This window comes from Tachyglossus aculeatus, chromosome 2 (genome assembly GCF_015852505.1).
Source record: "Tachyglossus aculeatus isolate mTacAcu1 chromosome 2, mTacAcu1.pri, whole genome shotgun sequence".
In the NCBI taxonomy this organism is placed as follows: Eukaryota; Metazoa; Chordata; class Mammalia; order Monotremata; family Tachyglossidae; genus Tachyglossus; species Tachyglossus aculeatus.
Genome location: NC_052067.1, coordinates 39334669 through 39398343, shown reverse-complemented (window position 1 = coordinate 39398343; position 63675 = coordinate 39334669). Strand labels below are relative to the sequence as shown.

At 44.2% G+C, this 63675-nt stretch overlaps 1 protein-coding gene and 1 gene segment (V, D, J or C); one reads left to right on the top strand and one right to left on the bottom strand.

Moving 5' to 3' along the window:
* Positions 1 to 3107: 3107 nt before the first annotated feature.
* LOC119941205 (mucin-5AC-like) lies at positions 3108 to 29163 on the bottom strand. The gene is made up of 21 exons (XM_038761546.1): positions 29110 to 29163; positions 28216 to 28366; positions 19707 to 20024; positions 18220 to 18267; positions 16669 to 16716; positions 16318 to 16365; positions 15967 to 16014; positions 15616 to 15663; positions 15264 to 15311; positions 14913 to 14960; positions 14602 to 14649; positions 14251 to 14298; positions 13900 to 13947; positions 13550 to 13597; positions 11985 to 12032; positions 10779 to 10826; positions 9267 to 9314; positions 7706 to 7753; positions 6418 to 6465; positions 5369 to 5422; positions 3108 to 3876 (listed from the first exon to the last, which is right to left on the bottom strand). The coding sequence occupies exons 1-21, from the start codon at positions 29161 to 29163 to the stop codon at positions 3707 to 3709; spliced, it is 1515 nt and encodes a 504-aa protein (XP_038617474.1). The 3' UTR covers positions 3108 to 3706.
* A 2371-nt stretch (positions 29164 to 31534) lies between these two features.
* LOC119941200 lies at positions 31535 to 32259 on the top strand. The segment is given in 2 exon segments: positions 31535 to 31612; positions 31781 to 32259. Coding segments are annotated over 2 exon segments (522 nt in total).
* Positions 32260 to 63675: the final 31416 nt, after the last annotated feature.

The window sequence follows — 63675 nt, the reverse complement described above, 5'->3', positions numbered from 1 at the left end:
GGCATTGTACAGAGTGCTAGCTCTTGAGAGAGTATGACACAAAAATGTAACAGATGCAGTTCCTGCCCAGAATGAGTTTACAGTTTAGAGGGGTCCAAGTGCATAGATGTTGCAGTAAGGGGGAAGAAGAGCGAATCACTGAAGAAACTCAACTTTAAACTATCCCTTACCTAATAATAATAATAATGACGGCATTTGTTAAGCGCTTACTATGTGCAAAGCACTGTTCTAAGCGCTGGGGGGATACAAGGTGATCAGGTTGTCCCACGTGGGGCTCACAGTCTTAATCCCTGTTTTACAGATGAGGGAACTGAGGCTCAGAGAAGTTAAGTGACTTGCCCAAGGTCACACAGCAGACTGCCTTTCTCAAAAATGAAATCAGTCTTTCGTTGGTGAAAAACATCTGCCAGCAGGGGCAATACGAATTAGGGAACAGGAAATTTGGATCTGGGGCCTCAAATACATATGAGGGCAGTTAAGCCACACCGCGGGAGTTGTTGGATGTAAAAACCAAGACTTCATCCCGTGGGCTGTATTTTTTTGAGTAAACCACAGGTTTCGTGTGAAATTCATGGCAGCAGCCGCAGTTAGGGTGTGAGAGCGGTTCCCCAGGAAGGTTCTCAACCATTCCTTCTCCAGCCCCACTTTCACTGCTTGGACAAAATCCGGTCAGGTGTTCTCATGGGGAAAAACCAACTCTGAGGTGGCCGGGGCCCAAGCTGGTGGAGCCCAGCGGAGCAGAGGCCTGTAACCTCTGGATTTCCTCCAGCCCCAATGGCCTCCAGCCCAAAGCCGGGCTGGTGTTGGAAACGCAGTAATCTCAGTGCCCGTGGTAATGAGGAGGAAGAAAAAGGGGATGCAGCATTCAATTCTGACTCCTTAAGCCCTCTTGCGTCCCCAGAACTTGTCCCAATATGGCAACCGGAGTGATCTAACTCCCCTCACCTGCCCTGACACTTTCTGCTCCCTCTCTCAGATCATTCTTCGGATCAGTCCTCTCGCTGGTGTGTGTTGGGGATGATTACCAGTTTGTCTGCCTCGACTTCCCTTTTAATAAGTTCCTTGAGGGTGCAGATCTCTTCTCCAACACCTACCCAAACACCTTCTACATTGGTAGTTATAGAGCCCAAAGACAGTCGAAAAATTCTTGTGGCCTGACTGACTGATAGGAGAAGCGACTTCCTCTAGAGAAAAATGTCCTTAGAAAACACAGATTCTGAAGTGGCTTTTGTCTTAACTGCATTGGAGGAAAGAGTTTGCCCCAGTCTAGGAGGAAAAGAAACCAGAGAAAAACGAGGCTCAACCCTCAAAAACAAAATCATCCCTAGTGAATATAAGCTATATCATTTTTCATATGGCTAGATCTCACTGCTACTAGTATTATCTTTTCACACAAAGGAGAGCTCAATTAATATTTTACTTAAAATCAGTATTCTTATTAAGAAACTGTTATAAAGTTATTGTTTTAACCACCGTCCAATGGTTCCTACCTTCAGGTTACTTAAGATCTAAGGAAAACCAGGACTTTGTTGTCTGGTGTTTGTTTGCTAAACTCAACGGAATTTCCTGTTCTTCAGCTGTCTTGAGATAACAAGAAATTTCTCTCTCTCTCTTATCTATCTATCTACCTCTAAGTTAGTTTACCATGCTAGAACAGTGTTTTTTCCCTTCCTCTCATGTGGTCTCACCCAAATATGCACTCACATACAGTTGTGCTCACTTGCACAGTCATGTTTGCACAGTATGTCCCTGGGCCAAGACTTCCCCCACAATTGCCTGCAACCCTGCTCTCTGAGTGATAGTGAGGCCTTTAATTCCTTTGACTTAACTTGGAAATCAGGGCGCCAGTAGAGAAAGGAAAAAACTGGCTCCTATGTCAGACTCTAAGGGCAGCAGATAGAAGGTAGAAGGGGCTTAGCTGACCGAGGCTTCTCTGAAGTCCTCCCTGATGCACCATCGTCAGTGAGGAAGAATCACTGCTGTCCCCTCTCCCTTCTGGCTGGCCCATTCTGGTCCAGGTCCCCTGGCTCAGCTTATTGCTGTGGAATATTCGATTGTATTGATTTTTATTCCACTGCTTGGGAATTTTTCTTTGCCATCTCACCCATGGGCACATAAGCTCTATGGGGGTAGAGGAGGTTGACAAGAGTTTGTGTTTCAGCAGTACCTCCCAAGCCCTTAGTACAGTGCACTGTGCTCAGGAAGCCATCAGTGATGCTGTTATTCCACTACTGCTAGTGAGGCCTGCAGGCTCGGGTGGATTTCCAGAGCTTGGGCTTGGTCGAGCTCGGGGTTCGCAACAGCGCATGATGCCACAGCGGTCTGCGGGCTCCAGGCTTGGGTGGGCCACGTGTCTTGCATGAGCTGGAGCTCTAGGTGGGTGCGCCGGGGTGTCGATGAGGGACGGGGACAACCACAGCCCCCGCTGCACTCCCGATGCCTATCTCGGGCGGGTGCCTGCTCTGACGGGTTTCCTTTAGCTGCGGCCAGGCCCGGGGACCAGCGCTGCCAGTGGGTTAACTGTTTTCTCGCTTTGTCGCACAAACAGCCCTGCCTCCTCCAGAACCCTAACAGGTTCAAGCCAGTTTCACTAAGAGTGTTTCTCCCCTCCGCTCAGGCTAACAAAAAACAAAATAACACAACAGAGGCCCAAGGAGAAAACAGCCACACTCCCAGTACTCACTGTTGAACCACATCTGTGGTGAGCGGGGGGGCAGGGGAAGCCCATTTTAGCGGGGGAAGGGAGGCGGGGAGGGGAAGCCAGGGGGCTTCCGATCCAGTAAAATCAGCATTTAGTGTTAGCCCCATTTTACAGAGGGGAAAATTGAAGTTTAGAGAGGAAAGGGAATTCATTCATTCATTCAATCGTATTTATTGAGCGCTTACTGTGTGCAGAGCACTGTATTAAGCACTTGGGAATCTGTCCAAAGTCATCCAGCAGAGCTGGGTCAAACCTGATCGAGATCCATGATCTCCCGACTGCCAACTCTACCCTCCTTCCACTACGCCCCACTGCCTTCCTCAGCCTGGTGAAGAATTTTATCAAAATAAAGTAAATTGTGTTCAAATGTGGAGGTTTTTCAATCAATACTTTTTATTGAGTGCCTATCGTAGAAGCTTATTGAGTGCCTATCATAGAAGCCATCAGTATAAATGAAAAACAGTCCCAGACACAAGGCTCTTAATAATGATGAAGCTAATAATAATTGTGGCATTTCTAAAGTGCCAGCACTGTACTAAACACTGAGGTAAATAAAACAGATCAGACACAATCCCTGCCCCTACCTGGGGCTCACAGGCTAAGGATTCGGGGTGGAAATTTACAATCCCATGGGGGAGACAAGCATTTACAAATCAATTATTGATGGGAGCGAGAGAAGAACAGTTCCACAACTTTTGATAGCACGGGTAGTGGTGCTTTCATTTATGTGACTAGATCGACTGACGAAGAATATAAGAGATAAATCTAAAACTAAGCCCAGAACATAAAAGCAAAATCAATGAAAGAGGGCTTGTTAAAACCACACACTTTCTTCTACAGTTTAAAAATAAAATCATAAAATAAAGCTCTGCCTGGTGATTACATAGAAGAACTGCTTGTAACTGCAATAACGATAACACGTCAAACAGCCTTGTGCCGCTCTGCTCCTTGTGTGCAGATCCGAAGAGAAGTTGTGAGTGTGGTCCAGGAAAATTCTGTTGGCCCTCACACATTTCTCTGGAGATGGCAACTGGCCAGTTCTCTCCACTTGCCACTGGCCATGTTTCTTTTATAAATAAGGAACAGCATGAAGATGCAGTATGTGGTGCTCTTGAGCAGAAGGATGGTGTAGGTGTAATAGGCATACGTGTTCACCGACTGGAGAACTTGTTTAACTGAAATAAAAACATCAAACGTGAGCAATGCAAAACCAATGCCAGACCAGTGTTCCCCCTCCCTGGAACTCTGACAGTGGCAATGCCAGCAGGATGCTGGGAGGAACGACTTGATGGTGGCCTCCTGAATATCTTCCCTGTCTAGTTGGGCCATCTAACACCCCAACTTCACCTGCAACATCCCTGTAACCCACTGTGGACTGATCGTCCGTGAATCTGTCCAAATCCCTCCTGAAGTTACTTTATCGTAAGTGTCTTTAGGGCAGGGATCTGTCCTCTACCTCTACTGTACTCTCTCAAGTGCTTTGCTCAGGGCTTTGCACACTGTGTAAGCTCAGGGATTGATTGATCGATTGTCCGTGAAAGTGTCCAGACTCCTCTTGTATCTGCTTGATTGTCCCCTGCTAGATTGAAAGCTTCTTGAAGGCAGGGATCATATCTACTGATTCTATTGAACTCTCAGATGTTCGGTACAGTGCTCTCCACACTGTAGGTGCTCAATAACGAACACTGTTTTAAAGAGAAGCAGATTGGCATAGTATATCGAGCACGGGCCTAGGAGCCAGAAGGTCATGGGTTCTAATTCTGGCTCTGCCACTGTCCCTGCCCCAAGGAACTTAATAATAATAGTAACTAGGGTAGGATTAGGGGACCCGGGCTCTCAGATGTTCAGTACAGTGTTCTCCACACTGTAGGTGCTCAATAAAAAACACCGTTTTAAAGAGAAACAGATTGGCATAGTGTATTGAGCACGGGCCTAGGAGCCAGAAGGTCATGGGTTCTGATTCTGGCTCTGCCACTGTCCCTGCCCCAAGGAGCTTAATAATAATAGTAACTAGGGTTAGGATTAGGGGACCCGGGCTTCGGGGGAGGGCTGGCTGTTGGGCCACGGGGCAGAGCCTCTCTCGGGAATAAAGCCCTTCCCATCAACCAGCATCCCCAGTGGGTTTCCGGGCCCCTCCACTCCTTTCTGGGGTTACAGATACAAAAGAAAAATCCTCAGAACTGCACAACTAAGCTGTCTGTGCAAGTCCAATTTGTATTTGTTTAGCAATTTTATTTCCAAAGCACTCTCACATTACTTTTTTAAACTTTTCCCTTGCAAAAACCCTGTGAGATAGGTAAAAAAAAAAAAAAACCTAGGTCAGAGCAGTGTTTTTTATTGAGCGCTTACTGTGTGGAAAACGCTGTAGGGAACATTTGGGAGAGTACAGTAGAATTAGTTGATGTGATCTCTGCCCTCAAGAAGCTTACAATTTAGCAGGGGAGGGTCGCACAGATACAAGAGGAGTTTGGGCACTTTCATGGACTCATGAGTTATCCTTCACCAGAACGCCTCCCCTCCTGAGGGAACTGTCCATTTTATCCATGAGAGATGGGCTGGGAAGCTCAACCCATCCCACCACTAGCTGATGATGACCATGGAACAGAAAGGGCCCTTTACCTGAGCCATAGCTCAGAGCAGAGAGAGACTTATCCCTGTGTTCTTTACCTGGACCAGTGGTGCAGGCCTCCCTGGCTGGAGGGGAAAGTGTGGAGCGAAGAGCTAGAGGAAGTGAAGACAAGAATTAGAGCTCTTTTCAGGTCAATCAAGTGCAAACTTTCACATCTACCACTGTAGAAAGACACTTTACAGGACTACTCAATAGTCATGGACTTTTGAGCTCCAACCAAATGTTAGTATGTCAGTGTAGGATGACTTTACATAAATGCATGAAAGCCAAACATTCATTCCCTGGACTGAAGCACACATCTGTATATGAGAAGAGAATATCCAGCCAAGAAATAAACTCTTCCAGACACACGAGGGTCCGTGTGAAGGAATAAACTTATTCCCCAGAATTCTCCCCATCAGGTGAGAGGAAGAGGGGCCTTTCCTCTGACCAAAAAGAATTTCCTGGAGGTGTCAGCTCCCTACATTTGGAATTTTGTTATTCCCCACAACTCTTGTGAATAGGAACATAAAGGAAAAAGAAAGTCGGGGTTCTTATGAAGTGAATCTAATTAATGTGAATAACAGTAATAATAATAATAATAATAATCACATTTTAATGCCATTTCTTAAGTGCTTACTATGTGCCAGGCACTATACTAAGCCCTGGGGTAGAGACAAGCTAATCAGAGTGGACACATTCTCTGCCCCACATGAGGGCTCACCGTCTTACTCCCCATTTTACTGATGAGGTCATTGAGGCAGAGAAAAGTGAATTGACTTGCCCAAGGTCACAAAGCAGACATGTGGTGGAACCTGTATTAGAACCCAGGTCTTCCCAGGTGAGTACTCTTTCCACTAGACCATGAAGTTTCTAAAGGAAGAACACATTTCCCAGATGCAGGATAGGACTTAACCCAAGGTTCCCAGGTAGGCTGGTTTCCCTGCAGGGAGTAGGATGGTCAATTCCTTGGGAACCTTTCTTATTTCTTCTACAGTTACTTAGCTGGGAAAATGTTCTATCTCTATCTCTATCTCTGAGCATGGGAAGGCCGAGGATGGAGATGTCACCATTCCCTAGACTGCAGCCAAAACAAAAAGAGACTTACTTTCAATCATAGTAGAGGCTTCTGGAGAAGTCGTGGTGGGGACAGAAGCTAGAAGGAACAAACATGACAATTAGAGTTGTTTCTAAGCCAGTTCTTTGGAAATATCCACATTCATCCCTACAGAAAGACCTGCTAAAATTCCACTGAGAAATATCACCATAAACCCATCAGTGATAATGTCATTCTTCATAACTTCCTGCTCAAACCAAATGCCTGCATGTAATGGCTTCGGTTTTTGCGCATAGATGAATTAAGTGCAATAATCAAATGGCTCAGAAATTTGATAAGTAAAAGTAAATCAAACATACTGAAAGAAGAAAAATAAGGAGGTTAAGTACTTCTCAAGAGGTCTTTTTATGGTACTTGTTAAGCACTTACTATGTGCCAAGCACTGTACTAAGCCCTGGGCTAGAAACAAGCTAATCAGGTTGGATGCATTCCCTGTCCACAAGTGGGCTCACAGTCTTCTTCTCCATTTTACAGATGAAGTAATTGAGGCACAGAGAAGTGAAGTGGTGTGCCCAAGGTCACACAGCAGACATGTGATGGAACTGGGATTAGAGCCCAGGTCTTCCCAGTCTGACACTCTTTGACTAGGCCACACAATTTCTAATGGATGGACCATTTCCCAGATAATAATAATAATAATAGTAATAATGACATTTATTAAGCACTTACTATGTGCAAAGCACTGTTCTAAGCTCTGGGGAGGTTACAAGGTGATCAGGTTGTCCCACAGAGGACTCACAGTCTTAATCCCCATTTTACAGATGAGGTAACTGAGGCACAGAGAAGTTAAGTGATTTGCCCAAGGTCACACAGCTGACAATTGGCAGAGCCGAGATGTGAACCCATGACCTCTGACTCCAAAGCCCGGGCTCTTTCCATTGAAAGTCTTCTGAACTGTGAGCCCACTGTTGGGTAGGGACCCTCTCTGTATGCTGCCAACTTGTACTTCCCAAGCACTTAGTACAGTGCTTTGCACACAGTAAGCGCTCAATAAATACAATTGAATGAATGAATGAATGAATGAATTGAGCCATGCTGCTTCTCAGGATGTATCTCATCTCATTATGAGATACAGGATGAGACTTAACCCAAGGTTCCCAGGTTGGTTGGGGGTCCTGATAGAGGAACAGGGAGTAGGAGGGCCAATTCCTTGGGAACTTTTCTTATTTCTTCTACAGTCACTAAGCTGGGAAAAGGTTCTATCTCTCTCTGAGCATGGGAAGGCCAAGGATGGAGATGTCACCATTCCCTAGACTGCAGCCAAAACAGACAGACTTACTTTCAACTGTAGTAGAATGTTCTGTAGAAATGGTGGTGGGGACAGAAGCTAGAAGGAACAAACACGACAATTAGAGCTATTTTTAAGCCAGTTCTGTGGAAATACCCACATTCATCCCTACAGAAAGACCTGCTAGAATTCCACTGAGAAAAATCACCATAAGTCCCTCAGTGATAATCTCCTTCTTCATAATTTCCAGCTCAAAACCAAATGCCTGCATATCTGCATGGAATTACTTCAAACTTGATTAAAAAACAAACATTTATGTCTTGCACAGAAGCAGCCCTATAATGGAATAAGAAGAGAGGCTTTCCCCATGAAGAAATCCCTGCCAACTGCAGCAGTGCCAGGATGAAGACATGAAAGGGTTTCCCAGAGTCCTCCCATCAAGTGAAAGGAAAAGCACCCTCTTATTTTAGAATCAAAAGAGTTTCCTGGACAATAGCAGTCCCTGCATTCAGAATACCTCTTTTCCCAAAAATAGTCAAGAAGGAAATAGGGAGAAGTTTTTGTGTCCTTGGGGAAGCTAAACAAATCAATCAACCAATCAATCCATGGTATTTACTGAATATTTATTGTGTGCAGAGCACTGTTGGAAGCATTTGGTAGAGTAGAAGATACTAGAGGTGGTAGACGTGATCACTACCCTCAAGGAGCTTACAATCTAGTGGGGGAAATGTTACAAAGAAGAGAAAAGATCTGAAAGACAGAGCCTGAGCCAACTCGTCCTTGCTGGGGAGAAGATCCAGTGGACAAGCACTTTTCCCCTAAAACTCCCCATGACTGGATATGCCCCTGGCTTTTGGCTACTCAGTCTCTTTGCTTTTCTCCCAAGTGCTTAGTACAGTGCTCTGTGCACAATAAACTCACAATAAATAGCAATGATTGATTGATTTTCTTAAGGTCAGTTTGTTCTTACCAAAATGCAGTCACACAGGTTTTTGCATATAGATGAATGAAGCGAAAGAAACAAATAGCTCAGAAATTTGTAAAATAGAAGCAAGGCAAACACATTGAAACAAGAAACATAAGGAGTTTCAGTGCTTCTCAAGAGGTATTTATGGTATTAATTAATTTCTGACTATATACCAAGCACTGTACTAAGTCCTGGCGTAGACACAAGCTAATCAGGTTGGACACAATCCCTGTCCCACATGGGGGATCACAATCTTAATCCCCATTTTACATATGAGGTAATTGAGGCACAGAGAAGTGAAGTGACTTACCCAACATCACACAGCAGACGTGCGATACAGCCAGGATCAGAACCTAGGTCTTCCCAGTCCGGCGAACTTTCCACTAGGTTACACTGCTTCTAATGGGTGAACACTTTTCCCAGATATGGGATGGGACTTAACCCAAGGTTCCCAGGTAGGCTGGGGATCCTGACAGAGGAGCAGAGAATAGGAGGGCCAGGTCTTTGGAAACCTTTCTTATTCTTTCTACAGTCACTGAGCTGAGGAAAAGTGAGGAAAAGTCCTATCTCCCAATGAGCATGGGAAGGCCATGAATGGAGATGTCACCATTCCCTAGACTATAACCAAATCAGGGGAAGACTTACTTTCAACCATAGTAGAGGCTTCTGTAGAAGTGGTGGTGGGGACAGAAGCTAGAAGTAATAAACACAAGAATTAGAGCTGCTTTTAAGCCAGTTCAGTGAAAATATCCATCTGCATACCTAAAGAAACACCAATTAAAATTCCACTGAGAAAAACTGCAATAAGCTCCATAGTGATAATTGTATTCTTCATAACCTCTGGCTCAAACCAAATGTCTGCATATAACCATGGAATGTCTTCAATCTTAAATTAAAATCAAACATTTATGTCCTGCACAGAAACATGCACATAACAGCATGAGAAGAGAGGATTTCCCCAAGAAGAAATCCCTGCCATCTGCCCTGTTGTCGGGATGAAGGCATGAATGAGTTTCCTAGAGTCCTCCCATAAGGTGAAAGGAAAAGAAGTCTTTTATTTTGGAATCAACAGAGTTTCCTGGACAATAGCAGTCCCAGCATTCAGAAATTCTTCTTTTTTCCCCAGAAAAGTCGAGGGGAAAAAGGGAAAAATGTTCGTCTTTGGGGAAACCACACCAATCAGTCAATCAGTCAATGATATATACTGAACAGTAACTCTGTGCAGAGCACTGTAGTAAGCAGTTGGGAGAGTACATGGGTTGGTAGACATGATCCTTACCCTCAAGGAACTTACAATCTAGTGGGAGAAATGTTATAAAGAAGAGGGACAGTCTGAAAGACAGTGTATGAGCCAACTCATCCTTGTTGCAGAGAAGATCCAATGAATAAACATTTTTCCACTAAAATGCCACAGGTCTGGACCTGCCCCAGGCTTTTGGCTACTCAGTCCCTTTGCTTTTCTCTGAAGTTCTCAGTATAGTGCTCTGCACACAATAAACACTCAGTAAATACCACTGTTAACTGATTTTCTTAAGGTCCATCAGTTCTGCCAAATGCAATCACATATTAAGTGCAAGAAACAAATGGCTCAGAAATCCTTTAAGTAGAAGTAAAGCAAATACACTGAAACAAGAAAAATAAGGAGTATAAGTGCTTCTCGAGGGTTTTTTTGTGATATTTTTAAGCACATACTATGTGCCAGGAACTGTACTAAGAACTGGGGTAGTTACAGATTAATTAGGTTAAACCAGTCCCTGTTCCACATGGGGGCTTACAGTATTAAACCTCATTTTAAAGATGAGGAAATTGAGGCACTAGAAAGTTAAGTGACTCGCCCAATGGTATACAGCCAACATATGGCAGAAGCAGGATTAGAACCCAGGTTTTCTTAGTCCGGCACTCTTTCCACTAGACCACGCAGCTTCTATTGGATGAACACTTCTCCCGGATACAGAATGGGATTTAACCCAAGGTCCTCAGGTAGGCTGAGGGCCCTGACAGAGGAAATGGGGGTAGAAAAGCCAGATCCTTCGGAGTCTCTCATTTTTTCTACAGACACTAAGTTGGGAAAGAGTCCTATCTCTCTACAAGCACCAAAGGCCAAAAATGGAGATGTCACCATTCCCTCGACTTCAGCCAAAACAAAGAGAGACTTACTTTCAATCACAGTAGAGGCTTTTGTAGAAGTGGTGGTGGGGACAGAAGCTAGGAGGAAAAACACAAGAATTAGAGCTGTTTTTAAGCCGGTTCAGTGGAAATATCCATGATCATCTCCACAGAGAGACCTGTTAATATTCCACTTAGAAAAATCTCCATAAACCCCACAGTGATAATTGAATCCTTCATAACCTCCAGCTCAAACCAAATGCATGCATGTCAGCATGTAATGGCTTTGATCTTAAATAAAAACCAAACATTTTATGCCCTGTACAGACGCATATACAAAACAGCATGAGAAAAGAGGAATTCCCCTGGAAGAAATCCATGCCATCTGCACTAGTGTTGGGATGAAGGCATGAAATGGTTTCCTAGAATCCTCCCCTTCAGGTGAAAGGAAAAGAAGTCTTTTATTTTTGAATCACCAGAGTTTCCTGGACAATAGAAGACCCAGAATTCAGAAATTCTTTTTTTTCCCAAAAAAGTCAAGAAGGAAAATAGGGAAAAACATTTGCATCTTTGGGGAAACCACACCAATCAACCAATAAGTCAATGGCATTTACTCTTTGCAGAGCACTATAGTAAGCACTTGGGAGATGGGAGAAGACAGGAGAATAGAGTTGGTAGACATGATTCCTACCCTCAGAGAGCTTACAATCAAATGGGGGAAATGTTATGAAGTAGACAGATGGTCTGAAAGGCAGAGCCTGAGCCTACTCATCCTTATCAGGGAGAAGATCCAGGGGACAAAAACTCTGTCACTAAAATGCCACAGGATTGGACTGAGCCCCCTCCTTCCTCTCCCCCTCCTCCAACTCCCCATCCCCCCCACCTTACCTCCTTCCCCTCCCCACAGCACCTGTATATATGTATATATGTCTGTATTTATTACTCTATTTATTCATTTATTTTATTTGTACATACTTATTCTATTTATTTTATTTTGTTAATATGTTTTGTTTTGTTGTCTGTCTCCCCCTTCTAGACTGTGAGCGCGCTGTTGGGTAGGGACCATCTCTATATGTTGCCAACTTGTACTTCCCCAGTGCTTGGTACAGTGCTCTGCACACAGTAAGCACTCAATAAATATAATTGAATGAATGAATGAATGAATGGGAAAGGGTGCTATCTCCTAGCAAGTACTGAAGGCCAAGGAAAGAGACATCACCATTCCCTAGACTGCAGCCAAGACAAAGAGAGACTTACTTTCAACTGTCGTAGAGGCTTTTGTAGAAATGGTGGTGGGGACAGAAGCTAGAAGGAACAAACACAATAATTAGAGCTGTTCTTAAGCCAGTTCAGTGGAAATATCCACAGTCATGCCCACAGAAAGACCTGCTAAAATTCCACTTAGAAAAATCACCATAAACTCCGCAGTGATAACTGAATTCTTCATAACCTCCAGCTCAAACAAAATGCCTGCATAATGGCATATAATGGCTTCGATCTTAAATAAAAACCAAACATTTATGTACTGCACGGACACATACACAAAGCAGCATGAGAAGAGAGGAATTCCCCAGGAAGAAACCCCTTCCATCTGCACTAGTGTTGGGATCAATGCATGAAATGGTCTCCTAGAGTCTTCCTCATCAGGTGAAAGGAAAGTCTTTTATTTTGGAATCAACAGAGTTTCCTGAAAAAATAGCATTCCCAGCATTCAGAAAATATTTTTTTTTCTCAAAGTAGACAAGAGGGAAAATAAGGAGAAGTGTTTGGGTCCTTTTAGAAGCTACATCAATCAATCAATCGGTGTTATTTTAGGAACACTTACTGTATGCAGAGCACTAATGGAAACACTTGGGAAAGTACAAGAAAATAGAGTTAGTAGTAATGATCATAACACTCTAGGAATTTACAGTCTAGTGGGAGAATTGTTATAAAGAAGAGAGACAGTCTCAAAGGCAGAGCCTGAGCCGACTCATCCTTTTTGGGGACAAGATCCAGTGGAAAAACATTTTTCTGCTTAAACACCATGGTCTGGGACTGGCCCCAGGCTTGTGGCTACACAAAATCTCTCAGCTTTTCTATCAAGCGTTTAGTACACTGCTCTGCACACAATAGATGCTCAATAAACACCACAGATGGATTGATTTTCTTAAAGTCAGTTTGTTCTGCCAAAATGCAATTGCACTGTTTTTTGCATATAGGTGAGTTGCAAGAAACAGGTGCAAGAAGGGCAAGAAACAAATAGCTCAGAAATTTGTTAAGTAGCAGTAAAGCAAACACACAAGAAAAGTAAGGAGTGTCCGTGCTTCTGAAGAGTTTTTTGTGCTTTTTATGGTATTTGTTAAGCACTTACTTTGTGCCAGGCACTGTACTCAACAATGGGGTAGCCACAGGCGAATCAGGTTGGACACAATCCCTGTCCCAAATGGGGGAATCACAATTTTAATCCCCATTTTACAGATGAGGTCACTGAGGCACAGAAAGGTGAAGTGAATTACCCAAGGTCACAGAGCAGACATGTGGTGCAGCCAGGATTAGAACCTACGTCTTCACGATCTGGCACTCTTTCCACTAGGCCACACTGCTTCGAATAGAGGAACACTTTTCCCGATACAGAATGGGATTTAACCCAAGGTTTCCAGGTAGGCCGGGGGTACTGACATAGGAACAGGGAACAGGAGGGCCAAATCCTTGGGAATGTTTCATGTTCTTTCTACAGTCACTAAGCTGGGAAAAGGTCCTATCTCCCAATGAGCATGGGAAGGCCATGAATGGAGATGTAACCATTCCCTAGACTATAGCCAAAACAAAGAGAGACTTACTTTCAACTGTAGTAGAGGCTTCTGTAGAAGTGGTGGTGGGAACAGAAGCTAGAAGGAACAAACACAAGAATTAGAGCTGTTTTTAAGCCAGGTCAGTGGAAATACCACATGCATCCCTACAGAAAGAACTGCTAGAATTCCACTGAGAAAAATTGCAATAAGCTCCATAATGATAATCATATTCTTCATAACCTCTGGCTCAAAACAAATGCCCGCGTATCAGCATGTAATGTCTTCTATCTTAAATTCTTTCTACATTCAATAAGCTGGGAAGTCTTAACAAGCACTGAAGGTCAAGGACAGAGATGTCACCATTCCCTAGACTCTAGCCATAATGAAGGGAGACTTACTTTCAACCGTAGTAGAGGTTTCTGTAGAAGTGGTGGTGGGGACAGAGGCTAAATGGAGCAAACACAAGAATTAGAGCTGTTTTTAAGCCAGGTCAGTTGAAATATCCACATTCATCCCTACAGAAAGAACTGTTAAAATTCCACTGAGAAAAATTGCATTAAGCTCCATAATAATAATCATATTCTTCATAAATTCTGGCTCAAACCAGATGTCTGCATATAAGCATGCAATGTCTGATATCTTAAATTCTTTCTACATTCAATAAGCTGGGAAGTCCTAACAAGTATTGAAGGCCAAGGACAGAGATGTCACCATTCCCTAGACTGCAGCCATAGCAAAGGGAGACTTACTTTCAACTGTAGTAGAGGCTTCTGTAGAAGTGGTGGTGGGGACAGAAGCTAGAAGGAACAAACAAAAGAATTAGAGCTGTTTTTATGCCAGGTCAGTCGAAGTATCCGCGTGCAACCCTACAGAAAGAACTGCTAGAATTCCACTGAGAAAAATTGCAATAAGCTCCATAATGATAATCATATTCTTCATAACCTCTGGCTCAAAACAAATGCCTGCATATCAGCATGTAATGTCTTCTATCTTAAACTCTTTCTACATTCAATAAGCTGGGAAGTCTTAACAAGCACTGAAGGTCAAGGACAGAGATGTCACCATTCCCTAGACTGCAGCCATAACAAAGGGAGACTTACTTTCAACCGTAGTAGAGGCTTCTGTGGAAGTGGTGGTGGGGACAGAAGCTAAATGGAGCAAACACAAGAATTAGAGCTCCATGACAATAATTATATTATTCCACTGAGAAAAATTGCAATAAGCTCCATAATAATAATTATGTTCTTCATAAATTCTGGCTCAAACCAAATGCCTGCATATAAGCATGTAATGTCTTATATCTTAAATTCTTTCTACATTCGCTAAGCTGGGAAGTCCTAACAAGTACTGAAGGTCAAGGACAGAGATGTCACCATTCCCTAGACTGCAGCCATAATGAAGGGAGACTTACTTTTAACTGTAGTAGAGGCTTCTGTAGAAGTGGTGGTGGGGACAGAAGCTAGAAGGAACAAACACAAGAATTAGAGCTGTTTTTATTCCAGGTCAGTCAAAATATCCATGTTCATCCCTACAGAAAGAACTACTAGAATTCCACTGAGAAAAATTGCAATAAGCTCCATAATGATAATCATATTCTTCATAAACTCTGGCTCAAAACAAATGCCTGCATATCAGCATGTAATGTCTTCTATCTTAAATTCCTTCTACATTCAATAAGCTGGGAAGTCCTAACAAGCACTGAAGGTCAAGGACAGAGATGTCACCATTCCCTAGACTGCAGCCATAAAAAAGGGGGACTTACTTTCAACCGTAGTAGAGGCTTCTGTAGAAGTGGTGGTGGGGACAGAAGCTAAATGGAGCAAACACAATAATTAGAGCTGTTTTTAAGCCAGGTCAGTTGAAATATCCACATTCACCCCCTACAGAAAGAACTGTTAAAATTCCACTGAGAAAAATTGCATTAAGCTCCATAATGATAATCATATTCTTCATAAATTCTGGCTCAAACCAAATGCCTGCATATAAGCATGTAATGTCTTCTATCTTAAATTCTTTCTACATTCAATAAGCTGGGAAGTCCTAACAAATACTGAAGGCCAAGGACAGAGATGTCACCATTCCCTAGACTGCCGCCATAGCAAAGGGAGACTTACTTTCAACTGTAGTAGAGGCTTCTGTAGAAGTGGTGGTGGGGACAGAAGCTGAATGGAGCAAACAAAAGAATTAGAGCTGTTTTTAAGCCAGGTCAGTCAAAATATCCACGTGCATCCCTACAGAAAGAACTGCTAGAATTCCACTGAGAAAAATTGCAATAAGCTCCATAATGATAATCATATTCTTTATAAACTCTGGCTCAAAACAAATGCCTGCATATCAGCATGTAATGTCTTCTATCTTAAATTCTTTCTACATTCAATAAGCTGGGAATTCCTAACAAGCACTGAAGGTCAAGGACAGAGATGTCACCATTCCCTAGACTGCAGCCATAACAAAGGGAGACTTACTTTCAACTGTAGTAGAGGCTTCTGTAGAAGTGGTGGTGGGGACAGAAGCTAAATGGAGCAAACAAAAAAATTAGAGCTGTTTTTAAGGCAGGACAGTTGAAATATCCACATTCACCCCTACAGAAAGAACTGTTAAAATTCCACTGAGAAAAATTGCATTAAGCTCCATAATGATAATCATATTCTTCATAAACTCTGGCTCAAAACAAATGCCTGCATATCAGTATGTAATGTCTTCAATCTTAAATTCTTTCTACAATCAATAAGCTGGGAAATCCTAACAAGCACTGAAGGCCAAGGACAGAGATGTCACCATTCCCTAGACTGAAGCCATAACAAAGAAAGACTTACTTTCAACTGTAGTAGAGGCTTCTGTGGAAGTGGTAGTGGGGACGGATGCTAGAAGGAACAAACACAAGAATTTGAGCTGTTTTTAAGCCAGGTCAGCGGAAATACCCACATGCATCCCTAAAGAAAGACCAACTAAAATTCCACTGAGAAAAATTGCAATAAGCACCACAGTGATAATCATATTCTTCATAACCTCTGGCACAAAACAAATGCCTGCATATCAGCGTGTAATGTCTTCGATCTTAAATTCCTTCTATATTCAATAAGCTGGGAAGTCTTAACAAGCACTCAAGGCCAAGGACAGAGACATCACCATTCCCTAGACTGCAGCTATAACAAACGAAGACTTACTTTCAACCGTAGTAAAGGCTTCTGTAGAAGTGGTGGTGGGGACAGAAGCTAAGTGGAACAAACACAAGAATTAGAGCTGTTTCTAAGCCAGGTCAGTCGAAATATCTACATTCATCCCTACAGAAAGAACTGCTACAATTCCACTGAGAAAAATGGCACAAATCCCACAGTGATAATTGAAATGTTCATAACCTCTGGCTCAAACAAAATGCCTGCATATTGGCATGTAATGACTTCTATCTTAAATAAAGCCTGAACATTTATGCCTTGCACAGACACATGCACATAACGGCATGGGAAGAGAGGAGTTCCCCAGGAAGAAATCCCTGCCATCCTCACTGGTGTTGGGATGAAGGCATGAAAGGCATGAGAGTCCTCACAGGCAGGTGAAAGGAAAGAAAGTCTTTTATTTTGGAATCAGCAGAGTTTCCTGCAAAATAGCATTCCCAGCATTCAGAAATTCTTTTTTTCCCATAATAGACAAGAGGGTAAATAAGGAGAAGTGTTTGTGTCCTTTTAGAAGCTACATCAATCAATCAATCAGTGGTATTTTAGGAACACTTACTGTGTGCCGAGCACTGTCGGAAACACTTGGGAGAGTACAAGAAAATAGAGTTAGTAGTCCTGATCATAACACTCTAGGAATTTACAGTCTAGTGGGAGAAATGTTGTAAAGAAGCGAGACAGTCTCAAAGGCAGAGCCTGAGCCAACTCATCCCTTTTGGGGACAAGATCCAGTGGAAAAACATTTTTCTGCTAAAACACCATGGGTCTGGACGGGCCCCAGGCTTTTGGCTACACAGTCTCTTGGCTTTTCTCCCAAGCTTTTAGTACAGTGCTCTGCACACAATAGATGCTCAATAAACACCACAGATGGATTGATTTTCTTAAAGTCAGTTTGTTCTGCCAAAATGCAATTGCACTGTTTTTTGCATATAGGTGAATTGCAAGAAACAGGTGTAAGAAGGGCAAGAAACAAATAGCTCGGAAATTTGTTAAGTAGCAGTAAAGCAAACATACAAGAAGGGTAAGGAGCATCAGTGCTTCTCAAGAGTTTTTTGTGCTTTTTATGGTATTTGTTAAGCACTTACTTTGTGCCAGGCACTGTACTAAATCATGGGGTAGCCACAGGAGAAACAGGTTGGACACAATCCCTGTCCCAAATGGGGGATCGCAGTCTTAATCCCCGTTTTACAGATGAAGTCACTGAAGCACAGAGAGGTGAAGTGAATTACCCAAAGTCACAGAGCAGACATGTAGTCCAGCTGGTATTAGAACCCACATCTTCACAGTCTGGCACTCTTTCCACTTGGCCACACTGCTTCTAAGAGCTGAACACTTCTCTCAATACAGAATGGGACTTAACCCAAGGTAGGCTGGGGGTCCTGACAAAGGAGAAGGGAATAGGAGGGCCAGATCTTTGGGAATCTTTCCCATTCTTTCTACAGTCACTAAACTGGGGAAAGGTCCTGTGTCCCATACATCATGGGAAGGCCATGAATGGAGATGTCACCATTCCCTAGAGTATGGCCAAAACAAAGAGAGACTTACTTTCAACCATAGTAGAGGCTGCTGGAGAAGTGGTGGTGGGGACAGAAGCTAGAAGGAACAAACACAAGGATTAGAGCAGTTTTTAAGCCAGTCCTATAGAAATATCCATATTCATCCCTACAGAAAGACCTGCTAAAATTCCACTGAGAAAAATTGAAATAAGCCCTGCAGTGATAATCTCATTCTTCATAATTTCCTGCTCAAACCCAATGCCTGCATGACGGCACGTGATGGCTTCCATCTTAAATAAAAACCAAATATTTATGGCTTGCACAGACACTTGTACGTAATAATACGAGAAGAAAGGATTTCCTCACAAAGAAGCCCCTGCCATTTGCATCGCTGTCTGGATGAAGGCATGAAGGGTTTTCTAGAGTCCTACCAGTCAGGTGAAAGGAAAGGAAGTCTTTTATTTTAGAACCAAAAGATTTTCCTGGACAATAGCAGTCTCGGCATTCAGAGATTCTTCTTTTCCCAAAAAGTCAAGATGGAATATATGGAAAAATGTTTGTGTCCTTGGGGAAGGTACACTGATCAATCAATCAATCAATCAATTGTATTTACTGTACACTTACCGAATCCAGAGCACTGTAGAAAATACTTAGGAAAGTACACAAAAATAGAATTGGAAGACATGATTCCTACCCTTAAGCCACTTACAGTCTAATGAAGGAAATGTTGTAATGAAGAGAGACAGTCTGAAAGGCAGGGCCTGAACCAACTCATCCTTGTTGGGGAGAAGATCCAGTGTTCAACACTTATCCACTAAAACATCACAGGACTGGACCTGCCCCAGGCTTTTGGCTGCTCTGAGTCTCTTGGCTTTTCTCTCGAGCCCTTAATAGAGTGCTCTGCACACAATAAATGCTCAGTAAATACCACCAATTGATTGATTTTCTTGGGGTCAGTTTGTTATTGCCAAAATGCAATCAAACAGGTTTTTGCATATAAATGTGTTAAGTGCAAGAAACAAATAGCTCAGAAATTATTTAAGTACAAGTAAAGCAAACAAACTGAAACAAGACAAAAAAGGAGTTTAGGGCCTTCTCAAGACAGCAAGGGTTGACTTTGGGTGGATGGGTATGGTATTTGTTTAGCACTTAGGGAGTTTAGGGGCATCTCAAGGATTTTTTTTTTCTTTTTTTATGATATTTGTTAAGTGTTTATTATGTGCCAGGCATTGCAATAAATACCAAAACACTGGGGTAGATATGAGTTAGGTTGGACACAGACTCTGTTTCACATGCAGCTCACGTTCTTAATCCCCGTTTTATAGATGAGGTAACTGAGTCACAGAGAGGTGAAGTTACTTGCCCAGGGTCACGAAGTAGATAAGTGGAAGAGCCAGGATTAGAACACAGGGTTAGATCATGCCAGTAAAATTATCTGTGTCACTTCAAAGTAGATCCTGACTGTTGTCTACTTGGGTTTCAAATCATCAACCACATCAAAGTGTCAGTAGTTCTCCATCTGCGAGCAAGACCTACCTGGTGCCGGAAACAGCTCTTCGTTTTCTACCCGACCAGTCTTCTCATGTCGGTATATCAATTTGTAAATTTTCCCCGGGGACGATTTAGTAACAGTCAACCAGCTCAACTGCCAGTACTTGTCCTTCACCTGGAATGGGTCACTCTGCTGGGACTCCAAGATCTTATCGCTCCCCTCTTCCTTCCAATGCATTCTGATAACATCGGGGTAAAAATCCTTTAAGAGGCAAATGTAAGTTTCCGTCTCTTGCTTTTCCTGCTCTAGTGAAGATGGGAAAAACTTGATGGGTTCAGGAGCTTTTGGGGTAGCAGCTCCCTCTGGGAATAAAATAAAATAGAAGACAAAATTTCGGAGATCTGAATTCCACCACTGCATGACAATTACAACAAACCTGAAAGAAATGGAATCGGGTGAATGATATCACATAACAGGGTTCAAATTCGTTCATTCATTCATTCAATCATATTTATTGAGCGCTTACTGTGTGCAGAGCACTGTACTAACCACTTGGGAAGTGCAAGTTGGCAACGTAGAGACGGTCCTTACCCAACAACGGGCTAACAGTCTAGAAGGGGGAGACAGACAACAGAACAAAATGAGTAGACAGGTGTCAAAACCACCAGAATAAATAGAATTAATCATCAATCAATTGGTGGTATTTAATGAGTGCAGAGCACTATAGTAAGCACTTGGGAGAGTACAATATAACAGAATTGGAGTTATCTTCCCTCAAGGAGCTTACAGACTTGAGGGAGTCTAGTCGACATAATTTCAGAACCCCAAACTTCCATAAACACCCAACTTGTAGCACTGAGAATTCAGCGTGGCTTAGTGGAAAGAACACGGGTTTGGGAATCAGAGGTCATGGGTTCTAATCCTGGCTCCACCACTTGTCAGCTGTGTGACTTTGGGCAAGTCACTTAACTTTTCGGTGCTTCAGTTACCTCATCTGTAAAATGGGGATTGAGACTGTGAGCCCCACGTGGGACAACCTGATTACCCTGTATTACCCAGCGCTTAGAACAGTGCTCAGCACATAGTAAACACTTAACAAATACCAACATTATTATTATTATTATTTAGAAGAGAGCAGCTTTGCACATTCATTCAATTGTATTTATTGAGAGCTTACTGTGCGCACAGCACTGTACTAAGCGCTTGGAGAGTACAATTCAGCGATAGAGACAGTCCCTACCCAACAATGGGCTCACAGTTTTTTTAGAATTTCTGTTGTGAAATGAACCAAATTTTCATCCTAAATTATAGAAGAAAAAGCCCTTCATATTCTTGGTGGGCATCCAAAGACATCTTAGCCTCAAGATACCTCAAATTCAAACCTGCTTTACTTTCTGTGCTCCTTGATGAAAGTCATTTTTTTTATCAATGAATAAGGTCTTGACATTTTGATGAATCCCACATTGATATGCCAATGAAATCAATCAGATAATCAACTGGAGAAGTAGCATGGCCTAATGCAAAGGGGAAGGGCCAGGGAATCAGAAGACCTGAGTTCTAATCCCAGTTCTTCCACTTACCTGTTGTATAATCTTGGGCAAGTCACTTAATTTCTCTGTGACTCAGTTGCCTCATCTGCGAAATGGAGATTCAATGTGTATTCTCCCTCCAACTTATATTAATGCTTGTTTACTTGCTTTGATGTGGCTATATCTAGAATTCTATTTATTTATATTGATGCCTGTTTACTTGTTTTGATGCCTGTCTCTCCCCTTCTGGACTGTAAGCCTGGTGTGGGCCGGGATTGTCTCTCTTTATTGCTGAATTGTACTCTCCAAGCACTTAGTACGGTGCTCTGCACACAGTAAGTGCTCAATAAATACGATTGAATGAATGAACTAGGAGCCCCCTGTGGGACAGGGACAGTGCCTAACCTGATTACCATGTATCTACCCAAGTGCTTAGTATGGTGCATGACCCATAGAAAGTGCTAAACAAATACTATAATCATCATTATTATTATCATTATTATTGATCAAATGGGGCGTCTCCCACCATTTAATATTCTTGTTCTCTATATGACTAGATTCTCATTCATTTTTAGTAGTTTCATACTAATTTCTTTTGACTATCCCTTATGTCTGACCCAATATAGAACCTCATTAAGGAATTCCGTGTGTCTCGTGTTTGGCAGACAAAAACCCAAGAACCATGCCAAGCTCTCTTTCTTCCACTTATCATGAATCAGTCTTCTCTTAATCGATCCTGTTTATTGAGTATTTACTGACTGTGCAGAGCATTGTACTGAATGCTTGGGAGAATATACTATAACAGAGGTGGTAGAACAGTTCCTTCCCACAACAAGCTTTTCCCACAACAAACTTACACTACTTGTAAGCTTTAAAGGATCTTTAAAGAAACTATTGATCAAAATGCTTTCATTAAAATGTCATTAATCAGTGATGTGTCATGTAGAGGGAATTTCAAAAAATATGAAAGTATGTTGATTAGTCAGGGTGGTTTTTTGGTTATTTTTTAATGGTATTCATTAATCACTTTCTATGTGCCAGGCAGTGTACTAAGTGCTGAGATTAGAACAAGTTAATCAGGCTAAACACAGTCAAAGATCCACATTGGACTCACAGTCTCAATCCTGATTTTGCAGTTGAGGTACGTGATGTTAAGTGACTTGCCCAAGATCACACAGCAGACAAATGTTGAATCATACTACTGAATCATAGTCTGAACAAATATCTATTCAGATGCATGAACAAGTGTACTCATTTCAGATCTCCTCAGCATTATTTAAATAATTTATTTGAATACTTTCATAGAGGAAATTAGAATGTTGAATGTGAATTTTCATAAAGTAAAGAAAAAGACAGTTATTGGTATTGATTTGTGTTCACCTCCAGGAGGCCAATCCACGTCAGAACATAAAATTGTTCACGATCATTGCTTTAGCAGGTGAACGGCTAAATTTCCTTTAATCCATTTCTCAGCATTTGGGATTCTGGCTAGTTTTCCTGGTAAGTTAAAGTGGAATCCTTCTGATTCATTGCTGAAGCCTCCCTCTGCACATTTAACCCTTGGACCAGAGTTCAATGGGCTTTAGGGTAACCTTGCACAGATATTAACAATAATAATAGCATTTATTAAGCACTCACTATGTGCAAAGCACTGTTCTAAGCACTGGGGAGGTTACAAGGTTATCAGGTTGTCCCATGGGGGGCTCACAGTCTTAATCCCCATTTTCACAGATGAGGTAACTGAGGCACAGAGAAGTTAAGTGACTTGCCCAAAGTCACACGGCTGACAATTGGCCGAGCCAGAATTTGAACCCATGACCTCTGACTCCAAAGCCCAGGCTCTTTCCACGAGTCACGCTGCTTCTCTATGCGATCAGATGTGATCAGAAGTCTGTAAGTTAGCTCCTCGCCAGCTGGCATTGGTTCTACCTATTCTATTATACTGTACTTTCCCAAGCGCTCAGTACAGTGCTCTTCACACAATAAGCACTCAATAAATACCCTTGACTGATTGATTAATACAATGTCCTCCTTGGTCATTTTTCACTAGAACTGTATTGATTTCATTTAAGGAAGGCATTCTAACACCATCACCTTTGAAAAGTTCTACAGAGACCAGAATGCCTCCAAACCATCCTATATCTTAGGCCCTTAGCAAGGAGAACTCAGAACCAGATGAATTCCCAATTCCCAGGGCCTTCAGCCATGGTACCTAACCAACCATTAAAGACCCTTAGAAATACAAGCCATCCTTTTTGGCATATTCAAAGCATCCACAAGTCACATTGGCTACTTTAGCCGTCTTTCAGTGGCCTGAACAGCGAACATGTCAATCCGAACGCCGTTTCTGTTACACCAAGCTTCGTGCCAGTTCCAGAGACTTTCCCCAGCCTCATAGTATGATACAGAGTTACAAAAACTGCCACTGAAGTCTTAGAGAGGGCAATCAATCGATGGTATTTATTGAGTGCTAACTTTGTGCATACCACTGTACTAAGTACTTGGAAGAGTGCAGGACAACAGAATTGGCAGGCACATTCCCTCACCATAATGAGCTTTAAGTCTAGAATTGAATCATAGATTTAAGCCGCACTCGTGGATTCTATTATTTGAGTTTTCCTGTAGGCGGCACCTGAAAAAGTTTCACTTTGGTTCTCAAAAGGGCATAAGACTCCCAGGAGGAAGAAACTTCTCCTGGGAAATCACCTTTCAGGGCTGATCGTTCCTGCCAAAATTTCCCAGTGTTAGCTACACGGTGATAGTATTTTAAGTGCTTAGTGCATGCGAAGCACTGTGCAAAGACCTGGGGAAGATGTAAATCAGGCCACAGTAAAGATGTCTTGGTTGGGGTAGTTAGGGAGCCCCTGTTTGGGAAGCTTTCTAGGGGCTTTCAGCATCGGGGCCCGGCTGGACCCTAATCTCTACAGAAGGAATTCCCTCCATACCTACCAACGACGATGAGCTTGGTGCTGGAACTGAACACTTTAGTATAATCGCTGCACTGGAGAGCACGGTGCCTGAAACCTTTACACAACCGTAGTCACGAGGATACTATACTACAGAAGCAGCATGGCCTAGTGGATAGAGCACAGGCTTGGGAGTCAGAAGGTCATGGGTTCTTACCCCGGCTTTGCCACTTGCCTGCTGTGTGACCTTGGGAAAGTCACTTCATTTCTATGTATCTCAGTTACCTCATCTGTAAAATGGGGATTACGACTGTGAGCCCCACATGGGACAGGAATTCTTTCTGACTTGCCTTACTCTTATTCGCCCCAGTACTTAGCACAGTGCCTGACATATAGTAAGCACTTAAGAAATACCATAATTATTACTGTGGTAAACTGAGCTCTCGTGAGAGTACAAATAAATTATAAAGACACAAACCAACCCTCGAGAAAGTGACAATCTAGTGGTGGAGACAGATCTTAAAATACGTTAAGGGAAATGCTTCATTTCTGATCCTTAGGTGCTTGGATAACTCACCTGAGCCCCACAATACACATATAAACATTCTTACTCTCAGCTCTGTCCTATTATGACAGTGGTGGTGTTTATTTAGCACTAAGCACACAGTAAGCATGAAGTACATACCACTGATTGATTAGCTGATTGATTGGTAGGGTGTGACGGATTGTGGTAGTCCTGATAATATCTACCCCAGTATTCAGTACTGTGCTTGGCATATAAGAAACTTTTAACAAATGCCACCACTATTGCTATTATCATTACATAGATTGAGAGTTCCCTCGTGATCGTGGATGGAGGTGGGCAAAGAGTTGGGCAGGTATTCAAGACCCCACACCTCTTCCCAGGACCAATCGAACACAGGACAGGAGCAAGGAGAAAGATATGAGTCACTTGCTCTCTCCTTATTAGTTATAGCAATTTATTGAGTAATAAGTGCATTTTGGCAATCTATTAAGTGCTTGGGAGAATGCAATATAACAAATTTGATAGCTATGTTCCCTGCCCACAAGGAACTTATAGTCTTACTTAAAGTTATACTAGTTGATTGTTTCTCTCTCCAGCATTAGATCCACTCTGCCTGACTGCACAGCCCTGGAGGTCAGTGTCTGAGTTTATCAGTCCAAGTGACCTCTCGCCTGGTACACTATAGGAGGCGTTCAGTACATACTATTGACTGACTGGCATTTCAATGCAGTACAGACCCGATCATAGCATTCCTGAGAGAAATAGTAGCCAAGAGTGGTGTTATCATCAGGTCTTTTCTATCTCTTCTATCCTACTGCCTCTCTGAAGTACATAACCTCTTTTTTCCTTCCAAGTCTCCCCCACAGCCAACAAGCAAATAGTGACCATGTAATCACATCCTGGTACCTCAATCATCACTCTTTTCCCAGTTGAGAGAAAGAAGCCCAACCAAACAGTTGAGTGGATTTCTTGGTGACTCACTGCTCCAAACCCAGGGTCCCCAAGCCAATTTCAGCCTATTTGGGGCCCAGAGACAGGTGGGAACCACCATCATCGCCTCTTTCTCTCTTCCCCAGAGCCCCGACTGCTGCAGGCGGAGACATGCTGGAGCCTGTCACCCTCTTTCTTGCTGCCCTGTTCCCTGGTAAGTCTGATGCTTTTGCCCTGGGTTAGCTCCCTCTGGAGCTGCTTGTGTCTCCTCCTCCTCCTCCTCTTCCTCCTCATCACAGCATTTACCTCCTGCCCCCATCACAACAGGCCACACAGGGCTCACCCTGGACCAGCCAATGATCTCCATCACTGAACAGGCTGGGAAGCCAGAGACATTCCTTTGCAAGTTTTCTGACAAAAGCATCACCTACATCTACTGGTATCACCAGAAACTTGGGAACGCTCCTCAGCACCTGCTCTACTATGACCTGGACACATCCTGACCCAAGTTGGATCCAGGATTCAAGTCAAAGAACATCTACGTGTACAGAAGCAAAAACCAAAGCAGCACCTTGTAGATCCAGAACCAGAGAAGCAACGTGGCTCAGTGGAAAGAGGCTGGGCTTGGGAGTCAGAGGTCATGGGTTCAAATCCCGGCTCCGCCACTTGTCAGCGGTGTGACTTTGGGCAAGTCACTTAACTTCTCTGGGCCTCAGTTTCCTCATCTGTAAAATGGGGATTAAGACTGTGAGCCCTCCATGGGACAACCTCATCAATCAATCAATCGTATTTATTTAGCGCTTACTGTGTGCAGAGCACTGTACTAAGCTCTTGGGAAGTACAAGTTGGCAACATATATCCACCTTGTAACCTCCCCAGCGCTTAGAACAGTGCTTTGCACAAGTAAGCACTTAATAAATGCTATTATTATAATTAAGCTGGCACCTATTACTGTGCCAGCTGGGACTGTGCGGTAACATAAATTCCTCCTCTCCTCATACAAAAATTTGCTGTCTGTGGTCACCAGGGGCACAGCCTAACTCTCACAGCTTTGGCACTGAATTTTACCTGCCGTTTAAATCTCCCTGGCAAACGAAGAGGGGCTTCAGAATAGTTTCTGGTGCAAACAGTTCTGAACTGCAGCTCTGTTCTTGGGAACAAAGTCTGGAGCCCCATCCACAGGTTGGGCACAGAGCACAGTTCCCCTCATCCCCTTCTCGGACACAAGTGTCTTCCCAGCCCTGCTGTCTGAGCAGATGACCCCATCATCTCCCAGGGTCAGCGGCTGTAGAAGGACACTCTGACTTTCATGTCCCCGGGGTTCTGAGACAATCCAACATCTTTCCTGAGCCCCATCCACCCACCCAGGGTCGCTTTAGAGCCTAAACCTGTAAACTAGCAATGACAACCTGTCTGGGACCACCCACTCAGCAACTTTCATTCCAAAGATCCTACAGGGTGGACCAAATGCCCCTCACTATGCCCCCAGGCTATACTAAAAATCTCCCCTCTCCTTCCCTAATCAATCGGTCTCTCACTGATAGTTACTGAAAACTTGCTGGGTTACAGGACACTGAACTAAGCGATTAGGAGACTAAAATAGAGTAGACAGACAAAATCCCTGCCTTCAAAGAGCATACAGACTAGCAGGGGAGACAGACATTAAAGTTATATGTAAGGGGAAGCAGTGAAGTTTAAGGATATGGAGGTAAGTGTTGTGGGGGAGGGTGGGGTGAGTATCCGGGGACCAGATCCAAGTACAAAGACAATGCAGAAGGGAGGGAGAATCAGGTGAAGAGTTGAGAGATTAGTTTGGGAAGGCTTCCTGGAGGAGGTTTCATTTCAATGGGGCTTCAAAGTTGGGGAGAGCAGGGGTCTGAAATTTGTGAAGTGGGAGATGCTTCCCGGCAGGAGGAAGGACATGAGCAATAGCTGGATGATGAGAACAGTGAGACTGAGGCACAGCGAGGAGGTTGGTGATCAAGGAGAAAAGTGTGTGCACTGGATTGTGGTGGGAAAGGAGCGAGGATCGGCACAGAGCTGATCGATCTCCTCTAAGACTCTGGCTGCCACCTGATAGAGAAGAAACGTGGCTCAGTGGAAAGAGCCTGGGCTTTGGAGTCAGAGGTCATGGGTTCAAATTCCAGCTCCGCCAACTGTCAGCTGTGTGACACTGGGCAAGTCACTTAACTTCTCTGTGCCTCAGTTACTTCATCTGTAAAATGGGGATTAAAACTGTGAGCCCCCCGTGGGACAACCTGATCACCTTGTAACCTCCCCAGTGCTTAGAACAGTGCTGTGCACACAGTAAGTGCTTAACAAATACCATTGTTATTATTATGATAGAAAATCTTAGTGATTCCTCAGCTTTTTCCCCAGCTTCATTCTGAGAAGACCAGATGGTGGAGCCAGAGCAGAGCACTGTTCTCTGGTGATGGTTTTCATATGCCTGCTCTGAACCACCATGAACTCCATTGATCTGGAATTGGAAGGTGGTGAAGGGAAGCGAGACACATAATTCATCTCTTTCTCCCCCCCACCCCAATATTCCCTGGGGGCCGACAAGCATTCGGCCACCAAGCAATTGTACCCTCCACCCTCAATCCCAGTCAAAAGGCAAGAAGCCCAGCCAGTCAGCAGAGCGGAGACCTCGGCAACTCACTGCTCCAACCCGAAGGCCCAGGCTCCACTTCAGACCAGTTGGTGCTCAGGTTCAGCTGGGAGCTACCATCTTCTCCTCCTTGTCTCCTCTCCAGAGCCGGAACACTGCAGGTAGAGACATGCTGAGGTCTGTCACTCTCCTTCTCTCTGCCCTGCTCCCTGGTAAGTCAGCTGCTTTCATGGCAAAGTGGTTTCCTCCTCCTCATTCTTCTCCTCTTCACTCTCCTCCTCCTCTTTCTTGTTCTCCTTCTTATTCTCCTCTTTGTTGTCTTCCTTCTGTTCCCTCCACCTCCTATTCAGCTCCCTCTCTTATTCCTCCTCCTCCTCCTTTTCTTCCTCCTTCTTCTCCTCCTCCCTTTCCCTCTCTTCCTGGGCCCTCTGCCCATCCGCCAAGCTAACTCTCTTCCTCTCTTCAAGGCCCTACTGAGAGCTGACCTCCCCCAGGAGGCCTTCCCAGACTGAGCCCCCTCCTTCCTCTCCCCCTCACCCCCCTCTGCATCCCCCCGTCTTACCTCTTTCCCTTCCCCACAGCACCTGTATATATGTATATATCTTTGTACATATTTATTACTCTATTTATTTATTTATTTATTTTGCTTGTACATATCTATTCTATTTATTTTATTTTGTTAGTATGTTTGGTTTTGTTCTCTGTCTCCCCCTCCTAGACTGTGAGCCCACTGTTGGGTAGGGACTGTCTCTATATGTTGCCAACTTGTACTTCCCAAGCGCTTAGTACAGTGCCCTGCACACAGTAAGCGCTCAATAAATACGATTGATTGATTGATTCCTTCTCCTCATCCTCCTCCTTTTCCTCCTTCTTCTCCACACAGCCATTTTCTTTCATCCCTCATCATAGCAGGCCACATGATCCTCCCCCTGGAGGATCCATCACCAAACAGGCAGAGAAGCCGGCGACATTCCCCCGTAAGTTTTCTGACAAAAGCATCATGTACATCCACTGGTATTGCCAGCAGCTTGGGAAGGCTCCCCAGCACCTGCTCTACTATAACCTAGCCATGTCTAAACCCACACTAGAATCAGGATTCAACTCAAAGAAAATCCATGCTTACAAGTCAAATGATCAAAGCTGCACCCTGATGGTCCAGAAACTGGATGTGAGTGATGCTGGCACCTATTACTGCAACAGCTGGGACTTCAAACTGATACAAGTCCCTCCGCCCCTTTTATAAAAAGTCACTGTCTGTGGTTCCCAAAAGCAGGGCCTGCCCCCTACAGCTCTGGCACTTAATCTTACCCCCTGTTTCAGGCTCCTGAGCAAATTAAGCTGGGTCCCGAGCTTGACTTCTGGAGCCAGCATGTCTAATCTGCAGTTCTTTCTCCGGAGAACAATAATAATAATAATAATAATAATAATAATAATAGCATGTGTTAAGTGCTTACTTTGTGCAAAGCACTGTTCTAAGCGCTGGGGAGGATACAAGGTGATCAGGTTGTCCCATCGGGGGCTCACAGTCTTAATCCCCATTTTCCAGATGAGGTTACTGAGGCTTAGAGAAGTAAAGTGACTTGCCCAAGGTCACACAGCAGACATGTGGGAGAGCCGGAATTAGAACCCATGACCTCTGACTCCCAAGCCTGGGCTCTTTCCACTGAGCCACGCTGCTTCTCTCAGCAGCCGCACCGATGTTAGCCAGAGATTGGCCACAGAGCACAATTCCCAGTGTCCCCTTCTCAGGCACTGGTGGCCTTCCATTTCTGCTCTACTTTAGAAGATACCACCATTGTCTCTGGGGGTCAGGGTCTGTGGAAGGACATCCTGGCTCGGGTGTCCCGTGGGTTCTGGGACAACCCAGCATCATCCCTGAGCCCCATCCACCCACCCAGGAATTGCTCTGGGGCCTAAACCTGTTAACTGACAATCAGGATGGGCCTATTCACTCTGCAACCACCCCATGGCACCTATTCCAGGGCCCTAGAACTGCTCCTCACTATGACCCCAGGCTGCCCTGAAAACTACTTTCCTCTCCTTCCCCATCAATCAATCAGTCAATCACTGGCATTTATTGAGCAGCGATTCCTCAGTCGTCTATCCAGGTTCATTTGAGAGGTACCTCAGTGGAGGAGACAGAGCAGAGCACTGTTCTCTGGTGAAGCATTTCATATCCCTGCACTGAGCCCCCATGAACACAACATGGGGTTCAATAACATTCAGAGCTGGAGCCCAGGAATGCCAAGGTTCGCGGTCTCACTTGGTACCCCCTGCCCACATGTCCTAAGGTTCGGGCACCACTTGAAGGAAGAGGATAGAGTTCAGCCTGAAGGATGGAGTTTTCAAAGTGGTGCACAGAACCCTGTCCTAAGTACTGTGTTCCTCCTCAAGCTGACCCTCCCGCCGTGCCCCTAATGTGCTGTGCTATATCTCTCCCCCTAAACAAGAAAACCGGGGGAAAATTACAAGAAAAGATAGTGTGAAAGGAGTCTGGATGTAGTGGGGGAAGGGATGTGAGATGGATGTCTCATCTCTTTCTTCTCTTCTGACCTGATCATCTTGCATTTACCCCGGCACTTAGCACAGTGTTTAGCTCCCGGGAAGCTCTCAAAAAATACCAGTATCAACGTTATCATCATCCTTCTAGCTCCCACTTGTGACCAAAAAGGAAGCAGTGTGGCCTAGTAGGAAGACCACGGGCCAGCGAGTCAGAGGATCTTTTTTCATTCAGTTGTATTTATTGAGCACTTACTATGTGCAAAGCACTGTACTAAGTGGGAGAGTACCTGCATTCTAATCATTGTCCCACAGCTTGTCCACTGTGTGATCTTCAACAGGTATCTTAATGTCTCTGTATCTCAGTCTCCTCACCCATAAAATGGGGATATCATTCAGTCATTCATCCATTCATTCGTATTTATTGAGTGCTTACTGTGTGCAAAGAACTATACTACACGCTTGGGAGAATACAATATAACAATAAACAGACATTCCTGTCCACAATAAGCTCACAGCCTAGAGGGGATTAATTACCTGTTGTCCCTCCTTCTTAGCTTGTGAGCCCAATGTGAGACCTAATGGTCTTGTTTCTACCCGGTGCTTAGTACAGTGCTTGGGGTATGCTAAGTGCTTAACAAATATCACAATAACAATTATTAATAAGAATTCAGTCACCTATGATCATTTCTGGGCATCCCAATCACTCCTCCCCTCCATTTCTCCCATCCCAGTCAAAAGCCACAAAGCCCAGCCAATCAGCAGAGCGGAGATCTCGGTGATTCACTGCTCCAACCCCAGGGTCCCGGCTCTATTTCTGACCACCTGGGGCTCAGAGACAGGTGGGAACCACAGTCTTCTCCTCCTTGTCTCCTCACCAGAGCCCTGAACACTGCAGGCGGAGACATGCTGGGTTTTATCACCCTCCTTCTCACCACCCTGCTCCCTAGTAAGTCAAGTGCTTTCCCCCCAGGTTAGCTCCCTCTGGAGTTGTCTCTTCCTCCTTTTCATCTTTATCCTTGCCCTCCTCCTCCTTCTTCTTTTCCTCCCCCTCTTCCTCATTCTCCATCGCCTCCTCCTCCTCACTACAGCTGTTTGCTTTCTGCCTCCATCACAGCTGTCCAGACTGCACTCATTCTGGACCAGCCCATGCTCTCCATCACCCAAAAGGCTGGAACTTCTGCAACATTTCCCTGTGAGCTTTCTGACAGAAGCTTCAGGTACATCCACTGGTATCGTCAGCAGCCTGGGAAAGCTCCCCAGCGCCTTCTATACTGTAACATGGACACGTCTGCAGTCACCCTGGAATCAGGATTCAACATAAACAAAATCCACGCTTACAAGTCAAGTGATCAAAGCTGCTACCTGTTGGTCCAGAAACTGGACAGGAATGACGCCGGCTTCTATTACTGTGCCAGCTGGGTCTCCACGGTGACACAGTCTCCTCCGCCCCTCGTACAAAAAGTCACTGTCCTTAGTCACGAGGAACAGGGTCTGAATCCCCACAGCTCCAGCATTGAATCTCACCTCCTTTTTCAGGCTCCCTGGCAAACTAATGGTGGCCACCACATGTCCAAACTGCAGCTCTTTCTCTGAGAACAATCCCAGAGGCTCCACCCATGAGGCTCCAGAGGCTCTCTCATGTCCCTGCGACAGCCCTGCATCCTCCCTGAGCCCCATCCACCCACTCATGGATCACTCTGGGGCCTAAACCTGCAAACTGAGAAAAATATTTGAAGACAAGAATTTTTAATCAAGTGGCTCAGCTTTAAAAAAAGTCCCATCCAACCAAAGAAAGAAGTGCTCAGGCAGAAGGCTCCTTGAAGGACTATTATTTCTGTAATTCAGCATTCCTTCTGTTTTGAGGAAGAAAATGAGATATGAGTCCATTTTCTAGTGTTTTTCAGCTGTATTGTTTGAGGCTCTCTCATGCCATTAGGTGAACAAGTTTAACTTAGTCTTTTCAAGGTTATCGTCAACCTGACCAGGTGTTTCCTGGGGTCCCCGTGTTAGATGGCACTGGGGATGGTGATAGAGTTACAGCAAAGACCGGAATCCCCACATCATTTTAATCACCCACTTCATCCCAGCAAGAACCTTTTTACTTACATAAATGATAATCATTATTATGATAATAATGGAATTTACTATATGCTAACTATGTGTTAAATAGTGTCCCAAGTCTTGGAGTAGATTCAAGCTGATCAGGCCGGACACATGGGGCTCACAGTCTAGAGGAGAGGAAGAACAGGTATTTAATCCCCATTTTACAGATGAGGTAACTGAGGCAGAGAACTTAAATGATTTGACAGATTCAGGCAGGCAGAAAAGTGGCCAAATGGGGATTAGAACCCAAGTCTACAGCTTCCTAGGCCAGTGCTTTTTCCAGTAGGTGAGACTACTTCCAATGTACACATTCCATTCATTTATTAATATCCTCAGTTTTCGTACTCTTACTGGTACCGGTTCTATCTTTATTTTTCCTTCTGTTCATTCTACATGCTTCTGATTTATGTCCACCCATGTACCCTGTGACACTGTTAATTCCTGGAGGGCAAAAACTGTCTTTTCCCTCCCGTCTACACTCTGAAGCACTTAATTCAGTGCTCTACACATGGTAGGTACTGATTTAATATTGTTGATTGAATGAGCTTGTGACTGGATGAGTTTCTGACCTCTAGAAGGTCCCAGTGACTCTGAGCTCATCCGGAACAGAAAACCAGGAAAGCACTGAACAACAAACATGCAAACAAACGGCATGAGCTTAGGTTCAAATGCAGAAGACACTTAATGCCAACATGTTTAGAGTTTGCAAGCGTTCTCTTAGGGGGAGCAACCCAAAGCACATGCTCAGATTTCGCTAGCTCACCGGCTTTCCGCATTTTCATTCAGTTCGTGAACAGGGCCTGTCCTAACTTCCCCCCTTGTTTTTTTAATGGTATTTGTTAAGCGCTTACTATGTGCCAAGCCCTGTTCTAAGTGCTGGAGAACTGTTCGAAGTACGGGATGCCAACCTTCTCACTGTTCCTCAATCTCATCTAACTCGCCACCGACCTCTCGCCCTCATCCTGCCTCTAGCCTGGAATTCCCTCCCCCTACATAATAATTCATTCTCTCCACCTTCAAACTTTCATTCAAATCACATCTCTGCCTAGAGGCTTTCCCTGACGAAGCCCTCATTTCCTCTTTTTCTACCCCCTTCTGTGTCAACAATGCACTTGGATTCACACCCTTTATACATGTATATGTGCAATATGTTTACTAATATTAATGCCTGCTTTCCCCTCTAGACTGTAAGATCCTTGTGGACAGGGAATGAGTCTACCAACTCTGCTATACTGTATCCTCACAAGTGATTAGTACAGTGCTTTCGACCCAGTAACCGCTCAATGGATATGATTGATTGATTGACTGATTGGTTCCGCTCTTGTACTGTCTTAAAACCTCCATCTGGTGTAACCTACCTCCTGTGGAGAGACACAAACCTGTCCCACCCCAGTGATCCCACAGCACTGCCCAAACCCCTCATAACTCGGTGCTCAGCAGAGTGTCCAGAGAGCACAACCACTGAGTGTCAAACATCTTCTCTCCCATAGCTAGGCCTCCAGTGCAGTCTCAGAGGATCGAAGCCCCTTTCAGCACCTCCTTCCCTGCGGCAAAGAAGCCCAGACCATAGTGGGGCATCTCACCCTCCTCTCAGCCTCCCAGGAGGTCAGGACGCATGTCACCTCGGCCTCGGTGGTCCGATGGGAGTGTGGGGTTGTCTTGGGGAGGGGCTGGTCCTCTCTGCTGCAACTGTGTGTCCTTGTGGCCTCCAGGGACGCGGTGGTCACCCTGAAGCAGGGGCTGGTGTCCGTCACTATCCAGAAGGGCAAAAATGTGGACCTCTTCTGTAAAGCACGGGCAAGCTCTAGAGCTATGTCCACTGGTCCCCCCTCACAGTGCCCGATACATAGTAAGCACTTAACAAATACTATCACTATGACTTAATTAAGCCCCCAGTTTAAAAGGAATTTGGGATAGACTCAAACAAGCATCTTCTGAAAAGCCTGCATTTCTCAGGGCAATGTGAGAGACCAACAATAGCAATTGAAGAGTGATTTGTAAAGAGAAATGAGTCATTGAAGAAAAAGCGGTATCTTCATCCTTTCCCCAGGAGAAGCCCAAGAGAAGACATAAAAGTCTTCACTGATTTTATCAATGGTTGGCCCAAGGAAATAAAGAGCAAACTCAAAACTCCCACAAGAATGAATCAGGGAACCCAATTCAAGAATGTTTATTTTGTTTAAACTGCAAGATTGGTCAATCAATCACATTTCTTGAAGTGGAAAGAGTATGTCCTAGGGAGTCAGAGGACCTGGGTTCTAATACTAGCTCTGCTGTTTATCTTTTGTGTCCTTGGGCCAATCACTTAACTTCTCTTTACCTTACCTCATCTGCAAGAATGGGTTTCCAATTCCTGTTCTCCCTCTTATCTACACTGCAAGCCCCGTGGGAGACCTGATTATCTTCTATCTTCCCAGCACTTAGAGAGTGCTTGACTCATAGTAAGCATTAGACAAATACCACAAGTGTTACTAATTAGTAATTAACATCACTGTACTAACGACTTGAGAGAGTACAACAGAGGTAGTAAACATTATCTCTGCTCTCAAGGAGCTTACAACCCAGCAGGGGAGACAGACACTAAAATGAGGGTGGGGTGGGTAATTAAGTGCTTAGGGAATACTGACTCAAGTGAAAAGGTGATGTGGTAGAGGGGAGATAGGGTGAATCATTAGAGAAGTTCAACTTTGAACTATCCTCCACCCATGCCTCTATAAAATGAAATCAGTCTATCATTGGTGAATAACAACTGCAGTACCCGCAGGTGTAATACAGTTAGGGAACAGGAAATTTGGATTTGGGGCCTCAAGTACTTATGAGAGCAGTTAAGCCACACCACTGGAGTCGTTGGATAAAAAAAAAAAAAAAACAAAGACTCCATCCCGTGGGTTGTAGTTTTTTGAACAAACCGCAGGTTTCATGTGAAATTCATGGCAGGAGGCGGGGGGGGGGGGGGGGGGGGGGGGGTTTGGGTGTGTGAGTGGTTCCCCAGGAAGGTTCTCAGCCGTTTTTCCTCCCGCTCCACTTTCACTGCTTGGACAAAATCCAGTCAGGGATTCTCATAGGGAAACACCAACTCTGTAATGGCCATCATCATCATCAATCGTATTTATTGAGCGCTTACTGTGTGCAGAGCACTGTACTAAGCGCTTGAGAATGACAAGTTGGCAACATATAGAGACAGTCCCTACCCAATAGTGGGCTCACAGTCTAAAAGGGGGAGACAGAGCTGGTGGAGGCTGGAGGAGCGGAGCCCTGAGGCCTCTGGATCCCGAACTGCCCCAGTGTCCTCCGGCCCTAGAGCTGGGCAGGTGTTGGAAACACAGGAATCTCAGTGCCTGTGGTCAGCGATGGGGCAGAGGAAGGGGATGCAACGTTCAATTCTGACCCCTAAATCCCTCCCCAGAACTTGCCCCATTATGGCAGCCAGGGTGAACTGTACCCTCACTGGTCCTGATGCTTTCTGCTCCCTCTCTCAGCTCACTCTTGTGCTTATCCCTCTCCCCTGTGAGTGCTGGGGTTGATTACCAGTTTGTCTGCCTTGACTGCCCTTTTAATAAGCTCCTTGAGGGTGCAGATCTCTTCTCTAACACACACCCAACCACCTTCTACACTGATGACTAAAAACCCCAAAGACACTCAAGAAATTCAGGTGAACTGACTGACTGAGGAACAGCTTTTCCCTAGAGGAAAATGAACCATTTAGAAGACGGATTCTAAGCCACTTTTGTCTTAGCACTGGAAGAAAGAGTTAATAATAATAATAATAATAATAATGGCATTTATTAAGCACTTACTATATGCAAAACACTGTTCTAAGCGCTGGGGAGGTTACAAGGTGATCAGGTTGTCCCACAGGGGGCTCACAGTTTTAATCCCCATATTACAATGAGGGAACTGAGGGCCAGAGAAGTTAAGTGATTTGCCCAAGGTCACACAGCTGACAATTGGTGGAGCCTGGATTTGAACCCATGACCTCTGACTCCAAAGCCTGTGCTCTTTTCCACTGAGCCACGGAAGAATCCAGGTAAAAATAAGACTCACCCCGCAAAAACAAAATCATCCCTGTGCATATTAACTATAGCATTTTTCATATGGATATGTTCTTACAGCTAGTCATATTTTTTTCACACAAAGGAGGGCTCAATAAATAATTTACTTAAAATCAGTCTTCTCATTAATAAATAGTTATACATTTATTGCTTTAATGGTCATCTGATGGTTCCTATCCTCTTGTTGCTTACGAGCTAATGAAACTTCGTCATCTGATGTTCATTAATGAAACCCAGTGGAATTTCCTGTTCTTCAGTTGTCTTAAAGAGATGGTGAAGAATTTCTCTCTTTCTCTCTCTCACTCTCTCTCTCATCTATCAGTCTATATAACTATCTCTAAGTTAGTTTACCCTGAATTGAAAAGTGTCTTTTCCCTTCCACTCCGGTGGTCTCCCCCAGTTATGCACTCACATACAGATGCACTCACTTGGACACAGTCATGTGTGCCAAATCTCACCCTGGGCCAAGACTTACCCCACTATTCCCTGCAACCCTGCTCTCTGAGTCAGAGGGGGCCTTTAATTCCTGGATACCAGGGTACGGATAAAGAAAGGGAAAACCTAGCTCCCATTTCAGTCCCTAAGGTCAGCGGATGGGAGAAAGAGGAGACCAAGCTGACCGAGACTTCCCTTAAGCCTTCTCCCACCCAACATCGTCAGTGAAGAAGGGTCACCACGGATCCCTCTCCCTTCTGGATAATAAATAATAATGAGAATAATTATAGAGAAGCAGCATGGCTCAGTGGAAAGAGCGTGGGCTTTGGAGTTAGAGGTCATGGGTTCAAATTCCAGCTCTGCCACTTGTCAGCTGTGTGACTTTGGGCAAGTCACTTAACTTCTCTGGGCCTCAGTTACATCATCCATAAGATGGGGACTGTGAGCCCCATGTGGGACAACCTGGTCACTTTGTAACCTCCCCAGCATTTAGGACTAAGCGCTTAGTACAGTGCTCTACACATAGCAAGCGCTCAATAAATACGATTGATTGATTGATTGACTATGCTTTACACATAGTAAATGCTTAATAAATGCCATTATTATTATTATTATTCATTCATTCAATTGTATTTATTGAGCGCTTGCTATGTGTAGAGCACTGTACTAAGCGCTTGGGAAGTACAAGTTGGCAACATATAGAGACGGTCCCTACCCAACAGTGGGCTCACAGTCTCTAGTTCAAATCCTCTGGCTTACCCTATCACAGTTGAACATTTGATTGTATTGATTTTAATTCCACACTTAGGAATATTTCTTTGCCATCTCCCCCATGGGCATGTAAGCTTTTTCTATTTATGGTATTTGTTAAACATTTACTACATGCCAGATGCTGTTCGGGACACTGGGGTAGATAGAAGGTAATCGGGTTGGACACATTCCCTGTAACACATGGGGCTCACAGTCTTAATCCCCATTTTACAGATGACGTAACTGAGGAGCGGAAAAGTGAAGTAACTTGCCCAAGGTCACACAGCTGAGAAATGGTGGAGCTGATACTAGAACCCAGGTCCTTCTGACTCCCAAGCCCACGCTCTACCCACTAGGCTACATTGCTTCTCAAGCTCGATGTGGGGAGGGAAAGTTGACAAGAGTTGGGTTTCTGCGGCATGTCCCAAGTGCTTAGTACGGTTCCCTGCACCCAGAAAGCCGTCAGTGTTGCTCTTTCTCCACTTCTGCTAGTGAGGCCAGCAGGCCTGGATCATCATCATCATCAATCGTATTTATTGAGCGCTTACTGTGTGCAGAGCACTGTACTAAGCGCTTGGGAAGTACAATTTGGCAACATATAGAGATAGTCCCTACCCAACAGTGGGCTCACACTCTAAAAGGGGGAGACTTCCGGGGCCTGGGCCTGGTCGCACTTGGGGTTCCCGGCAGCGCGTGGTCCCCACAGCTGCCTGTGGTCTCTGGGCCTGGATGGGCCATGTGCTTTCCACGTGCTGGGGGGTCCCAGGGTGTCAATGGAGCGTGGGGGCAACCACAGCCCCCTTGCACGCCTGATATCTATCTTGGGTGGGCGCCCGCTCTGGTGGGTTTCCATTAGCTGCGGCCGGGCCCAAAGCCTAGTGATGCCTGTGGGTTAACTGTTCTCGATTTGTCGCACAAACAGCCCTGCCCACTCCAGTAACCCTAACCAGTTCAAGCCAGTTTCACTGAGAGCATTTCTCCCCTCCCCAAAGGCTTATAGAAACGAAACAACGCAACAGGGGCCCAAGGAGAAAACAACCTCACCCGCAGGTACCCGCTGTTCGACCACAGCTGAGGTGAGCCGGGGGGCGGGGGAAGCCCAGGACTGGGGCAGGGGGAAGCTAGGGGGTCCAATAGAATCAGCATTTAGTGTTAGCTCCATTTTACAGATGAGAAAATTGAAACTTAGAGAGGCAGGGGAATCTGTCCAAAGTCATCCAGCAGAGCCGAGTCAGAACCAGCTCTAGAACTGACACCTCCCGACTGCCAACTCTACCCTCCTTCCACTACACCCCTCAGCCTCCCTCAGCCTGATGAAAAATGTTATCAAAATAAAGTAAACCATGTTCAAATGTGGAGGTTTTTCAATCAGTACCATTTATTGAGGGCCTATCATAGGAGCCTTGAGTACAAGTGAAAGACAGTCGCTGCCACAAGGAGCTTAATAATGACGAAGCTAATAATAATTGCGGTACTTGTTAAGTACCAAGCACTGTACTAAGCGCTGAGATAAATACAGTATATGGGACAGAATTCCTGCCCCACCTGGGGTTACCAGGCTAAGAATTTGGGGAGGGAATTAACAATCCCATGGGGGAGACAAGCAGGCACAAATTATTGAGTGGTGGGAGCAGGAGAAAGAACAGCTCCACAACTACTGACGGCAAGGATGGCAATGCTTTCATTTATATGACTAGTTAGAGTAATGGAGAAAATGACGGATAAGTCTAAAACTAAGCCTGGAACATAAAAAACAATATCAATGAAAGAATGCTTGTTACAACCTCACATGTTTTTCTTCAGTTTAAAAATAAAATCATAAAATAAACCTCTGCCCGGTGATTACATAGAACTACTTGTAATTGCAACAAAAATAACACTTAGCAAACATCCATATGCCACTCTGCTCCTCTTGTGCAGGTTGGAAGAGAAGTCATGCGTGTGGTCCAGGAAAATTCTGTTGGCCCTCTCACATTTTCCCAGAGATGTCAACTAGCCAGTTCTCCCACTTGCCACTGGCCACATTTCTTTTGTAAATGAGGAACAGCATGAAGACACAGTACGTGGTGCTCTTGAGCAGAAGGATGGCGTAGGTGTAATAGGCATACGTGTTCACCGACTGGAAAACTAGTTCAACTGAAATAAAAACATCAAATGTGAGCAATGCAAGAGCAATGCCAGACCAGTGTTTCCAACAACCCGGAACTCTGACAGTGGCAGCAGTGAGAGAACACAATAGTGACAAGAGGATGCTTGGAGGAACGGTTTGATGGCAACCTCCTGAATGTTTTCACTTTCTGGATGGGCCATCTAACACCCCAACTTCACCTGCAACATCCCTGTAACCCACTGAGGACCGATAATCAGTGAATCTGTCCAAATTCCTCCTGAAGCTACTTTATTGTAAGTTTCTTTAGGGCAGGGATCTGTCCACTACCTCCGTTGTACTCTCTCAAGTGTCTTCCTTAGAGCTTGCACACCTTGGAAGCTCAGTAAATATAATTGACTGTTTGATCGCCCGTGAAAGCGTCCAAATTCCTCTTGTATCCGCTCAAACTTCCCCTGCTAGACTGCAAGCTTCTTGAAGGCAGGGATCACATCTACTAATTCTATTGTATTCTCTCAAGTGTTTGGTATAGAGTTCTCTACACAGTAAGTGCTCAGGACATAACGCTGAATGATTTAAGGGAGATTTTTTTACCTACTTCACAGGGTTGTTGTGAGGGCAAAATTGAGAAAAGTAACATGAGAGTGCTTTGGAAAAAATAGTGCTAGACAAATACCAGTTGGACTTGCACTGACAGTGCAGTTGTGCAGTTCTTGGGGATTTTTCTTTCACAGAGAAGCAGCGTGGTTCATTGGAAAGAGCACGGGCTTTGGAGTCAGAGGTCATGGGTTCAACTCCCAGCTCCGCCAATTAGCTGTGTGACTTTGGGCAAGTCACTTAACTTCTCTATGCCTCAGTTACCTCATCTGTAAAATGGGGGTTAAGACTGGGAGCCCCCCATCAGACAACCTGATCACCTTGTAACCTCCCCAGCTGTAACCTCCCCAGTGCTTAGAACAGTGCTTAGAGCAATCACCTTGCCTCTTCCAACTTTACTGTCCTAATATCCTACTGCAATCCAGCGCACGCATTTTGCTCCTGCAATGCTAACCTACTTATTACACCTCTTTCTCGTCTGTCTCACCATCATTCCCTTGTCCATGCCCTGACTTTGGCCTGGAACTCTCTCCCGCCTTCATATCTGACAGACAATCACCCTCTTCACCTTAAAAGCCTTAGTTAAAGCACATCTACTCCAATTATTGGATCATTCAATGGTGTAAGGATAGAAGACCGAGAGTTTCCTCCAATCCTCCTCCAATTTAAAGCACAATTCCTCCAAGAGGCCTTACCTGACTAAGCCCACATTTCCTCTTCTCCCACTCCTTTTTGCACCAGCCTTGGACTTGGATTTGCAAACTTTATTGATTCCTCCCTCAATCCCACAGCACTTATGTACACATCTGTAATTTATTTACATTTACGTAAATAACTTGTTGGGTAGGGACCATCTCTATATGTTGCCAACTTGTACTTCCCAAGCGCTTAGTCCAGTGCTCTGCACACAGTAAGTGCTCAATAAATACGATTGAATGAACGAATGAATGAATAGTAAGCACTTAATAAATGCCATCATTATTATTATACATCAGTAACCTCACAACAGGGAAGGAATGTCCAAGCAGTTCCCAGGGAGCCAATTTGGGTACCCCCAAGGTGTGACCCAGCTTTCCTGCCCCTGGTGACCCCTACTTCTACCTCCCCCCATCCTATTCTGGTTGGCAGTTCCACCCCCATCACCACCCCTGCACCACTACCAGTAACTCTGCCCGCAGGACTTGCTGAGCGCCCACAAAACTCTGCCCAGGGGAGTCAATAAAACAAGATCCAGCCTCGATACCAACCCCATGGGGGTGGGGAGAGCAGAAGGAAACTTCCATTTCCCCCAGCTCACCGCAACAGCTGGCATGAAGAGATAGGAGTCTTGGGGAAAACCAGTTCCGGGAGACTGAGAACATATGTTGTAAATGTTTTTATTCCTTCCATGCTGGACAACAGCCCTTAGTGGACATGTCTGGGTGTCAGTCACCTTTCCAGGAACCCAAGGAATGAATTCCCAAGAGAAGCAGCATGGACTAGTGGAAAGAGTATGAGTCTGGGAATCAGAGGATCCGGGTTCTAATCCAGGATCTGCCAAATGCTTGCTGTGTGACCTTGGGCAAGTCACTTAACTTATCTGTGCCTCATTTCTCTGGTTCTCCCTCCTACTTAGAGTGTGAGCCCCATGCGGGAGAGGGACTGTGTCCAACGCAATGAACTTGTATCTACACCAGCACTTTGACCAGGGTTTGACATATAGTTAGTGCTTAACAAATGCCATAAAAAAAAGTTAGCTCTCTCCTGCTATTAATGCACCTGAATGGAGGTTGAGCTACCAGTTCCACGAGGTTCAGGGGGATTTGGGGGGCTACCAGCATAGCTCAGTGGAAAGAGCTCGGGCTTTGGAGTCAGAGGTAATGGGTTCAAATCCCAGCTCCACCACTTGTCAGCTGTGTGACTTTGGGCAAGTCACTTCACTTCTCTGTGCCTTAGTTCCCTCATCTGGAAAATGGAGATTAAGACTGTGAGCCCCATGTGGGACAACCTGATCACTTTGTAACCTCCCCAGTGCTTAGAACAGTGCTTTGCACATAGTAAGCGCTTAATAAATGCCATTATTATTATTATTATTACTATCATTACCATGACCCTATCCATCCTAGGGCCCAGAGTCATCGAGCCCCAGCCATGAGCCGGCGGGGTGACAGCTTCCAGATCCCATAACCCAGCAGGTAGGGTCAGCCAGAAGTGTGGCTGAAGTAACTGAGGAGGAGGAGGAGGAGGAGAAGGAGGAGAAGGAGGACGAAGAAGAAGTGGAGGAGGAGGAGGCAGATGAGGGGATTTGAGGAAAGATGCTTCTGATGGTGGTGTTTCTGGGAGGGGCCTGGAAATCCACCAGGGATGCTGGTTTATTCCCATAAGCAGCTCTGCCTCACGGCCTCACGGCTAGCACTCCCCTAGAGCCAAGGTCCCAATGCTAACCACCCAGTAAATCCCAGTGATGGGCGGGGGAGGCTCTGGCGGGATACTGGAGATGCCTTGGGTCATCCCCTCATCAGAGCACCTCTCTTCCTGAGGGACCTGCAGGTTTATACTATGATCAATGGGCTGGGAAGCTCGGCCCTTCGTTCCGTGAGCTGATGATGACCATGGAGGAGAAAGGGCCCTTTACCTGGGCTGCAGCTCAGAGCAGAGCGAGACTTACCCCTTTGTTGTTTATCTGAACCACGGGTGCAGACTTCCCTGGCTGTAGGGGCAAGCGTGGGGCGAAGAGCTGGGGAAGCAAAAACAAAAATTAGAGCGATTTTCAGGTGCAAACATCCACAATTCTCCACTGTAGAAAGACATGTTACAGTACGACTCCATTACGACTCCATCAAGAAAAATAGTCATGGACTCCTGAGCTCCAACCAAATGTTAGTATGTCAGTCTAGGATGACTTTACATAAATGCGTAAAAGCCAAACCAACCCCTGTACTGAAGCACACGTCTGGACATGAGAAGAGAATAGTCCACCAAAAGAAAACTCTTCTGGAAACACAACGGTGAGGGTGAAGTAATAAACTCATTCCCCGGAATTCTCCCTATCAGGTGAGAGGAAAAGGGGCCTTTCCTTGTACCAAAAATAATTTCCTGGAGGTGGAGGCTCCCTAAATTTGGAATTACATTTTTCCCCAGAAAATTCATGGAGAGAAATGTATATATCCTTGAGAGAAGCCTTGTGAATAGAAACATAAAGGAAAAAAAAGTTGGGGTTCTTATAAAGTGAATGCTATTAATATCAATAATAGTAACAATAATAATAATAACATAGTGGAATTTCTTAAGTGCTTACTATGTGCCAGGAACTTTACTAAGCCCCCGGATACATATAAGTTAATTGGGGTGGACACATTTCCTGTTCCACATAGGGGCTCACAGCCTTAATCACCATTTAACAGATGAGGCAACTGAGACACAGAGAAGAGAAGTGACTTGCTCAAGGTCACACAGCAGACATGCGGCAGAGCCGGTATTAGAAACCAATTCTCCCCAGTCCAGTGCTCTTTCCACTAGAGCAAGCTGCTTCTAATGGATGAACACTTTTACCAGATACAGGGTGGGACTTAACCCAAGAATCCACGTAGGCTGGGGGCCCTGACAGCGGATCAGGGAGGAGGAGGACCAAATCCTAGGAAACCTTTCTTATTTCTTCCACAGTCACTAAGATGGGAAAGAGTCCTAGCTCCCTAATGAGCAACAAAGGCCAAGGATGGGATATCACCATTCCCTAGACTGTAGCCAAAACAAAGAGAGATTTACTTTTAACTGTAGTAGAGGCTTTTGTAGAAGTGGTGGTGGGGATAGAAGCTAGAAGGCAGAAACACAAGGATTAGAGCTGTTTTCAAGCCATTTCTGTAGAAATATCCACATTCGTCCCTACCAAAAGACCTACTAAAATTGCACGGAGAAAAATCGTCATAAGCCCTGCAATGATAATTCCATTCTTCATAAGCTCTGGTTCAAGCCAAATGTCTGCATATTGGCGTGTAATTGCTTCGATCTTAAATAAAAACCAAACACATTACTTTCTCAGACACATGTACATATTGTCAGGAGAAGAGAGGATTTCCCTAGGAAGAAAACCCTGCCATCTTCACTGGTGTGGGAATGAAGTCGTGAAGGGATTTCCTGGAGTCCTCCCCACCAAGTGAAAGGGAAAGAAGTCTCTGATGATGGAATCAACAGAGTTTCCTGGACCATAGCAGTCCTGGCATTCAGAAATTCTTTTTCCCAAAAAAGTCAAGAGGAAAAATACAGAGAAATGTTTGTGTCCTTGGGGAAACTACACCAATTGATGAATCCATCAATAGTATTTACTAATCACTGAGTGCAGAACTTTATAATAGGCACTTGGGAGAGTACAAGAAAATAGAGTTGGTAAATATGATCATTACCCTCAAGGAGCTTACAATCTAAATGGGAGAATGTTTATAAAGAGAGGAAGTCGAAAGGCAGAGCCTGAGTCTACTCATCCTTGTTGGGGAGAAGATCCAGTGGACAAACAGTTTTCCACTAAAACGCCACATGCCTGGACCTGCACCAGGCTTTTGGCTACTCAGAGTCTCTTGGCTTTTCTCCCAAGTGCTTAGTACAGTGTTCTGTACACAATGAATGCTCAATAAATAGCACTGGTTGATTGAAATTCTTAGGGCCAGTTCTTGCCAAAATAAAATCACACAGGTTTTTTGCATATAGATAAATTAAGTGCAAAACCAAATAGCTCAGAAATTTGTTGAGTAGAAGCAAGGCAAACACACTGAAACAAGAAAAATGAGGAGTTCCAGTGCTTCTCAAGGGGGTTTTTATGGTATTTTTAAGTGTTAACTGTGTGCCAGGGACAGTACTAAGCCCTCGTGTAGACACAAGCTAATCAGGTTGGACACGCTCCCTCTCCCACTGGGGTCTCCCAGTTTTAATCCCCATTTTACAGATGAGGTAACCGAGGCGCAGAGAAGTGAATTGACGTGCCCAACATCACACAGCAGACATGCGGCAGAGCCGGGATTAGAAACCAAGTCTCCCCGGTCTGGCGCTCTTTCCACTAGGGCATGATGCTTCTAATGGATGAACACTTTTCCCAGATACAGGATAGGACTTATCCCAAGAATCCCACGTAGGCTGGGGGCCCTGACAGAGGAACAGGGAGTAGGTGGACCAGATCCTTCGGAACCTCTCTCATTTATTTACAGTCACTAAGCTGGGAAAGGATTCTAGCTAGCTATGAGCATCGGAGGCCAAGAATGGGGATGTCACTGCGGCAAAAACAAAGAGAGACTTACTTTCAACCGTAGTAGAGGCTTTTGTAGAAGTGGTGGTGGGGGCAGAAGCTAGAAGGAACAAACATAAGAATTAGAGTTGCTTCAAGCCATTTCTGTATAAATATCCATATGAATCCTTACAGAAAGACCTACTAAAATTCTTCCGAGAAAAATCGCCATTAACCTCACAGTGATAATTCTATTCTTCATAACCTTCTGCTCAACTAAATGCCTGCATATCTGCTTGTAACAGCTTTGATCTTAAATAAAAACCAAACAATTACGTCTTGCACAGACGCATGCACATACAGAATAGGAAGAGAGGATTTCCCCACGAAGAAAACCCTGCCATCTGCACCAGTGTCAGGATGAAGGCATGAAAGGGTTTCCTGGAGTCCTCCCCATCAGGTGAAAGGAAAAGAAGTCTTTTATTTTGGAATCAAAAGAGTTTCCTGGACCATATCAGTCCCAGAATTCAGAAATTCACACAATAAATGCTCAATAAATACCACTGATTTTCTTAAGGTCAATTTGCTTTTGCCAAAATGCAATAACACATATTTTTGCAAATAGATGAATTAAGTGCAAGAAACAAATAGCTCAGCTATTGTTAAGTAGAAGTAAGATAAACACACTGAAACAAGAAAAGTAAGGAGTTTCAGTGCTTCTAAAGAGTTTTTCTATTGTATTTGTTAAGCGCTTACTGTGTGCCAGGCACTGTATTAAGCACTGGGGTAGATACAATCAGGAAGGGCAAAATATCTGTCCCACACGGGGTCTCACAATCTTAATACCCATTTTGCAGATGAGGTAATTGAGGCACAGAGAAGTAAAGTGACTTGCCCAAGGTCACACAGCAGACATAATAACCACAGAGCCAGAATTAGAACACAGATCTCCCCAATCCGGTGCTCTTTCCAATACACCACATTGCTTCTACGTGGCTCAGTGGAAAGAGCACGGGCTTTGGAGCCAGAGGTCATGGGTTCAGATCCTGGCTCTGCCAATTATCAGCAGTGTGACTTTGGGCAAGTTTCTTAACTTCTCTGTGCCTCAGTTACCTCATCTGTAAAATGGGGATTAAGACTGTGAGCCTCCCATAGGACATCCTGATCACCTTGTAACCTCTCCAGCGCTTAGAACAGTGCTTTGCACATAGTAAGCACTTAATAAATGTCATTATTATTATTATCATTATTATGAACACTTTTCCCAGATGAAAGAAGAGACTTAACCCTGAGTTCCCAGGGAGGCTGGGGGGTCCTGACAGAGGAGCAGGGAATAGAAGGGCCAGATCCTAGGAAACCTTTCTTATTTCTTCCACAGTCACTAAGCTGGGAAAGTGTCCTAGTTCCCTATGAGTATCAAAGACCAAGGATAGGAATATCACTATTCCCTAGACTGTAGCCAAAACAAAGAGAGACTTACTTTCAACCGTAGTAGTGGGTTTAGTAGAAGTGGTGGTGGGGGCAGAAGCTAGAAGGTACAAACACAAGAATTAGAGTTGCTTCAAGCCATTTCTGTATAAATATCCATATGAATCCTTACAGAAAGACCTACTAAAATTCTTCTGAGAAAAATGGCCATTAACCTCACAGTGATAATTCTATTCTTCATAACCTTCTGCTCAACTAAATGCCTGCATATCTGCATTTAACAGCTTTGATCTTAAATAAAAACCAAACAATTACGTCTTGCACAGATTAATGCACATACAGAATAGGAAGAGAGGATTTCCCCACGAAGAAAACCCTGCCATCTGCACCAGTGTCAGGATGAAGGCATGAAAGGGTTTCCCGGAGTCCTCCCCATCAGGTGAAAGGAAAAGAAGTCTTTTATTTTGGAATCAAAAGAGTTTCCTGGACCATATCAGTCCCAGAATTCAGAAATTCACACAATAAATGCTCAATAAATACCACTGATTTTCTTAAGGTCAATTTGCTTTTGCCAAAATGCAATAACACATATTTTTGCAAATAGATGAATTAAGTGCAAGAAACAAATAGCTCAGATATTGTTAAGTAGAAGTAAGATAAACACACTGAAACAAGAAAAGTAAGGAGTTTCAGTGCTTCTAAAGAGTTTTTTTATTGTATTTGTTAAGCACTTACTGTGTGTCAGGCACTGTATTAAGCACTGGGGTAGATACAATCAGGAAGGGCAAAATATCTGTCCCACACGGGGTCTCACAATCTTATTACCCATTTTGCAGATGAGGTAATTGAGGCACAGAGAAGTAAAGTGACTTGCCCAAGGTCACACAGCAGACATAATTACAACAGAGCCAGAATTAGAACACAGATCTCCCCAATCTGGTGCTCTTTCCAATAGAACACACTGCTTCTACATGGCTCAGTGGAAAGAGCACGGGCTTTGGAGTCAGAGGTCATGGGTTCAGATCCCGGCTCTGCCAATTATCAGCTGACTTTGGGCAAGTCTCAACTTCTCTGTGCCTTAATTACCTCATCTGTAAAATGGGGATTAAGATTATGAGCCTCCCATAGGACAACCTGATCACCTTGCAACTTCTCCAGTACATAGAACAGTGCTTTGCACATAGTAAGCGCTTAATAAATGCCATCGTTATTATTATTATTATGAACACTTTTCCCAGATGAAAGAAGGGACTTAACCCAGAGTTCCCAGGGAGGCTGGGGGGGTCCTGACAGAGGAGCAGGGAATAGAAGGGCCAGATTTTAGGAAACCTTTCTTATTTCTTCCACAGTCACTAAGCTGGGAAAGTGTCCTAGTTCCCTATGAGTATCAAAGACCAAGGATAGGAATATCACCATTCCTTAGACTGTAGCCAAAACAAAGAGAGACTTACTTTCAACCGTAGTAGTGGGTTTTGTAGAACTGGTGGTGGGGACAGAAGCTAGAAGGCACAAATACAAGGATTAGAGCTATTTTCAAGCCATTTCTGTAGAAATATCCACATTCATCCCTACCAAAAGACCTACTAAAATTCCACTGAGAAAAATTGCCATAAACCCTGCAATGATAATTGCATTCTTTATAAGATCTGGCTTAAACCAGATGCCTGAATATCAGCACGTAATGGTTTTGATCTTAAATATAAACCGAACATTTATTACTTTCTCAGACACATGCACATAGTGGCAGGAGAAGAGAGGATTTCCCTAGGAAGAAAACCCTGCCATCTTCACTGGTGTGGGAATGAAGTCATGAAGGAATTTCCTGGAGACCTCCCTGCCAAGTGAAAGGGAAAGAAGTCTCTGACGATGGAATCAACAGAGTTTCCTGGACCATAGCAGTCCTGGCATTCAGAAATTCTTTTTCCCAAAAAAGTCCAGAGGAAAAATACAGAGAAATGTTTTTGACCTTGGGGAAACTACACCAATTGATGAATCAATCCATAGTATTTACTAATCACTGAGTGCAGAACATTATAATAGGCACTTGGGAGAGTACAAGAAAATAGAGTTGGTAAATATGATCACTATCCTCAAGGAGCTTACAATCTAAACGGGTGAATGTTCATAAAGAGAGGCAGTCGAAAGGCAGAGCCTGAGTCTACTCATCCTTGCTGGGGAGAAGATCCAGTGGACAAACAGTTTACCACTAAAACGCCGCATGCCTGGACCTGCACCAGGCTTTTGGCTACTCAGAGTCTCTTGGCTTTTCTCCCAAGTGCTTAGTACAGTGTTCTATACACAATAAATGCTCAATAAATAGCACTGGTTGACTGATTTTCTTAAGGCCAGTTAGTTCTTGCCAAAATAAAATCACACAGGTCTTTTGCATATAGATGAATTAAGTGCAAAACCAAATAGCTCAGAAATTTGTTGAGTAGAAGCAAGGCAAACACACTGAAACAAGAAAAATGAGGAGTTCCAGTGCTTCTCAAGAGGGTTTTTATGGTATTTTTAAGTTTTTACTGTGTGCCAGGGACAGTACTAAGCCCTCGTGTAGACACAAGCTAATCAGGTTGGACACGCTCCCTCTCCCACTGGGGTCTCCCAGTTTTAATCCCCATTTTACAGATGAGGTAACCGAGGCGCAGAGAAGTGAATTGATGTGCCCAACATCACACAGCAGACATGCGACGGAGCCGGGATTAGAACCCAAGTCTCCCCAGTCTGGCGCTTTTTCCACTAGGGCATGATGCTTCTAATGGATGAACACTTTTCCCAGATACAGGATAGGACTTATCCCAAGAATCCCATGTAGGCTGGGGGCCCTGACAGAGGAAGAGGGAGTAGGTGGACCAGATCCTTCGGAACCTCTCTCATTTATTTACAGTCACTAAGCTGGGAAAGGATCCTAGCTAGCTACGAGCATCGGAGGCCAAGGATGGGGATGTCACTGCGGCGAAAACAAAGAGAGACTTACTTTCAACTGTAGTAGAGGCTTTTGTAGAAGTGGTGGTGGGGGCAGAAGCTAGAAGGAATAAACACAAGAATTAGAGTTGCTTCAAGCCATTTCTGTATAAATATCCAGATGAATCCTTACAGAAAGACCTACTAAAATTCTTCTGAGAAAAATGGCCATTAACCTCACAGTGATAATTCTATTCTTCATAACCTCCTGCTCAACTAAATGCCTGCATATCTGCAGGTAACAGCTTTGATCTTAAATAAAAACCAAACAATTGAGTCTTGCACAGATGCATGCACATACAGAATAGGAAGAGAGGATTTCCCCATGAAGAAAACCCTGCCATCCGCAACAGTGTCAGGATGAAGGCATGAAAGAGTTTCCCAGAGTCCTCCCCATCAGGTGAAAGGAAAAGAAGTCTTTTATTTTGGAATCAAAAGAGTTTCCTGGACCATATCAGTCCCAGAATTCAGAAATTCACACAGTAAATGCTCAATAAATACCACTGATTTTCTTAAGGTCAGTTTGCTTTTGCCAAAATACAATAACACATATTTTTGCAAATAGATGAATCAAGTGCAAGAAACAAATAGCTCAGATATTGTTAAGTAGAAGTAAGATAAACACATTGAAACAAGAAAAGTAAGGAGTTTCAGTGCTTCTAAAGAGCTTTTTTATTGTATTTGTTAAGCGCTTCCTGTGTGCCCCACACTGTATTAAGCACTGGGGTAGATACAATCAGGTAGGGCAAAATACCTGTCCCACATGGGGTCTCACAATCTTAATACCCATTTTGCAGATGAGGTAATTGAGGCACAGAGAAGTAAAGTGACTTTGCCAAGGTCACACAGCAGACATAATTACAACAGAGCCAGAATTAGAACACAGATCTCCGCAATCTGGTGCTCTTTCCAATAGAACATACTGCTTCTCCGTGGCTCAGTGGAAAGAGCACGGGCTTTGGAGTCAGAGGTCATGGGTTCAGATCCTGGCTCTGCCAATTATCAGCTGTGTGATTTTGGGCAAGTCTCTTAACTTCTCTGTGCCTCAGTTACCTCATCTGTAAAATGGGGATTAAGACTGTGAGCCTCCCATAGGACAACCTGATCACCTTGTAACCTCTCCAGCACTTAGAACAGTGCTTTGCACATAGTAAGCACTTAATAAATGCCATCGTCATTATTATTATTATTATGAACACTTTTCCCAGATGAAAGAAGGGACTAAACCCAGAGTTCCCAGGGAGGCTGGGGGGTCCTGACAGAGGAGCAGGGAATAGAAGGGCCGGATCCTAGGAAACCTTTATTTCTTCCACAGTCACTAAGCTGGGAAAGTGTCCTAGCTCCCTATGAGTGTCAAAGACCAAGGATAGGAATATCACTATTCCCTAGACTGTAGCCAAAACAAAGAGAGACTTACTTTCAACCGTAGTAGAGGCTTTTGTAGAAGTGGTGGTGGGGACAGAAGCTAGAAGGCACAAATACAAGGATTAGAGCTATTTTCAAGCCATTTCTGTAGAAATATCCACATTCATCCCTACCAAAAGACCTACTAAAATTCCACTGAGAAAAATTGCCATAAGCCATGCAATGATAATTGCATTCTTTATAAGATCTGACTTAAACCAGATGCCTGAATATCAGCACGTAATGGTTTTGATCTTAAATATAAACCGAACATTTATTACTTTCTCAGACACATGCACATAGTGGCAGGAGAAGAGAGGATTTCCCTAGGAAGAAAACCCTGCCATCTTCACTGGTGTGGGAATGAAGTCATGAAGGAATTTCCTGGAGACCTCCCTGCCAAGTGAAAGGGAAAGAAGTCTCTGATGATGGAATCAACAGAGTTTCCTGGACCATAGCAGTCCTGGCATTCAGAAATTCTTTTTCCCAAAACAGTCCAGAGGAAAAATACAGAGAAATGTTTTTGTCCTCGGGGAAACTACACCAATTGATGAATCAGTCAATAGTATTTACTAATCACTGAGTGCAGAACATTATAATAGGCACTTGGGAGAGTACAAGAAAATAGAGTTGGTAAATATGATCACTATCCTCAAGGAGCTTACAATCTAAACGGGTGAATGTTCATAAAGAGAGGCAGTCGAAAGGCAGAGCCTGAGTCTACTCATCCTTGTTGGGGAGAAGATCCAGTGGACAAACAGTTTACCACTAAAACGCCGCATGCCTGGACCTGCACCAGGCTTTTGGCTACTCAGAGTCTCTTGGCTTTTCTCCCAAGTGCTTAGTACAGTGTTCTATACACAATAAATGCTCAATAAATAGTACTGGTTGACTGATTTTCTTAAGGCCAGTTAGTTCTTGCCAAAATAAAATCACACAGGTCTTTTGCATATAGATGAATTAAGTGCAAAACCAAATAGCTCAGAAATTTGTTGAGTAGAATCAAGGCAAACACACTGAAACAAGAAAAATGAGGAGTTCCAGTGCTTCTCAAGAGGGTTTTTATGGTATTTTTAAGTTTTTACTGTGTGCCGGGGACAGTACTAAGCCCTCGTGTAGACACAAGCTAATCAGGTTGGACACGCTCCCTCTCCCACTGGGGTCTCCCAGTTTTAATCCCCATTTTACAGATGAGGTAACCGAGGCACAGAGAAGTGAATTGATGTGCCCAACATCACACAGCAGACATGCGACGGAGCCGGGATTAGAACCCAAGTCTCCCCAGTCTGGCGCTTTTTCCACTAGGGCATGATGCTTCTAATGGATGAACACTTTTCCCAGATACAGGATAGGACTTATCCCAAGAATCCCATGTAGGCTGGGGGCCCTGACAGAGGAACAGGGAGTAGGTGGACCAGATCCTTTGGAACCTCTCTCATTTATTTACAGTCACTAAGCTGGGAAAGGGTCCTAGCTAGCTACGAGCATCGGAGGCCAAGGATGGGGATGTCACTGTGGCGAAAACAAAGAGAGACTTACTTTCAACCGTCGTAGAGGCTTTTGTAGAAGTGGTGGTGGGGGCAGAAGCTAGAAGGAACAAACACAAGAATTAGAGTTGCTTCAAGCCATTTCTGTATAAATATCCATATGCATCCTTACAGAAAGACCTACTAAAATTCTTCTGAGAAAAATCGCCATTAACCTCACAGTGATAGTTCTAGTCTTCATAACCTTCTGCTCAACTAAATGCTTGCATATCTGCATATAGCAGCTTTGATCTGAAATAAAAACCAAACAATTGTGTCTTGCACAGACGCATGCACATACAGAATAGGAAGAGAGGATTTCCCCAAGAAGAAAACCCTGCCATCCGCACCAGTGTCAGGATGAAGGCATGAAAGGGTTTCCCAGAGTCGTCCCCATCAGGTGAAAGGAAAAGAAGTCTTTTATTTTGGAATCAAAAGAGTTTCCTGGACCACATCAGTCCCAGAATTCAGAAATTCACACAATAAATGCTCAATAAATACCACTGATTTTCTTAAGGTCAGTTTGCTTTTGCCAAAATGCAATTAAACATATTTTTGCAAATAGATGAATTAAGTGCAAGAAGCAAATAGCTCAGATATTGTTAAGTAGAAGTAAGATAAACACACTGAAACAAGAAAAGTAAGGAGTTTCAGTGCTTCTAAAGAGTTTTTTTATTGTATTTGTTAAGCACTTACTGTGTGCCAGGCACTGTATTAAGCACTGGGGTAGATACAATCAGGAAAGGCAAAATATCTGTCCCACACGGGGTCTCACAATCTTAATACCCATTTTGCAGATGAGGTAATTGAGGCACAGAGAAGTAAAGTGACTTTGCCAAGGTCACACAGCAGACATAATTACAACAGAGCCAGAATTAGAACACAGATCTCCCCAATCCGGTGCTCTTTCCAATAGACCACACTGCTTCTACGTGGCTCAGTGGAAAGAGCACGGGCTTTGGAGCCAGAGGTCATGGGTTCAGATCCCGGCTCTGCCAATTATCAGCAGTATGACTTTGGGCAAGTCTCTTAACTTCTCTGTGCCTCAGTTACCTCATCTGTAAAATGGGGATTAAGACTGTGAGCCTCCCATAGGACAACCTGATCACCTTGTAACATCTCCAGCGCTTAGAACAGTGCTTTGCACATAGTAAGCACTTAATAAATGCCATCATCATTTTTATTATTATGAACACTTTTCCCAGATGGAAGAAGGGACTTAACCCAGAGTTCCCAGGGAAGCTGGGGGGTCCTGACAGAGGAGCAGGGAATAGGAGGGCCAGATCCTAGGAAACCTTTCTTATTTCTTCCAAGCTGGGAAAGTGTCCTAGTTCCCTATGAGTATCAAAGACCAGGGATAGGAAAATCACCATTCCCTAGACTGTAGCCAAAACAAAGGGAGACTTACTTTTAACCGTAGTAGTGGCTTTTGTAGAAGTGGTGGTGGGGACAGAAGCTAGAAGACACAAATACGAGGATTAGAGCTATTTTCAAGCCATTTCTGTAGAAATATCCACATTCATCCCTACCAAAAGACCTGCTAAAATTCCACTGAGAAAAATTGCCACAGGCCCTGCAATGATAATTGCATTCTTTATAAGGTCTGGCTTAAACCAAATGCCTGCATATCAGCATGTAAAGGTTTTGATCTTAAATATAAACTGAACATTTATTACTTTCTCGGACACATGCACATAGTGGCAGGAGAAGAGAGGATTTCCCTAGGAAAAAATCCCTGCCATCTTCACCAGTGTGGGGATGAAGTCATGAAAGGATTTCCTGGAGTCATCCCGCCAAGTGAAAGGAAAAGAAGTCTTTGATTATAGAATCAACAGAATTTCCTGGACCATAGTAGTCCTAGCATTCAGAAATTCTTTTTCCCAAAGCAGTCAAGAGGAAAAATACAGAGAAATGTTTGTGTCCTCAGGGAAACTACGCCAGTTGATGAATCAATCAATGGTATTTACTAAACACTGAGTGTAGAGCATTGTAATAGGCACTTGGGAGAGTACAAGAAAATAGAGTTGGTAAATATGATCACTACCCTCAAGGAGCTTACAATCTAAACGGGGAAATGTTTATAAAGAGAGACAGTCTGAGAGGCGGAGCCTGAGTCAACTCGTCCTTGTTGGGAAGAAGATCCAGTGGGCAGACACTTTTCCACCAAAATACCACAGGTCTGGACATGCCCCAGGCTTTTAGCAACTCAGAGTCTCTTGGCTTTTCTCCCAGTTGCTTAATACAGCACTCGGCACACAATAGACACTCAGTAAATACCACTGATTGATTGGGTTTTTAAGGTCTGCTTGTTCTTCCCAAAATGCAATCACACAGGTTTTCGCATACAGATGAATTAAATGCACGAAACAAATAGCTCAGAAATTTGTTAAGTAGAAGTAAGGCAAAGACACTAAAACAATAAAAAATAAGGAGTTCCGGTGCTTCTCAAGAGTTTTTTTATGTTTTTTTAAGTGCTTACTATTTGCGAGGCACATAGATAGATACGAGTGTATCTGTTGGACACAGTCCCTGTCCCACATGGGACTTTATCCCATTTCAGGGATGAGGTAATTGAGGCACAGAGCAGTAAAGTGGTTTCCTCAAGGTCACACAGCAGACAAGTGGCAGAACCAGGATTAGAACTCAGGGTTACATCATGCTAGCGAAATTCTCTGGCTCACTTCAAAGGAGATCCCGACCTTTGTCCACTTGTGTTTCAATTTGTTAACTAGATCAAACTGTCAACAGTTCCGGATCAATAAGGCTTACCTGGTGCTGTGAATAGCTCTTCCTTTTCTACCCGACCGGTCTTCTCATGTTTGTATATCAATCTGTAAATCTTCCCCGGTGACGATTTAGTAACAGTCAACCAGCTCAACTGCCAGTACTTGTCCTTCACTTGGATTGGGTCACTCTGCTGGGACTCCAGGATCTTACCATTCCCCTCTTCCTTCCAATGCATTCTGATAACATCGGGGTAAAAATCCTTCAAGAGGCAAATGTAGGTTTCCGTATTCTGTTTTTCCTGCTCTAGTGAAGATGGGAAAAACTTGATGAGGTCAGGAGCTTTGGGGGTAACATCTGCCGTTGGGAATAAAATAAAATAGAAGACAATATGTTCAGAGATCTGAATTCCACTGCTGCTTGACAGTTACAACAAGCTTGAAAGAAACTGAATCAAAACACAGATGAATGATATCGTGACAAGGGTTCAAATTTCTTGGTATTTATTTATTGTATTGATATTTACTGTGTGCAGAGAACTGTACTAAGAACTCGGGAGAGTACAATATAACAGAATTGGAGTTCTCTTCTCTCAAGGATCTTACAGTCTTATATAATTCCAGTGCCCAAGCCTCCATGAACACCCAACTCATAGCACTGGTAATTCAAGCCACTGAGAGGAATTTGCCATTTAGAAGATAGCAGATTTGCACATCTGATGTTTTTAGAATTTCTGTTATAAAACGAAAGCAGTTTTCATCCCAAATTACTCTATGGAAGAAAAGTCCCTTCATATTACTGATGGGCAACCCAAAGACATCTTAGCCACAGGATCACTCAAATTCAAATCTGCTTTTATTTTCTACACTCCTTGAAGAAAGTCATTTATTTTATCAATGAATAAGGTCCTGACATTTTGGTAAATCCCGTGCTGATGTGCCAGTGAAATAAATCAGAGAATCAATCAGAGAAGTAGCATGGCCTATGGAAAGTGGAAAGGCCTGAGAATCAGAAGGCCTGAGTTCTAATCCCAGCTCTGCTGTAACCTTGGCCAAGTCAATTACTTTCTCTGTGACTCAGTCACCTCATCTGCAAAATGGGGATTCAATGCCATTCTCCCTCCAACTTAGACAAGAAGCCCCCGTGGGACAGGGACTGCATCCAACCTACCTTGTATCTACCCAGGTGTTTAGTACAGTGCTTGACACAAAGTAAATTCTTGACAAATACCATAATTATTATTATTGTTATTATCACCATTATTAATCAAATTGGGACAAGTCTTCCACTATTTAATTTTCTTCTTCTTCTCTATTACACTAGATTCTGGTCACATTTTAAGTTTTCAGTAGTTTCATGCTAATTCATTTTGACTATCCTTCTGCCTGATCCAAGATAGAACCCCATTAAAGTATTCCATGTTTGGCAGAAAGTATTCCATGTTTGGCAGACAAAAAGTCAAGAACAATGCCATACTCTCTGTCTTCCAGAATTTACCACATCTTCTGATCACAAAGAAGAATGAATTTTTGCATTCCTCCCCCTCACTCAACTACCCTAGGGCTCAGTTTGTTTTGGCGCTCCTAGGACTTGCACTTAGTAACAGCAAGCCTTGTGCCAGCCCCCAAAACTTTGATACCTCATACACCTTTCTATTGCTCATTGCAAAAAAGATAATTTTCATCTGGAAATTTAACAGAAGATTATTCATCTCCCTGCTCTCCAGTCCCAGTATTTCACAGCTTGATTCTTGGTGGAATTTACCTAGCTTGTAGGAGAATCCTATACAATCAAGCATCTTTTAAGAGTAAATTTATCATGAATCTTTCTCCTACCAATCCAACCTATTTACTGAGTTTTTACTGTGTATACAGAGCACTGTACTAAGTGCTTGGGAGAGTACAATATAACAGAATTGCTAAACACATTCTCTGCCCAGAATTCAGCTTTACCCAGTCATGTAGCTCAAAGATTAGTTCTTTCCTGCTCCCTTTCTCCCAAGCACTCAGCCAGATGATGTTACTTGGTTGGTTGACCAAGGGTTGCCTGTTTCACCACTTTATCTCCTCAATGGTGTTCCTAACACCTTGAGACACGGCTCTGGAGCTGGGACATGGAATAATCTTCCCTTCAGTGATGAGGAAATTGGGGATTGAGCCAGGTAAGAGACTCAAGAATGACTGACTAGTCAGGAAAGAGGTTAGACACAGACTCACGTGTCCTGAATCCCAGCCCACAAGGGCCTACTGCGACATAGAGAGGAAAATTCCAGATGTCTCTCTCCTACAGCAATCCCTCTGTCTGTGTGCTGTTTCCCATAAGCAGGGAACCAAAGACCCCTTGGGTGAAAGGAGATGGAGCCCTGGTTCCTGGCCCCTTTGAGAAGCTCAGGAAATACTTTACTCTAGGGCAGGTCCATTACCTGTGTCCTCTGAGATAGGTTGAGCCACTGACATAAAACCCAACTTGATCGCCAAAGATGGTGCAATCTTTCTTTCTCCCCTGTGACCTAAAGCCTCATCTCTCTCTCTCTGAAGACCACAGTTCAGCATCCTGGTCAATTAATCTTCAATCATTCATATTTAATGAGTGCTCACTATATGCAGAGCACTGAACTAAGCTTGGGAGAGCACAATATAACAGAGTCAGTCTCCACCATCTCAAAGGAGCCCAGAGTTACTCATGGGCATCTAAGTGAAACTTCTCTGAGCTCTACTGGGCCCCAGAAGGGCAGGAAATTTTCACCCAGTCTCACAGCTTCCACTCTGGGTACCTCAATCTAGGCTATGTCTAATTTCCACCCTGCCCTATTTTCAAGAACACTCTTCCATTACAATATGTAGCCTCTCCTGGTTTCTATGAATAAGACAGTGTTCTGGCAACTCCTTCAACTCTGATGTGGGCAACCAGCTGAACCCATTTCTAATAGAGGCATGGATTGGTCTAAACCAGTTCATTGATTAAATACAGTGTAGAACAATCAAACTGGGTCATTTCATTCAGATACTATGAGCCTTCCTAAATTGACCTGTGACTATCAGTTTAGCTCCTGTGCTGAAGTATTTCAGTCTTGACATAGTACCAATGCCCTTTGCAGAAATCTCTCAGTGCCTTATCTTAAAGGACTCAACCACAGTGAAGCCCCTTTGATGGTTTCCCTTCAAGACGGTGGTCAGACCACTTCTTGGGAAGGTGGATTTGGGATGAGACCATGGGAACCTTTTGAATCCTTGGCTGGTCCAGGCTACCAGGGTCTTTTTCAATCCCACTGAGGTTTGTTAATTGGCAATTTTGATTCCTGTTTCAGCCCTGGTCTTGGCTATAAACATCCTTAGGTGAAGATGGGAATGGTCAGTGCTGCCCGCTCAGTGAAATTAGGAGTGGCTCATGTCTGTGGTAAGTGCCACAGTAGTGCATCTTCCTCCCTCTCCCAGTTTCCCTCTTCAGCTGGCACTCCCAGGGCCCTGCTGGACTACAAACTGACTTGCAACCTTTCCTACTACCTGCTCAGAACTGTGAAGGAGATGGAAAACCATCTTCTCCTGTTCCCAGCCTGCCCAGAACCGCTACGAAAATGACTTCAAAAGAGAAAAAGAGAGCAGGCCACCTGGCTTACCTCTCCTTCTAATCTTCCCGTCCTGGGCCTCCTCTTCCTGCCTCTCGGTGGAAAGCAAAACTCCAGAGGGTAGGAATAAGTATCCCAAAGAGGTTATGGTCTCTAGCTGGTCATCCTTCACCTGATCCCCCTGACTAGATCATGTAGAAGATTGGGGCATCCTGTTGGACATGCTGTTTGTTTGGCAAGAAATTCTATAAAGCCTCTTCCAAACCTCCCCTCATCGCCTTGGCTCTTCAAACCTCCTCCCACCTCTCTTCCCATGGCTCTGTATTTGGTTCTGTCTCCAGGAACAATCCCAAACACTTCCTCTCCATGGATTCTTTTTTTCTCAGCTTCCCAAGGGACGCTCTCAGATCCTACCAGCCCCTAGGTTAGCCCCCTTTATTCTCAGGGGAAGGAAAGTTAAACACAAAAAGTTAAACACAAAAAAGTTAAACAAAGTTAAACACAAAAAGTTAACACTTTTAACTTTGTTAACAAAGTTAAACACATGCTTTGTGGAAGAAAAACCACATACCTGCCACCACAAGTCTTGTTCTTTTTAAAAAAAAAAAACTTTTTTTAAATGATGTTTGTTAAATGCTTACTATGTGCCAAATACTATTCTAAATCCTGGGGTAAGTACAAGTTAATTAGGTTGGACATAGTCCCTGTTCTGTGTGGGGTTCACAGTTTAAGTAAGAGGGAGAACAGGAAAACTGAGGCACAGAGAATTTAAGTGACTTGTCCCAGGCCATGCAATAAGCAAAAATAGCAGAGACGTTTTAAGAACCCAGGTCCTCGGACTTCCAGGCTGGTGGTCTTTCCACTAGGCTCATTGCTTCTCAATACAATCTAATAATAATAATTTTTGTAGTTGTTAAGCACTTACTCTGTGTCAAACACTGTACTAAGCTTTGGGGTAGATACAAGACAATTGCATTGGACACCATCCCTACCCCACATAGGGCTCACAGTCTTAATCCCCATTTTACAGATGAGGTAACTGAAGCACAGAGAAGTGAAATGACTTTCCCAAGGTCACACAGCAGACATGTGGCAGAGCCAGGATTAAAGCCCAGGTCCGTCTGACTCGCAGCCTGAGCTCTATGCACTAGGCCACACTGCTTCTCAGCTGCCTGAAGCCTATTCCCTGTAACCTGTTTCTGGAATTGGGGCTGGAACCCACCCTCAGCCCTTCAACATTGCTACTGCTCTGTGGCGATTCATCATGAAGGTAATGCTTCCAGCCTCCTGGGCCAGACTATGTTGACCCCTCACATCCAAGCCGTGACCAAAACCTGCCGGTCTCAGCTCCACAACATTGCCAAGATCCGCCCTTTCCTCTCCATCCCAACCGCTACCCTGCTCATTCAAGCTCTCATCCTATCCTATCTGGACTACTGCATCAGCCTTCTCTCTGATCTCCCATCCTCGTGTCTCTCTCCACTTCAATCCATACTTCATGCTGCTGCCCGGATTATCTTTGTCCAGAAATGCTCTGGGCATATCACTCCCCTCCTCAAAAATCTCCAGTGGCTACCAATCAATCTGCGCATCAGGCAGAAACTCCTCACCCTGGGCTTCAAGGCTCTCCATCACCTCGCCCCCTCCTACCTCACTTCCCTTCTCTCCTTCTACTGCCCAGTCCGCACCCTCCGCTCCTCCACCGCTGATCTCCTCACCGTACCTCGCTCTCGCCTGTCCCGCCATCGACCCCCGGCCCACGTCATCCCCCGGGCCTGGAATGCCCTCCCTCTGCCCATCCGCCAAGCTAGCTCTCTTCCTCCCTTCAAGGCCCTGCTGAGAGCTCACCTCCTCCAGGAGGCCTTTCCAGACTGAGCCCCTTCCTTCCTCTCCCCCTCGTCCCCCTCTCCATCCCCCCATCTTACCTCCCTCCCTTCCCCACAGCACCTGTATATATGTATATATGTTTGTACATATTTTTATACTCTATTTATTTATTTAATTTATTTGTACATATCTATTCTATTTGTTTTATTTTGTTAGTATGTTTGGTTTTGTTCTCTGTCTCCCCGCTTTTTAGACTGTGAGCCCACTGTTGGGTAGGGACTTTCTCTATATGTTCCCAATTTGTACTTCCCAAGCGCTTAGTACAGTGCTATGCACATAGTAAGCGCTCAATAAATACGATTGATGATGATGATGATGATGACCACCTTATTTAAAATGAAATCCCTTCAAATCTACCCTCTTCATCATCTCTGGATATTCAGAATCTTTGTGGACTGGGCCCACTCCTTCCATCCAACTTGGGCTATCAGCTGGAAGATGTGTTCAGGGGTGTTTCATTGATAGGATCCTCAAATGTCATTCAGAGGCTGAATTGTGTCTGGCCCCACCAGATCCTACTCCATTTCCTTTGCAAGAAAAGGGGGCAGGAAAGACAAGGGGAGATTTTGTGGGAAATGAGAAATGGATAATGTCTCTCCTCAAGCGCAGGATTCATTCATTCATTCAATCGCATTTATTGAGCGCTTACTGTGTGCAGAGCACTGTACTAAGCGCTTGGGCAAATTAATGAAAATTGCAAATTAATAATAATAATGGCATTTATTAATTTCTTACTATGTGCAAAGCACTGTTCTAAGCGCTGGGGGAGATACAAGGTGATCAGGTTGTCCCACGGGGGGCTTACAGTCTTAATCCCCATTCTACAGATGAGGGAACTGAGGCCCAGAGAAGTGAAGTGACTTGCCCAAAGTCACACAGCTGACAAGTGGCAGAGCCAGGATTTGAACCCACGCCTCTGACTCCAAAGCCCAGGCACTTTCCACTGAGCCACGCTGCTTCTCACCAAATTAGCACCAAGAGGGACTCGCTCCCTCTCATGAGGCCAACATGTGAGGCTTTCCTGTCTTGGGGTCCGGGCAGAGTGGGAACAGGATCTTGTTGGGTGGACAGAGGTCACTGAAGCAGTTTATTGGGGATCCACAATGGGAACTACTACCCACTGGGATAAGTGATAAGCTTTAGCCTGGTTCTCCGGGGAGAGGTAAAGGAAGGCCCTAGTCTAAGGATAGCAATCCCAGCCATTCTAACATGACATGAAAAACATGAGTTTTCCCCTCTGGCCTGGAGTCTAACCCCTGCAGCCTGTATCTGGAGATAGGCCTGGGCCGCCACCCTTATCCCGCCACCCACCCGCCAACACCAATTCTAGAAAAGGCAGCATAGCCTAGTGGAAAGAGCAGAGGCTTGGGAGGGAGGGGACGTGGGTTCTAATCCCGGCTCTGCCACATGTCAGCAGTGCGACTTTGAATAAGTCACTTAACTTCTCTGTGCCTCAGTTCCCTCATCTGTAAAATGGGGATTAAGGCTGTGAGTCCCTGTGGGACAAACCTGATAACCTTGTATCTATCCCAGGGCTTAGAACAGTGCTTGGCACATAGTAAGCGCTTAACAAATGCCATCGTTATTATTTATTATTATTTGGGCAAGTCACTTAACTTTTCTGGGCCTCAGTTACCTCATCTATAAAATGGGGATTAAGACTGTGAACCCCTGTGAGACAACCTGATCAGGCTTGGGAGGCAGGGGACATGGGTTCTAATCCCGGCTCCACCACATGTCAGCAGTGTGACTTTGAATAAGTCACTTTAACTTCTCTGTGCCTCAGTTACCTCATCTGTAAAATGGGGATTAAGACCATGAGCCCCAAGTAAGACAGAGACTGTATCCAGCTCGATTAGCTTGTATCTACCCCAGCGCTTAGAACAGTGCTTGGTGCACAGAAAGCACTTAACAAACACCATTATCATTATTAGTATTATCATTATTACTAATTATAATAATAATGATGATGGCATTTATTAAGCACTTACTATGTGCAAAGCACTGTTCTAAGCCCTGGGGAGGTCACAAGGAGATCAGGTTGTCCCACTGGGTCTCACAGTCTTAATCCCCATTTTACAGATGAGGGAACTGAGGCACAGAGAAGTTAAGTGACTTGCCCAAAGTCACACAGCTACTGTTAGCCCTATACAGGGACTGTGTCCAACCCGACTACCTTGTATAATAATTACTGCTCTGTGGCAATAATAATTATAATGATGATGGTATCTGTTAAGCACTTACAATGTGCCAAACACTGCTCTAAGCTCTGGGGT

Coding starts and splice junctions, on each gene's coding strand:
- LOC119941205 (XM_038761546.1), bottom strand. CDS start 29,163: ATGCTTTTGTCAGAAAACTTACGGGGGAATGTCGCCGGCTTCTCTGCC. Junction 12,033..13,549: donor AGCCTCTACTACAGTTGAAA/GTAAGTCTCTCT, acceptor TGTTCCTTCTAG/CTTCTGTCCCCACCACCATT. Junction 7,754..9,266: donor AGCCTCTACTATGGTTGAAA/GTAAGTCTTCCC, acceptor TGTTCCTTCTAG/CTTCTGTCCCCACCACCATT.